The sequence below is a fragment of the Staurois parvus genome, unplaced genomic scaffold, assembly GCF_062004578.1.
Source record: "Staurois parvus isolate SC_StPar_1 unplaced genomic scaffold, SC_StPar_1.0 ptg000138l, whole genome shotgun sequence".
Classification (NCBI taxonomy): Eukaryota; Metazoa; Chordata; class Amphibia; order Anura; family Ranidae; genus Staurois; species Staurois parvus.
The window spans coordinates 3418220-3490308 of record NW_028317934.1 but is presented as its reverse complement, the minus strand read 5'-3'; positions in this window follow the sequence as shown (position 1 = coordinate 3490308).

The following is a 72089-nucleotide window of genomic DNA, read 5'->3' as shown; positions in this document are numbered from 1 at the left end:
AATGGTGCACTTTTTCTGGAGCTAGTCTGTAAGCCCCCATGTACACGGCACACTTCTGAATGATGGAAACTGACTGCTGGAAAATCTAGGTTAAATAAAGTCTGTTTAGCCGTGTTTGCATAACACGTTTATGTGTGTTTGCGTTTAGAAGCGTTTTTTAAAGATAAGCACAGGAGAACCTCCCAAAATGTACTGAAAAGTGGTAAATTATTAACTATTTCAGACAGTTTCAGAGAAATACAGAGAGTAGAAGCAGAGACAGCAGTATGTGTTGAGATTAGCTTAGGTGTGAGTTGCTCATTAATATTTCTTTTGTTTCCAAGGGTGGGAAAAGTGTCTGGTGGGGTGAGTCATTAAGGCCACCTGACAGGGGGTCTTCATGAGGAATTTGAGGTGTGAGTGGTCATTAACATATCTTTTGTTTCCAAGGGTGGGAGAGGTCTGAGGTGTGAATTGGTCATTACAATGTGTGACAAGCTTGGTTGGAACATCCTGTGTTCAGTGTTTTGTCCATCTGAGTACCTTGAAAACATTTTGCATGCATTGCATGATGAAAAAAAGGCTCTGGACAACATTGGGAACTGGAAGAGTTAAAAAAGAATTCAAACGCAAATGCTTATAAATGCGATTTGCCACATTTAGCCGCACTTACACGCATTTCCAAGTGTTTTGCGTTTGAAACACTGATAAAATCGGCTGCTGAATGCAAGTTTCAAAAAAAGACTGTAAATGCAAATGCCTGTAAACGACTGTAAACGAAGATGTGTACATCAGCACAAAGGAAAACATTAGGGTGAGTTCAGGGGCTGCTGAAAAAAATTGCTGAACAGTTCCTAAACGTGAGTTTATCAGCTGCAGTGTACATAAGCCCTTAGATCTTGGAGGACTTCCATTAACCACTTATGCTCCAGAAGATTTTACATCATTCATGACCAGGCCATTTTTTGTTATTGATCACTGTGCTATTTTAACTGGCAAGTGCGTGGTCATGCAATGCTGTACCAAAATTAAATTTATATCATTTTCTCACACAGATAGAGATTACTTATGGTGGTATTTGATCACCACTTGGTTTTTTATTTTTTATTACATAAATGAAAAAAGATCAAAAATGTTGAAAAAAAACCCACCATATTTCCTATTCTTTGTTATATAACCTATCCAATAAAAAAATAAATAAAAAAATCTAATTTCTTTATAAATTTAGGCCAAAATGTATTTGGCTACATATCTTTAGTTAAAAAAAAGCCCCAATAAGTGTATATTAATTGGTTTGTGTAAAAGTTATAGCATCTACAAACTATGCTATATATATATTTAAAATTTGATCAATCCTGACGTACTGACAGCCCATCTCATTGCTTGAGGCCCTTAAAATGCCAGGACAGTACACATACCCTTCAAATGACCCCTTTTTGGAAAGCAGACAGTATGGGGTATTTAGTAAGAGGTATGATGAGTTTTTCTAATTTTTTTAGTCACAATTTTTTTTTCAAAATCAAGGGAGCAGTGAGCTTTTGTCGTGGTCTGTTCAGAGTTTTACAGACTGGGAGTTTGATTGCTACCCCCTACCTTTGGAATAAACTTCCAGAACATAGGGGGGAAGGTGCAAATAACCAGCCTGAATATTTATCTTGCTCCAGCCAATCCCTGGAGAGAATTGTCCAGAGGGGGGCAGGAAAGGTGATAAATAGTCTGAAGCACTGAAGAGCTGGCTTCTCTCTCCCCAGGAGGGTTCCACATCCTGAGGGCTACTGCCCTCAAGCAGCCCATGCACCGTGTAGCTGTTCTAGAGGCCTCAGTGGTGTTAGGGTGGGAGGCCTGGAAGGATCTGCTTAGACGCTGGTTGCAGGACCTCACCACAAGGTATCTGGTCTGGAGAAGGGCTTTCTCACTCAATGGGCCAGGTCTGGAGGAAGGTGGCATCTGAACTGGGGACTTGTGAATACAGACCCTAAATCAATCTCTATGTCTGTGCAGTGTTCTGAAAATTGCATTAGCTACCAGACGTTGGGCATAGGTGCAAGGTAATCAGATACCAAAGAAATTTGCATCATGGTCTTCAGCTGTGAGGCCTTAGACTGTTCAGAAACTTGCCTCATGGTCCTTAGCTGTGAGGTCTTAGCCTATTTAGAAAGTTAGTGCATGGTCCTCTACTATGGGGGTATTTAGACTATCTTTGATGTCTACTTAAGGAGAAGATTGTCCTCTAATTGCTATGTGCTAATCATTTTGGAGTATTCCATGCCCTAATCCCTCTCCTATTAAAGTTTCTTCTAGCAATACATTTTAAAAAGACATCTGCTAGACCATGGTACTGGAGCCGCTGTCAATGTACTGGTGCTTGCAGCAGTGAACAGCCTCTGTACTATTAGGGAAGAACCAGCTAGTGCAAGCGGCCTCTACGGGGGTAGTGCTACACAGGGGACCCATTTGTCATTGTTATCACCAGCCTTGGAACCAATCCAACCAAGTCTACATGACAGCCTCTCATCTGTGTAGAATAGGTAAATTACAACCAGATCCAGTCAGGAGAAGCAAAGCATTAAATGGATGAAAGGGGAAGAGCTGGACAAATGGTTCTCAATTCAAAAATTGCTTTATTTGATTTGTTGTAATCTCAGCCAATGCACCTCCATCAGGGCTCTAAATATATAGAATAAAAAACACTACTTAATAGCCTTGATAAAGGAGAGCTATAGGAGCAGGGCACTTACTTTGGTTTAACTTTATTTTTGGTGTAATAGGGGTGACTTACTAAATGAAAATAGTCTGTTCACTTTGCAAGGGAACTTTCCCTTAGCTTAGTAATTGCGGTGAAAATTCACTTTTGATGTCAACAGAGTTTCACCTCATTCATTACACTAAGATAGATTTCCCATACCATTCTTTGGTATTCATTGGTATCCACCCTCTGAAGAAGTGCGTGCGCACGAAACGCGTTAGGAGGAGCCAAAGACGCCGTGGCGCCACGTGGAGGCCTGGCAGCCATCTTTATACCTGGATGGTTAGTCCATTACTGATCAGATGTCACTGTCCTTTACCTTGTAGATTTTACTTTGTGCATTCTATCCGAATTTGCAAATTCCTTTTTTACTTCAATAAACATCATTATCATTGATCATACTACACTATGGGCATTCTTTATGGCTTCCGATTTGGAGCCATTTGTTTTTAGAGCCCACCTTGATCCAGCCTCCACCAGTATCCAGAGAGGGAGTTTCTAAGCTGACATCAACACCCGTCCATCCCTTCAAGGGATCTCTGGGCAGCTGGATCGACTACTCCTGTTCATTCCACCATACCTAGAGGGAGGACCATTCCCAGAGGGGGACCGTTTCCAGTACCATAAGGGGACCTCTACATATATATATATATAATGCGTATTTACGTTATGCATCTGGTGAGTGCGTAATTCAGCTATTTCTTTGGAGCACCATCAGTTGGATCGTATCAGTCACCTACATTTTGTTCTTTGCTTACAGGCACTTTTTATATATATATGGACATTTTATAGTGAATTGGTAATTTTAGCGCTGCACCTTTTCTCGGGGGGGGGGGGGGGGCACAAGTATCTGGTCTTGCCAAGGGTGCAAAATAGTCTAGCACCGGCCCTGCCCACATCTCAACACCTCCCACACCTTAATACCTCAACACCTTCTACACCTCAACACCTCCCACACCTTAATACCTCAAGACCTTCCACACCTCAACACCTCCCATGCCTTAATACCTTAACACTTTCCACAGTTCAACACCTCCCACACCCCAACACCTCAACACCTTCCACACCCCAGTGCCTCCCAACACCTCCCACACCTTAAACCTCCTACACCTCAACACCTTTCACACCCCAACACCTCCCACACCTCAATATCTCAACATCTCCCACACCCTAACACCTCCCACACATAAACACCTCCCATACCTTCCACACTCCAGCACCTCCCACACCTCAATACCTCCAGACCTTCCACATCCCAACCCCTCCCACACACCAACCCCTCAACACCTTCCACACCTCAACACCTCCCATGCCTTAATACCTCAACACCTCCCACACCCCAACATCTCAACACCTTCCACACCCCAGTGCCTCCCAACACCTCCCACACCTTAATACCTCAAAAATTCCACACCCCAAAACCTCCTACACCTCAACACCTTTCACACCTCAATATCTCAACATCTCCCACACCCTAACACCTCCCACACATAAACACCTCCCATGCCTTCCACACCACAGCACCTCCCACACCTCAATACCTCCAGACCTTCCACATCCCAACCCCTCCCACACCCCAACCCCTCAACACCTTCCGCACCCCAACACCTCCCACATGTCAACACTTCCCACACCTCCCACACCTTAATACCTCAACACCTTCCATATGCCAACACCTTCCATATGCCAACATTTCCCATACCCCAACACCCCAGTATACACTAGATACTGCTGATTTGCTTTTGCCGTCTATATTCACTTTAGTGTAAAAGCTCTTCCCATGGCACCTCTTTTTAAGTTAATTAGTAGATCATTTTACGGTTCACATTTCTCCTGCAGAGTATTTGTAGCTATACAATGCAATTAGCTTTTACTAAGGCTTTAGCAGTAATGGTACATTTTCCACTGTGGTGTAATATGTCCTGCGTAAGAGCAGCTCACACATTTACAGTAATGTAAGAACCTCACCGTGTATAAACACTGGTCAGTTATTAAGTCTGTATTTCAATTGATTTAAAGGACGAAGATAACAAAAGATGACAATTACATCCCACCAGGGACATATAAACCTCTCCCATCCAGTCATTAGGTCCCTGGATCGATAGAACTCGTGTGCATTCACTTGACCAGTATTTTCTTTGCTGGATTGGATTGTACATAAATTACCAAGTAATATGTATTGAATTCACATTTACAAAAGAACATGTAGTTAATGTACGTTAAATACTGTAAATACAAAATAAACTGTAGGCCATAAATTACAAACGCAATAATAATAATGTTAAAGGAGGAGTATTCTGCTACCGAGGCAGTACTTTTTATATACCCCACCCCTGTGATAAGCCCATTGGCGTATTTAGGTTTCATGCTGCCCTAAGCAACACAAAAATCGCCCCACCCCCACGGTGAGACCCCGACACTGACCAACACCCCCCTCCCCCATGAAGAGAGCCTGATATTGACCATCAACACCCCAGACCACCCCCCCCCCCTTACTTGAGAGAGCCTTCCACTACCACCGCATAGCTGTACACTGGGAACCCACCACCACCCTGGCGAGAGAGACGATATTCACCTTCACAGCTCCGGACATCCCCGGGCACAAGAGTCAGGCACTGCATACACCATCAAGCAGCCCACAGTCTCTCTCAGATACCACCTGCTCTCCATGCTGCGTGTGTCCCTTCTTTTAGGGTGGTGATGCCCCCATGAAAAATGCCGCCCTAGGCAAATGCCTTGTTTGCCTTGTGATAAATGTGCCCCTGGATAAGCCCCACCTCCTCCCTACTGAAGCACATTCGAAAAAGCAATAAATGGTCACTTGTGTTCCACATTTTCTACAGGCAGAGCTTCTCATAGCCGTACCAATTTTGAAATGTGACAGCAGCTGCAGAGGAGAAGAACCCCTGGGGAGGGGTGGGGAGGGGGGTTGGAGCTGGAACATGTTACACCCTAAGGGCCAGTTCACACCAGATGCAGTCCAGTGCATTTTTTTGGCATCAAAAACACATGGACAGGAGGTTATATGTGTTCCAATGGCTTAGATCACACCAGTTCGGTCAATTCCAGTGCGTTGCAGTGCAGACTAAATGTAAAATGTAAAAGTGCTGAATTTTTTTCTGCACTGAACTGTCCTGGAGCACAAGGTAAAACGCATCAGAACTGCACTGGAATGCATCTAAATGTGCCAAAAACACACCAGAATGCACATGTCCTTATTTAAGATGAAGAAAAAGTAGGGGGACAAAATGCATCAAAAACATGCATGTAGAAATGCATGCGGAACAAATCCAGACTGACTTTCTATGGTGTGAACTGGCCCTAAATATGGGTGTAATGTGTAACATGTTCCAAAAGGTAAACTTACCCTGTAAATGCAATCAGTGTAAGTACCGGAATATAAATTGTAACTAGCCTTTTGCGGTCTCTGTATAGCAGGGCTGGAATGTGAGAGGAAGAAGCAGCACAAAGGGCCAATCCATTCATGTGCTGTCAAGGAGCATGCTAATAGATGGAGAGAGCTGAGAGATGTAGAAATGAGCTCATCCCTGTGCTGCTTCTCCATTCACTGTCCAGTCACAGACTGATGTGTCACTAGGGTGACCTGGGCTCAGAGGAAATGGGTTGAGTGATGCTGGCCAGCAGACTGTGGACATTTAGCTGCACAAAAAAGTACTGTGGGGGAAATCTCTGGATTGAAGCTGAATATTGCAGTGAAAGGTGGTCTTGTTATTTTTTCTTTTAATTATTAAATTCATTGTTAGTTTTACCGCTTCCCATACCGCCCTATAGCAGAAATACTGCTACAGAGCAGCACAGGTTCGCAAAATCACATATATATATATATATACATGATTTCACATTTCTGGGTAGGGGGCATGCACACACACTACTCGCGCCGTCATTCCCAGCCGGTTCTCCTCCCTGTCAACTCGTGCACAGTGAAGCACACGGACACAGCACATAGTAAAACAGCACACAGTTAACCCTTTGATTGCCCAACATTAGTGAAGTGTCACTGCTTTTTTTTTTTTTTGCACTGATCGCTGTATTGGTATTACTGGGGATGTCAGTGACACCAAGTCTGTTCCCCCCAATGTCAGAATGCCCGCCCCAGTCCCGCAGTCCCGCTATAAATCGCTGATCGCCGCCATTACTAGTAAAAAAATTTAACAAATTCCAGTATATATACCGCCATTTGTAAACGCTATAACTTTCACGTAAACCAATTCATTTACACGTATTGGGATTTTTTTTAGCAAATACATGCAGCAGAATACAAATTTATGACAAAATTTGATTTTCTAATTTTTGTACCGAACGTGTTTAATAGCAAAAGGTCAAAAATATTGAAATATTGTTTTTTTTCTCAAAATTGTCGGTCTTCTTTTTTATATAACGCATAAAATAAAAAACCACACAGACTATCAAATACCACTGAAAGAAAGCTCAATTCATGGAAAAAAAGGACGTAAGGGTGCAGAGTTGCATGACTGCACAATTGTCAGTTAAAGTAATGCAGCGCCGTAATGCAAAAAATGGCCAGGTCAGGAAGGGGGGAGGGGAATACTCAGGAGGGCAAGTGGAAACCACAATAGACATAAAAACATTGTTTGCAAACAACTTCATTTTTCTTTGTAACTTGTGTTTGGTTCCATCATGGTGCCACCCCCAATATGGTTGGCTCATAGAGCATGATGGGGCCCTACCAAATAACCTTCAGCTTGCTTATAAGATCAAGGGCATTGGTCACACTATCCTCCATATACAGCCCAGCATTGCACTAGACGAGTTTCTGGGATTGCAAGGCACTCATTTTTAAATGGCAGTCCACAGTCCTGATCCTGCATCTGCCTTTCACCAAATATACAAACTAATAACCACTTCAGCTCCGGGAGGCTTTACCCCCTTCATGACCAGGCCAGTACTCTGCTCCTTTAAACGGTGGGCAGCACAGTTGCTAAATGGTTAGCACTTCTGCCTGGCAATACTAAGGTCATTGTTGGTTCAAATCCCAACCATGGCACCACCTGCCTGGAGTTTGCATGTTCTCCCTGTGCCTGCGTGGGCTTCTTCCAGGTACTCTAGTTTCCTCCCACAATCCAAAGACATGCTGGTAGGTTAATTGGATCCTGTCTAACATGGCCCTAGTATGTGTATGAATGTAAGTTAGGGACTTTAGATTGTACATTGCTTGAGGGTTAGGGACTGATGTGAATGTACAATATATATGTAAAGTGCTGCGTAAATTGACAGAGCTATATAAGTACCTGTAATAAATAATAATTGTGCAGTCTAGCAATGCTGTATATAATTTGTTTTCACACAAATAGAACTTTCTTTTGGTGGTATTTGATCACCGCTGGTTTTTTTTTATTATTTAAACAATAAAAGACTGAAATGGTGGGAAAAAAACACCATTTTCTATTATAAAACATCTCTGATAAAAAATCAAATTTCTTTATAAATTTATCCCAAAATGTTTTCTGCTACATGTGTTTGTTAATCAAACGTCAGATGTTACCAAGCCCAGCAAAAGTGCCGCAGTGGCCATCTTACGTCAGGTTTATAGGCTTTTTTACCAAATATGTCAGCACAATGGAATATGAGTAAATGTATATTTTAGTGAGGAACTACTGCACTATGGCTCTGGTTTGATGTTTTCCATAGGGATTCCTGCCTGAGGAATGGATGAGCTTAAGTGGATCTTTTAATGTGAAGAGATTTAATGAGAAGCACTTACAGTCATATGTTTTGAGCATTTTGTGCATATACATACATTGGAAATGAAAAGGAAATTAAAGTTGAGAGGAATCATTGAATGCAGTCATGTGATTGGAGGATTTGGTAAGGTGCATGCAGTGCTTGGACTTAATACACGTCACGTAGAAGAATGATATGAGGGTCTTAAAGAGACAGGCATGTTGAAAGCTCACTTGATGTAAGTAGTAGAAGGTTTTATGGTGTGGTGGCTGCATTCGTTTTCTTTTTAAGGCTTCCTTTTTTTATTTTCACCTGGTGATCTGGCCAGTAAGTCTGTTGTTTTTCAAAAGAACAAGCTGTCCTACAGTAGTTACAAGGGTAATAGAAACCATTTACCACTGACAAGGGTGTTAACAATGATCACTGAAATGATGCATGAAACACAGGGGCTCCATAGTGTAAAATCATTAAAAAATGCTGTTTATTATATGCAGTATAAGAAAGGTATTCATATATTGCAAAAAAAGAGAAGCCTGGAAATAAAAACTTTGCTCAGCTGAGCGGGCAAGATGACATCAGCACTATCCTGCGCCCAATGCAATTCATCAAAGAAGTGCTTGTCTTTTATGCCTTGTACGGTGTGAATGCCATGATTGAACACCGGAAAAGTCTGCACTTTCATGGTCACAATATCATGATAGACCATGATATGATTTTTATTCACATTTATTCAAAACAATTTGCATGGATTGGATTATACTGTATAAAGGAACAGTGCAACATACCTGGGTGTTCATATTGTATGTATTTATTCTAATACAGGAGGTCATGATGACGTCACCACTAGGCTCCACCCGATGCATTTCATCATACAACTGTTTGTCTTTTATGCCTTGTATGGTGTAAATGCCTTCAGTGAAGCCATTGTGCAGGGGTGACCTCTGTGGACCATCCTAAAGTTCCTCTGGCTACCTTTAAAGCACAATTAGACCTCTTATATTGTGGTGTCTATCCTTCTGGTAAGCAGATGACATGTTATTTGTGGTGGAGAAGCAAAAAAGTGATTGAACACAGGAAAAGTCTGCACTTTCACAGTCACAATATCATGATAGATCATGATATGACTTATTATTCACATTAATTCATAAAAATGTGCATGGATTGGAATATACTGTATAAAGACATGTGGTGTAAATGCCTTCAATGAAGCCATTGTGCAGGAGTGACCTCTGTGGACCATCCTAAAATTCCTCTGGATACCTTTAAACCACAATTAGACCTCTTATATTGTGGGGTCTATTTATCTGGTAAGCATTTAGCATGTTATTTGTGGTGGAGGATCACAGAAGTGAATGAGCACTGGAAAAGTTTCCACTTTCATGGTCACCATATCATGATAAATCATTAAATGTTTTATTATTCAAATGTATTCATTACAATTTGCATAGATTGGAATATACTGTATAAAGGCACAGTGTAACACACCCGGGTGTTCCTATTGTATGTATTTATTCTAATACAGGAGGTGTGTTACTGACCAGATTACTAGGTGAAAACAATCCCAACCATGTCACCACCTGCCTGGAGTTTGCATGTTCTCCCTGTGCCTGTGTGGATTTCCTTGGGCAGCACAGTGGCTAAATGGTTAGCACTTCCGCCTGGCAGTACTAGGGTCATTGGTTCAAATCCCAGCCACATCAGCTCCTGCCTGGAGTTTGCATGTTCTCCCTGTGCCTGTGTGGGGTTACTCTGGTTTCCTCCCACACTCTAAAGACATGCTGGTAGGTGAATTGGATCCTGTCTAAATTGTCCCTAGTATATGAATGTAAGCTAGGGACCTTAGATTGTACACCCCTTGAGGGTTAGGAACTGATGTGAATGTATATTATGTATGTAAAGCGCTGTGTAAATTGATGGTGCAATATAAGTACCTGAAATAAATAAATGTAAGTTAGGAACCTTAGACTGTACACCCCTTGAGGGTCAGGGACTGATGTAAATGTACAATATATATGTAAAGTGCTGCGTAAATTGACGGCGCTATATAAGTACCTGAAATAGATAAATAAGGGGTGGAGAGTCTTAAAGAGACTAGTGATGTAATGGAGCCACCACATCTAAGCTGCAATATATTACATTTTTGGTTTTGGGTTTACTACCTCTTTAAACACCCTCTGTTCAGTTCATTCGGCATCCAGTCCCAGCCGTCCTCTTTGAATTTTTTTTTAACTATCTCAGACAAGTGTCTGACTTCGCCAAGCTCTCAAAAACTAGCACTGAAGCCACGGAACTACTAAACATGCCAGAGCAACCTCTGTAAGCTGATCTGTGCAATTACAGAGTGGAACTTAGAAGAAAAAGGCCATTGAAGTGTGATTTGCACAAGCCTGGGGTTGAATAATGCTGCTCATCAGTTATATTTGGAGCTGTCACTTCTTAGAGCACTGTCATCCTACATTAATTTTACTGAAGTTGTTTTGCCTCCCATGTGCCCCCGGGCGCTGATGTTGTAATGTTAATGGAAAGCAAGAAATAAAAGAAATGGCTAATTATATCATATAAATATTGAAAATGCTGTAATGGCTCAATGGGGATATCACACTAATAAATCCTCATAAGTTGTTTAAAGCTGTGACATTGATTGCAATCAAGACAGTGCATGGTACAGTACATTACAGTATGCACAAGGGTCTTCCGGTGCCACTATATCACACATCACTTAGATTCCACCATTGTAGAGTCATACGAGACATGCATGAATTATTTTTACATGAGTTGTTTTTTGAAAGCATAACGCCAGCCCAAACTAACATGATAATGATGGATAGTCCATTAACAACAAAATAGCAAAACCAACTTATGGTGCAGTATTCACCATCAGTCCCACGATTTCCCCCGCAGTGCTTTTTTCTGAGGCTAGATGTCCTCAGTCTGATGGCCTGTGGATTGTGGCGTCTCTTTAATTTTTTTTAAAGGATCAGTGCATCCTAACAATACATTTCTCTTACTTGGTACCTTTTAGTCTGTTAAAGCAGAACTATGGTCAGCTAATAAAAGATAAAATAAAAAAGCCAGATTTTGCTGCAATATTCTACTTCAATCCAGAAATTTACCCCAAATGGATGGCATTATTTAACCCACTTCCTTTGAGCCCAGATCATCCTGGACCTGCCCCATCCTGTGACTGGACATGTGAAAGGAGAAGCAGCACAGTAATTAATTAATCTGTCTGTCACTTTGCTTTGTTCTTTGTGCTTCTTGTCAGCACATGAAATGTTTGGCACCTTGTGCGGCTTCTTTCTTTCCCAGTATGAACTTTTCTGTTTAGGGACTGTAAGTGGCTAACAACTGGTCAAATTCACTTATACCACTTGAGCTTAACCACTTCTTGTCCGGCCCATGTACATAAACGGTGGACGGGAGCAGTGCCCAAGGGGGTCACCGTTTATAAACGGCCTCCGCACTCCCTGCCTCTGCATGCTCCCTGGGAGCACACAACAGAACACCAATCGCTGGGCGGGACCTCTGTGTGAGGTCCCGATCATATGATCACTGATTGGCCAATCAGTGATCACATGAATAGTAGTAAACAAGATGTCACTTCCTGACATCATTGCTTACTACTTGTGAAATCTGTGAATGATCACAGAGGTCACATGGTACAAGTTCACAACAGCCTTGTACCATGTGACAAGCTGTGACCAATCACAGCTGCAACAGTATTTCTCAATGGCTGCAGGAATGCATCCAGAGAGAAGGAGAAATGATTGCTTTTACAGCCTTTATAGGTGTAAAAGCAATCAGTGTACAAAAAAGAAAAAAAAATCTTCATCAACCCCTACAAGTAGTACAGTGTCACTATGGTGACACTGTACTGCTAGGGTGACAGTATGTTAAAACAAATAGAAATAAATAAATAATTAAAAATGTAAACAAAATTTAGAAAAATTATAATTTTTGGTTATAAACTAATTTGGATTTTTTTTTTTTTTTTACTAAAAAGATAGATGAATACATTTTGGCCAAGATTTATGAAGAAATATTATTTATTAGCAAAATTGTATAAGTAAAAAAACTGGACAAGAAGGGGGTGAAAGTGTCCAGACTTGAAGTGGTTAAGATAGATGTATTCATGAATTAATGAACACAAAGTTGTAATCATTTATATTTTTAAATTCTGCCTTGAGTTCAGCTTTAACCACTTTGATTGCACACTATAGTCAAATGGCGGCTACAACATGATTGTCTAGTTCTGGGAGGGCATCCATAGATGTCCTCACAGAACCCCACTCCCTGCACGCCCCCCAGAGCGCGCATCGGGCGCACTCTGTGACCACTGTGCCTTTTGGACACTGCTGATTACAGATCGGGCAAAGGGCCACTCACAGTGGCTCGTTACCATGTGATCAACTGTGTCCAATCACAGCTGATCACATGTAAACAGACTGGTCAGTTATCGGCAGACCTTTCTTCATACACTGCATCTGTGTGAGGAAAGGAGAGCCGATGGGTTACATGGTTTAAACTGATAATCAGTGCAGCCCCATCAGTGCCAATCAGTGTCCATCAGTGCAGCCTATCAGTGCCCATCAGTTCAGTCTCATCAGTGATCATCAATGAATATCAGTGCAACCTCATCAGCACACATCAGTGAAGAAAAAAAATTGCTTATTTGCAAAATTTTATAACACAAACTAAGAAAAATTTGTTTTTTTTTTCCAAAATGTTTAGTCTTTTTTTGTCTGTTTAGCAGTGGTGATTAAATACCACCAAAAGAAAGCTCTATCTGTCTGAAAAAAAATGATTAAAATTTAATTTGGGTACAGTGTTGCATGAATGAGTAATTGGCACTCAAAATAAGACAGCACTGAAAATTGGCCTGAACAGGAGGGGGTGAAAGTCGCCAGTATTGAAGTCGTTAAAGGAGACCCCCAGCAAGAAAGCCAGAATAGCCAGAAATCTTTTATTTTGTGTTTTGTACGCTTGGTTTTCTTTTTTATGTCATGAGGAAGTACAAATATGCAAGGTTAAAGTGACCCTGTCAATAAATCTAAAAAGTTCAAGCAGTCATAAGGAGCTTTTAAAAGAAGACTGAATACTTACTTTTCCCACAGGCCACACTACCAGAGTGCCACTCCATTTTCATGTAAATTTTGCAGGGAAGCCGACATTTTGGGAGTGTCGATCCCCATGTTCCCCACAGCTCTCACTGGCTCCTCCTCACTACTGTGTCCTGCAATGAATGGAGGTTAACAGTGAAAGCTGCAGTGAATTCAGGAGATCAATACCCCAGGAAGTGTCAGTTTCCTTGCAGACTTCACATGAAGATTTCTCATGAACAGGGTGTTGTTCTGGCAAGATAAGTACAGGAGTTGGACAACAATATGGGAACACTACATGGTTTGCAGGTGTGAAAGTAATGACATGTTTCGCGTTGAAAGCAGAAGTCAGGTAACATTTTTATGCCTCCGCTGTGTGATGGGACACCTAGCTAACAGGTGGGAAGAGGGCAAATTCTTGGTGCCCGCTTAGCTGGTGCTTCTGTGACTGAAGTTGTAAATTTATTTGCCGTGTCACGAGGTACAGTATTAAAGATTACGACGGCATATACAGTTTCTGCGAATATGTCATCTGATAATCGCAGTCGACATGGTCAACTGACCAAAAGAAACAAAAGGACATTGTGCAGGATTGTGACCCGGAATAAGAAAACAACTGCTGAAAAAGTGACTGCAGAGCTCAATCTCAGTCTTCCAAAGTGGGAACTCCATAAGCAAAACATATTCAGGCAAACTGCAATTGCCAAACCACTAGTGACTGATATTAATGCTCAGAAGAGGAGAGAATGGTGCAACACCCATAAATCATGTACTATCGATCAATGGAAAACTAATATGGTCCAATGAATCCAGCTTCACACTGTTCCCAACCACCAGACGTGTTTACGTGTGCTGAACACAGTCCCAAAGTTACGACCAGAACTGCCTTGTGCCAACAGTAAAGCGTGATGGTGCAACCATAGTTTGGGCAGCTATATCTTGGTATTCTGCAGGCCCCATCATCACCTTGAAAGGTAGCCAGCGACTATGTACATATTTTGCCCGACCATGTGCACCCCATGACAATGCCATTTACCAAGACAGTAATGTTCTGATTCACACATCTGGTGTTGTCAAATTGTGGTTTGGCGAGCATGCAGACAAAGTATTGCACCTTCTCTGGGTGCCACATTTGTTGTACCACAGTATCATAGACAGGGGCAGACTGACAACTCATGGGGCCCCCGGGCAATAGGGGATCATGGGGCCCCTGTGTCCTTGCCCAAACTCAAAAAAAAATATGAAAAAGGTACCAGGGGCATATCATGGGGCCCCCTACTGACCCCAGGCCCTCGGGCAGTTTCCAAATGGTCAGTCCGCCCCTGATCATAGAGCAACTGTAATCAATTTTGAAGAACAAGGTTCGGGTTTAAATCTCTGCAAGAACTGGAACAATTTTTGCATGAAGAGTGGTATCAGATTCCATTATCCACCATCCAAGAATTATATATGTCAATTCCCAGGAAAATCCACGCCATCTTGGATGCCAAAAGTGGTCCAGCACCCTATTAGGTAACAATTTAATTCTTTTACCTGTTTTTTTAATAATTTTGTCTAACCCCTGTATTTACAGCCTTCTTTTCTAGGTGTTGTTGTTTGGACTTTTTTTATTTAACCACTTGTCGTCTGGCCACAGTACATTTACATGTACGTCATCCAGCCTCTTCGGGGTTATGAGCATTCAGTGTGTCGCTCCCACAACTGCTGTGTTCACCGGACACATCGAATTGCGGCTCCCGATACCTGTTTTGTTCATTTGTATCGTAAAAAATAAAAACCCAACAGTGACCAAATATCGTCAAAATAAACCTCTATTTATGTGAAAAAAATTATATAAATCTCATTTGCACGCAGTATTGCCTGACCGCGCAATTGTCAGTTAAGGTAACACAGTGCCGAATAGCAAAAGAATGCGCTGGTCATGAAGGGGGTAAACTTTTTGGAGGTCAAGTGGTTAATGACAGGGTCACTTTACAGTTAACCAATAGGGCATTTGCAGCACATTTACTTTTGACTTATAATTTCAATAGTTACCTGAAAGTAATGTTTAATGTCACATTCTGGCCTGCTTGCTGTTATGGATTTTACTTTTTGTATTTATTACAGATTTGTTAATACTCCTTATATTCCTGGTGTACAACCTACGGCCTAGGGGGCCGCATGCGGCCCTTTGGTATATTATGTGCGCCCCTTGGACCTTGGCAATTTGTAGTAGGAATATTGATTCGGGGATTAGCATTGATCCATGCTAGCCCCATGTAACATGTTCCCAGTTTCATATCTTCTGCAGCATATCCCCAGCCAAAAATGTATCATGTCTATACCCTCCTTTCCTTTATTAGGTCTGCAGCTTCTGACAGTCTTCTCATAGTTACATTTATTGAACAGAATGTGTGGCCCTTTGGTGATGCTAGGGGCCGCATTTGAGACTCTCTTTAGCTAATAAGTTGGCAACCACTGTCCTATAGGGTTCACAACAGAGAATTCTACAAACGTTTTTGCATTCTGAAGAAACAGATGTTTGTCTTAGTATGTCTTATCGCAAATCACTGGGAAAGTTAGAGGGTCTTTCTTGATCATTTTATTGATCAGTTGAACAACTGTGGTTGAGCTGTATAGAAATGCTTTGATTTGCTTAAGATTGATTTTGAGAAAGTCTGATCGATCTAATCATAACTAAGCCAACTGAACACAGCTGAATATTTTACTATTTGTATCTCCTATATGGATCATGTAACAATGCAGCATACATTTGTGCTCAAACGTTTACATACCCTGGCAGAAATCGTGAAATGTTGGCCTTGATATTGAAAATATGACTGATCATGCCAAAAAATGGCATCTTAGTTAAGGATAGTGATCATATGTAGCCATTTATTATCACATAGTTGTTTAGATCCTTTTTAAATCATAATGATAACAGAAATCATCCAAATGCCCCTGATCAAAAGATTACATACCCTGGAATGTTTGGCCTTGGTACAGACAGACAAGATGACACACACATGCTATTAAAATGGCAATTAAAGGTTAATTTCCCACATCTGTGGTTCTTTAAATTGCCATCAGTGTCTGTTTCTGTTTCAGTGTCTGCTCTTATGTGGATGAATTGAGCAGGCTAGGTACTGAGCAATGGGGAGCAGAAAAGAACTGTCAAAAGACCTGCATAACATGGTAATAGAACTTTATAAAGATGGAAAAGGATATAAAAAGATATCCAAAGACTTGAATATGCCAGTTAGTACTGTTCAATCATTTATTAAGAAGTGGAAAATTCGGGGATCTCTTGATACCAAGCCAAGGTCAGGTAGAGCAAGAAAGATTGCAGCCACTACTGCCAGAAGAATTGTTCTGGATACAAAGAAAAACCCACAGGTAACCTCAGGAGAAATACACGCTTCTCTGGAAAAAGACAATGTATTTGTTTCAAGGAGCACAATACGAAGATAATTGAACAAAAATTAGCTGCATGGTCGAGTTGCCAGAAAGAAGCCTTTACTGCACCAACATCACAAAAAAAGCCTGGTTACAATATGCCCGACAACACCTTGACATGCCTCACCAGGCTTTTTTGTGGCATTGGCGCAGTAAAGGCTTCTTTCTGGCAACACATGCTGCTGATCTGCATGGGTCAATATTGAAATTATAAGTCAAAAGTAAATGTGCTGCAAATGCCCTATTGGTTAACTGTAAAGTGACCCTGTCATTAACCACTTGACCTCCAAAAAGTTTACCCCCTTCATGACCAGCGCATTCTTTTGCTATTCGGCACTGTGTTACCTTAACTGACAATTGCGCGGTCAGGCAATACTGCGTGCAAATGAGATTTATATAATTTTTTTCACATAAATAGAGGTTTATTTTGACGATATTTGGTCACTGTTGGGTTTTTCTTTTTTATGATACAAATGAACAAAACAGGTATCGGGAGCCGCAATTCGATGTGTCCGGTGAACACAGCAGTTGTGGGAGTGACACACTGAATGCTCATAACCCCGAAGAGGCTGGATGACGTACATGTAAATGTACTGTGGCCAGACGACAAGTGGTTAAATATAAAAAGGCCAAACAGCAACACCTAGAAAAGAAGGCTGTAAATACAGGGGTTAGACAAAATTATTAAAAAAACAGGTAAAATAATTAAATTGTTACCTAATAGGGTGCTGCACCACCTTTGGCATCCAAGATGGCCTGGATTTTCCTGGGAATTGACATATATAATTCTTGGATGGTGGATAATGGAATCTGATACCACTCTTCATGCAAAAATTGTTCCAGTTCTTGCAGAGATTTAAGCCCGAACCTTGTTTTCCAAAATTGATTACAGTTGCTCTATGATCAGGGGCGAACTGACCATTTGGAAACTGCCTGAGGGCCTGGGGTCAGTAGGGGGCCCCATGATATGCCCCTGGTACCTTTATCATAGGCTTTTTTGAGTTTGGGCAAGGACACAGTGGCCCTATGATCCCCTATTGCCCGGGGGCCCCATGAGTTGTCAATCCGCCCCTGTACTCATCCATAACAAAGAAGGAAAGCTGCTCACCATGGTAAAAGCCAGGAAGTAAGTCTATTGAATAATCCAAACCATTATTTCACCACCATGCAGCTTTAAAGTCCTTATACGTCTTGGCTCCCACATGGAGCTTATGAATAAGGTCCACGTGGGAGCAAAACACGCTAGGCTTTGAAGCCATATGAAGTTGTAATCATGCTTTGGATTATTCAATAAACTTACGTCCCAGCTTTTACCATGGTGAGCAGCTCTCCTGCTTTGTTATGAACAAGTATGTGAAGCATATTACTTTTGGTTCTGACTCAGATTCCACTTCCTCTATTCTGCTGGCCTATTGTCTTTAAAAATTACAAAGAGAATTTTGGAATTTTTGATGGGAAGAATAAAACCCTTCCTGCTGAACCAGTAATAGAAAAATGCATACCTGGGCAAAACACCCATTCTTCTGGAGTACATGCATTTATTTTGTGCGTATGGCCATCAGCCATCACTCTTCTTATTATGATAAAAAAAATATTTAGCGAATATTGTGTCATATATGATTGAGATTCTTTTGGTGATAGCTCCAGAAAATCTTTCCAAAGAATTTATTTACAAGAGATCCTCGAACCTCTTAGCTGAGATCCACTTCATCTATTGCCGTGCATCTATTTCCCCATCCCTTCAGTCTCTGCTATAATATATTCAGTGCTGCTGGTGAAACCATCCGAGAATTGATTATCTTCCATAGAACACCGCAATCTATAACAATAACCGCAGTTAAACTGTAATACTATTTGCAAGGCTAATCACATCATTTCTCATACGACAACATACATCGTAGAGAGCAGTTAATGCTCGTGTTTACATTCCGTTGCTTTATAATATTTGAAGTGAGTTATAATCTAGCATATTGCCGCCATTTAGGGTCTGAAAGAACAGCGGTAATTGCCCTGTGCGAATTGGTGTGGATTTATTCTTGTATAAATATATACATATCTATATATTCTCTACAGCAGGTTCCAACACCAGGGTCCGAATGCTGGTTCAATGCAAAGGGACTGATCTTTGGCACAGAGGATCCTGGCACAGGATAGGTAAGTATACTAAAATGGATTAAGTTCTGGAACAGATTTAGAGGGTGGGTTAGTGTTAGGGTTACAGGGAGGGATGGTGTTAGACTTACAGGCTTTTAAGGTAAGCTAGTGTTAGGGTTACTGAGAGGGTTGGCATTAGAGTTACAGGTCTATAGGGTGGGTAGGTGTGAGGGTCACAGGTCAGGTAGGGTAGGCGATAGATTTACAGGGAGCGTTAAAGTGATTGTAAAGGCACATACTATATATATATATATATATATATATATATATATATATATACCAACTGTCTGCAGAGTCAATAGCTAAAGACTTCAAAACTTTGTGTGGCCTTTAGATTAGCACCACAGCAGTTCATAGAGAGCTTCATGGAAGGGGTTTTCATGGCTGGGCTTCTGCATCCAAGCCTTACATCAAGTGCACTGAAAAGTGTTGAATGCAGTGGTGTAAAACACTGGACTCTACAGCAGTGGAAACGCGTTCTCTGGATTGACGAATCACACTTCTCTGTCTGGCAATCCGATGGACATGTCTGGGTTTGACAATTGCCAGGAGAACGGTACTTGCCTGACTGCATTGTGCCAAGTATAAAGTTTGGTGGAGGGGGGATAATGATGTGGGGTTGTTTTTCAGGGGTTGGGCTTGGCCCCTTAGTTCCAGTGAAGGGAACTTTTAAGGCGCCAGCATACCAAGACATTTTGGACAATTTCATGCTCTCAACTTTGTGGGAACAGTTTGGGGATGGCCCCTTCCTGTTCCAACATGACTGAGTTTGGGGTGGAGGAACTTGACTGTCCTGCACAGAGTCCTGACCTCAACCTGACAGAACACCTTTGGGATGAATTAGAGCGGAGACTGCGAGCCAGGCCTTCTCATCCGTCATCAGTGCCTGACCTCACAAATGTGCTTCTGGAAGAATGGTCAAACATTCCCATAGACACCCTCCTAAACCTTGTGGACGGCCTTCCCAGAAGAGTTGAAACTGTTATAGCTGCAAAGGGTGGGCCAACTCAATATTGAACCCTGCGGACTAAGACTGGGATTGCCATTAAAGTTCATGTGTGTGTAAACGCAGGCCGACCAATACTTTTGGCAATATAGTGTGTATATATATTGTGTATATATATATATATATACAATTTTTAATAACAAGCATGTTATACTTACCAATAGTATTGCACAGAGCATCCGCAAATCTTCTTTTCTGGGGTCCCCTGCTGGCGCTCTCAGCTCCTCCTCTGGGGGTGCATCTGCTTGCTCCCAAGCCATGCAGTGTACTTCTATTGACATACACAGGGTGGCTCAGTCCCGCCCCCCACTCCCTCCTCACAGCATTTGATTTGTAGCAGAAGCCAATGGCTCTCACTGCTATCTTAACCTGTGAGAGGACAGAGAGAGAATTAGAGCTTCTGCAGACAGACAAGGCGCTGGATCGATCTCTGGCTCATTAAGATATTTAGGTGGGGCTGGGGGAAAGCAACTAGTGGCAAGTTTTTTGTACATTAATGCAGGTAATGCATTAAGGTAAAAAAAAATGAAACCTTCCAGCTTTAGAACCACTTTAATGTTAGGGTTATATATACTGTATACAGTATATATATATTTATATATTTTATTTCTTTTTTTTATTCTCTTTTTTCTTTGCTCCCAGAGTAGCTTATTATTAAAATGACCATGCTATAGTCACCAATGCACACGCATCACAGAGGGACCCATAGTAACATGGCTGGGCAGGGATAGTGGCAGGGGTGGACTGACCACTCATGGGGCCCCTGGGCAATAGGGGATCATGGGGCCCCTGTTTCCTTGCCCGAACTCAAAAAAGCCTATGAAAAAGGTACCAGGGGCATCTCATGGGGCCCCCTACTGACCCCGGGCCCTTGGGCAGTGCCCGAGTTTCCAAATGGTCAGTCTGCCCCTGGATGGTGGTGATATAGGCTTCAATCTTAAAGTGGTATTAAACCCAAAACCAAAAATGTATTATATTGAATCTTACCAGTCATTAGATGTGGTGGCTGCAACAGTTTTTTCAGGCTTTTTTTCTTCTGTTTTTACCTGGTGGTCTGGCCAGTAACATACCTCCAGCATTAGTGAGACACCACTCTGGAGTAATGAGCGCAGCACACAGCAGATGGCAGCATTGTCACTCTGGGGTTGGGAGTGTTAAATGTATTAGCAGATTTGGAAACAATAACAAATTGAAGACAAACTCCATCTCACACTTTATAATCAGGAACAGTAAACAGTTTTCTTCTCCTTTTCACACCTTTGTAGGTGTGCGGTCCGCGTTTGTGCAGACACAGCAGCCTATTCATTGGTCTGCTGTGTATACGTTTCCCACAGAAAAAAGGTGCATGCGCAGGGAAATCACATGATGCTTTTGAGCAAAGCTGCGGGTTGAGATGCATAGGGGTGCCATTAAGAATTAATCTCTTAAGAGCAGTATGATTTGACAGCAGGGAGTCGCGGATACAGAAGTAGGTGAAATCCCTGCACCCGCAACCACCCACAATAGTGTGAACAAAGCCTTACACAAATAAATAAAAGCTACTTTTAATCACCCCTGCCAGTGTCAAATGGATTCACTCATCCATGTAAACTGATAGGTTGTGCTGGAGACCTTGAACTTCTGAAAAACAGCAGATTTGTTGGCTGAATGAAAGATGAAAAATAGAAGAAAGCCTAAATAAAAAAATAACTAATACAGCCATCACATCTAAGAAATGGTAAGCTGTGATATAATAAATCTTTGCTTTTGGGTTTATAACCACTTTGACTTCTACTAAGTTGCCTAACCGACCATTCAAACGAAGCATCATTGTTTGTGTGAGTTAGAATCTCACATTCTGCTCATTTTTTCTCTCCATTTAGTAAACAACACCTAAATATTAGCATTTTCTGGGCACTTCCTAGCATTTTTCTGCTTTTCTAACATTTACGTTTAGAAATCCGAACATTTGACAGCCGATGAAAACCAACAGGCTGAGCTGCTTTCCCTATTAACCTTTCTGTCTCAGGGCATCGTGTTATTCCTGGTTCACAAGCCATTCTCAGGACAGCGCTGACTTTCTCCCAGGCACTTTTTCCCCAGTGTGAGTCTTTATCTGCATTGCCGAACGCTTTTTCCAAGTAGTTCAGAAAGCTTGGCGTTTCTGCATGTTCCGGCTCACAGCTTCATGAAAAAAAATCCAATCATATTGTACTAAGCTGTATTTCCAGTGAAACGTGTAGCCTCTCTGTGTTCCATGTCATTTATATTATTCATGTGACAGTATTAGAAGGTTTTCCTTGGAGAGAGAGAAGGAAAGGATGGACATGTCTTCTTGATCGCCACAATTACAGAAGGATGAGATTCCCATCGTTCATCACTCTGAACTAATTTCAGCACTGGGTCCAAAGATGTATTGTAGTGAATAAATCTCCATATAGGTGATGATGATGATGGATGATTTTATTTAACCACTTAACTACCAGCCTGTATTACCCCTACCAATTTTCAGTATTATTATTATTATTATACATTATTTTGCTCGGCGCTGTACATTATAGTGGTTGACAGTACCGCTTCATGCTCATTGCTGCAGCTGCAAATCATTGAGTTCGGGTGTTTCCAGTTAAGGGTACAAAGCATACAATACAATATTTTATTTATTTATTTCATTACACCTGTTTATTAATACACCACTTTGCCTTACATTATTTGTGAATATGGCACTCAGCCGGGTGTTTATTATTATTATTTACTCATTTTTTGTGATTGTTATTTTATGCAGGTTATCTACAAGGCCCATTTTATACTGCTTTAGGTGATCAGTTGGGAGTTTTTAGTTTACCCATTTTTTCCTTACTCAGTTGGGTGTTTATTGTATTTTATACTGTTTATTTTAAGGGAGTAGCGCAGTATCCATTTCTATTTCAGATATGACTCGAATGCCCAGCTCCGTCTCCCGGCATTTAGAAGTTCTTAAGGAGCCGGTGAGCCTGGCGGGAAGGGGTTAAACAAATGTGTGCTTCATACCTTGTAGCAATAGTTCAGAAAAGGCCCTTTTCTAATCCAGAATGAGCGTGTCCCAGTGTACAAAGCCAGCTTCATATATACATAGCAGAATGAGTTTGGTGTGGAGAATGGCCTGCACAAAGCCTTGAACTCAACCCTTCTGAAAAGTGTTGGGATAAATTGGGATGGAGATTGTGAGCCAGGTTTTCTCATCCAACACCACAAATGGTCTTATGGTTGAATGGACTCAAATTTCCCCAGAAACACTCCAAAGTCTTGTGGAAGTCCTTCTCAGAAGAGTGGAGGTTGTTATAGCTGCAAAGAGGCACCACCTCCATGTTAATGGCCATGGTTTGGAATGAGATATCAAACAAGTTCGTCTAGGTGTGACAGTCAGGTGTGTACAAATATCAATAAATACCAGCGCAAACCCACATAATAAATTGCATCACCCAACCTATTAGACAAACTAAAAAAAGTGACCACTTATATGCTAATGAAATACTAAAATATATATATATAAATAAATACATAAATAAATAAGTAAATAATTATTGAATTAATAAGTCCAGTGACAAAAAAATCCCAAGATAACAGTTCCGTGACAAAAATTGTAATTATACTGTAATTTTCATTGGATTCTTCCGTGCTTTTGATCCCTTCACCATCCACCAGTGCAAAAACCAACATTAACCGCACTCACCAGATTTTAGTGAGTCACACGCCTTTCAGGAATATTAAGGGCTCCTGGACCCCCTTTACTTTATATAGGACCTCCAAATAATACCTCCTTTCAGATCTGGGTACCTCTTCTGGTTACTCCTCTCACCGAATCCCCCAAGGAAAATCAGGAAGAAGAAAAAACCATAGCGTAATACCGTAGTGATTTCTCATCAAAAAAATCTCTCCAGACCACTCACATTTTAGCAGGATATAACCCACATTTTATTTGAAACAACAACGATCTTTCTTTAAAAACGATCCTCTTTCCATGTACAGCGACTCTTGCATAAAAGACCCCACAGCCTAGTATACAGCAGGATGGCAGACCTCAGATGCAGACTCATTCACTATTCAAAAATGGCCCCTTGGAACACACCGATCGGCGTGCGTTCCACTCACCGGAAATGACGTCAGACGCCGGAACAGGCAACCGGAAGTGCGTCAACGCGTTTCGCCCCACCCACAGGACGTTATCAAGACCAAGATCTGAAAGGAGGTATTATTTGGAGGTCCTATATAAAGTAAAGGGGGTCCAGGAGCCCTTAATATTCCTGAAAGGCGTGTGACTCACTAATATCTGGTGAGTGCGGTTAATGTTGGTTTTTGCACTGGTGGATGGTGAAGGGATCAAAAGCACGGAAGAATCCAATGAAAATTACAGTATAATTACAATTTTTGTCACGGGACTGTTATCTTGGGATTTTTTTGTCACTGGACTTAAATAAATAAGTAAATAATTATTGAATTATTATTTATGTATTTATTTATATATATATTTTTTATTATTTCATTAGCATATAAGTGGTCACGTTTTTTTAGTTTGTCTAATAGGTTGGGTGATGCAATTTATTATGTGGGTTTGCGCTGGTATTTATTGATATAAGTTTTTTTGGTTTTTGCACCTGTGTACAGCAGCATCTCACGGGGAATTGTGTGTCTAATAAGAGAATCCTGGGCGCTGAGGTTTTTTCTTTTTGTCTACAGGTGTGTACAAATGATTCTAGGATGTTTCACATACAAAATAGTTGAAACATCAAGCAGGGACACCAAAACCTCTTTGTAACAGCTGCAAGACATAGGAGCTTGTAGAGGTCTTTCCTTGCCCTGAATAATAAAGAACATAGTTCTGAATGCCTGAATGTTAGTGGCGGACAGAGTCACCTAGGGGCCCCAGTAACTGAACAATGTGTGTGGTCGCCATTCCACTCATGACAGAGGTGTAACTAAAATCTTCAGGGCTTTGGTACAAGAAACTATGAATGGCCCCCTGTTCCCCAGCTCAGGGCCCTTCTGTCCGAGCCCAGGGTCCTTCCCTCTGAGTCCGGAGGCAGAACAGTCACAGGTGTAATCTTTGTAACCCTGGTAGTTCTGCTACAGGTGTCATTTTTTTTCTTTTTTCTTTTATTTTCGTATAATTTTTTACCAAATGTATTGTATTTTATTACTGTTTTTTTAAGAGCCCCACTGGGGGACTTTGGTGAAATATTGGGGGTCTAAACAGACCTCTGATGTTTCACTTTTGAGAGAGAGATGGAGATTAAGGACACAGCTCTCAATCTCCATCTCTGCAGCCTCAGCTGTATAGAATGAATGGAAAGGAATAGCTCTGTTCATTCATAAACTGAATCATGGTAAACACAGTTTACTATGCTTCAGTCATGAATGGACAGAGTCAGTGATCAGTACCGATGACTGACTGTCCATTTAGAAAAGTAAGGGGCTATCCACCCTGGCACATCCCCTGGCGGAGGGGGTAGCAGTGATGTGGGGGAATGGGGGGGCAAGATAGCACATAGGGGGCAGCAGCACCTGGATAGGAGGGGCCACAAGGACTGCATGTAGAGAAACTGATCCCTTCCATTTTCCTCCTGCAGCCGCTCAATGCATATGGTAGGGAGAGAGGGAGTTGAAGACTTTCACAGAGTGCAGGGAGAAAATGAAGGGGATTGGTTTTGCTATATGCTGCCCCACCATCCTTCCTATCCAGGTGTACAGGGGGGGGGCACACAGGCCCCCTGGAGCATGGGGTTGAGTCACAATTGTGACCCCTGTAATTAAGCCCCTGACTGCTGGATAAGTAGAAGCAACAATTCACTTTTTATTGACAGCTAGAGAGAAGTGGGTCATATCCACATCCCAGCACCCATCTGAGCTATATGTACTATAAATGGGCCATGACATTCCAGAGGGCCCTTGTACAGCTGCACAATCTGCATAAATGATATGTCTGCCCCTGCTGAATGTTTCAAAAACTGTTTCAGCCCTGGGTAGACCGACCCTTTATTTCATCGTTCTGTAATCAGACTGAAATTTCATATATTATTATAGGGTGCATTCCATTGTGTATGACTATAGATCTTCGCATTGTCATACTAAATGTGCTCAATGAGTTTTCCAAATAAAAGATAGACATTCAATTGTGACTATTGTACCTTTTTTGTATCTGTGACAGATGTACACTTTCTATTCTGCTAGTCCATCATTTAGAATTTGTTTTGCAGAAAAATATCAAGAGCAGAATGGAACATGTACAAAATCTGTTTCTCCAGAACTACAAAAATACAAAAAGTTTTTGCAAAACAAGATGACATGTACTCTGCTCCCTTTCATGCCATAGCTGTTAACTGTTACATCTTTGTACATTTTGGAAGCAGACTGTTATTTTATCCTGTCTTGGCCTTGCATTGCTTGATAGGAGAAAAGGCTTCCGCAGCACAAACTAACACGCTGTAAGGTCTTCAAAGAGATGGTTCCACTGCTAAGCTGCATACCTGTTTTAAAATACTTCCCCACATATCCTGGATGTTAGCTATGAAAAAAATGTATCATGTCACAATATTCTAATAACCAACTTTTGCTTTTTTGTTTTATACTTTTTATGCTAGCAAATATTGTCAAAATTTTGATGATGTAGAAAAAGTCCTTAAAGTGAATGTCCAAGCATTGCTAAAATTTAGTCCTAACCTCCCTCTTACCTGTAGAGCTTTTTTTTCTTTTACCTTGCTTCAGTACCTAAAAGCAGCTTTTATAAGGGTTCATGTACACTGCAGCTGATAAACTGACGTATAGGAGCTGTTCGTCGTTTTTTTCAGCAACCCCTGAACTCTCCCTAATGTTTTCCTATGTGTCCATGTACACATCGTCGTTTACAGTCGTTTGCAGGCAGTTGAGTTTACAATGCAATTGTCAGTTAAAGTATCACAAAAATAGCCAGGTCAGGGATGAGCATAAATCCTCTGAAGGGCAAATGGTTACTACAGGATTTTCTCTATACAGTATTTAATGTAAAGTTTTAATTTCCTTGAGTTGATGCATTTTTTCTATCTTTTGAAAACAATTTTACACTTTATTGTATTTTTCTTTCAAGATCAAATCAATATTATTTTGATCTGTTGTCACAGGGCCCTTAAATATCGTGGGGCCTATAGACTGGTGCCTATTCTGCCTAAATGGTAATCTGGCACTGGATGGAGGAAAAGCAGAGCTCTGTTAGGCAGGGCTTACAACTGTCAAGCAGGGATCACAACCCTGTTTGGAATTCCAGTTTAGCCCATATAGGAATTTAGGAGCGAACTACGAACTAGGTTTCTTGAACATCAATATGTATTTTTTTTATTCCGGCATTTTAAACTTGGGGAAATACACATGTATTAGAGATATGCACTAAAGTGTGGGTTTTTTTGTTTGTGTTTTTTTTTCCCCAGGAGCCCTTTCTCAATCAGGGTTCTGTGGAACCCTAAGGTTCCTCCAGAGGTTGTTAGGGGTTAGGAAGTAACCAGTTAGAATAATGGTGTTTTTAGCTATTCTCCCCAGTGACCCCAAATGCAAGGTACATTTGAAAATCATACTAGTATACAGTTGAAAGGAATTGGCTCCTCTCGTTCCTTCCTGTAGCTACCGACTCCCGTCAGTCCCCTGGCCCTGATCAATGTCTGTCTACAGGCCTGGAGTCCCCTTTGAGATACAGGAAATTGCACACAGACACAAGGTGGTATCTCAGAAGGAACTGAATTTATTCTTCCGTGTTCAAACTTATATATGAAACTTAAAACAATACATGGAAATATAAGAACCAATCAATTGACAGGTATGCATTGACCAATCAGAATATTATATACGTCAGTAATGCCCAATCATTTAGCATTTATGTTAATTATTATTATATGCGTCAAACATTAATATAGAAAGTAGACAACTTCCCTTTTAGCGCTGGCTATAGTTTATTAATACTCTTGCAACAGGAAAAAGCCCACCGCAGACTTTCAGTCTTGTGCTCGGTAGAGGAAAAAAGGAAGTTACATCTGAAGGGAAAAGAGGAACCTCAGACTCTTATCGAAAGTAAGAAACAGTCTTAAAACACAAATTCATCTTTAAGTACTGACATAAATCTCAAAATGGATTCTTATCTTAAAATGGCAGATCTCAGGTCAAGAGACAATATGGCGGTATGGTAATGCTGAAAGGCTAATTCCTTCAAACCCCCTCTTAGGTCACGCACGTGACCTTACACCTTTTTTACAGGTTGGTACCTGGGGCCCTTAGTAGGTCCTTTATCAAGACACTGATTCCACATGGTTCTAGTAATGGTGGCGTCAATAAGTTTCTGCATTAAACCTCGGATGCAGGGGATACAACAGCAACCACACAGAGTTAATACTGCAGCAGCCATTACTATAGAAATCAGCATAGTTTTCATCAGAGTTCCCCATCTACCAAACCAATTTTCAAAAAAACCAGCTAGTGGATTTTCTACTCCTGAGTTTTCAGCCAATTCTTCAGACAACATTTGGAGGCCTTGAAGGGCTCTAGTAATGCTTCCATCAGGAGCGGTGTTATTGGGGATAAAAGTACAGCAGTAGGAACCAAACATTTTACATACTCCTCCTTTCTCAGCTAATAACATATCAAGAGCAATGCGGTTTTGCCAAGCAGTAAGGGATGTTGCATCAAGTTGGGCAGAGACCCCCTTTAGAGCATCTCTAGTATAGTTAACAAACCTTTGTTGATTATAATAAATGTAATTAATCCAATCCACATTTTTGTTAGGCTGTACCCATATAGCAATAGAGGCAAACCCTGCAGCAATCTGGTCCTGAGCTTTAAATTCATCAGGGACTCCTCTTGGTACACCTCTAGCATCTATGTAAACTCTATTATCAAAGGAACCACGGGGTGCATTTCTTTTATACCTTCTAGATCTGGATTTTTCCAAGATGGGCAAGCTTCTTATCCCATCTTCTACTTTGATCATAAAGAAAGGCATGAGAAGATGGGTCAGAGCGCAGCTTCCCTTCCATCTGCTGGGGAGTCTGGCTCTGAGTCTCATATCTCCACACAGCCACCACACATCTGACAGTTGCTGCCGGTGGTCCTGAAACCATTCCTTCCGGTAGCCTTCTGCGGAGGTGCGGATGGTCTTAACACAGTAATTAGGTGGGAATGTACCTAAATCTTTACCCTTAGCATCATCATGTTCAAAGCAGGTAAAATTTCCTGGTACCGGTTTAGAGGCCAAAGGTAAATTTCGTAATCCGGTAACAGGGAACTTCTTAACAAAATCAGAACATTCCTTCTCAGTGATGTTATCTTTATACATTCTAATTAGGCAGGACATATTAGTTTCTTCTTCTAACAAAGGAACTGTGGCAAGTAGGGGGCGGGGATTGGCACATGAAACACAGTCTCCCTGTCCCTTACTTTTAGTGGTCCATCTCACCCATTCAATCCATTCATTTTTGTCAGAGTAACCAGTTTCAATGCTTAATCTGTCTTCTGATTGCATCACTACTCCTGTCACCTCATTATCCAGTCGATTCCTAACTTTGGGGAATGAATTGTCTATGGTATTGACATGGACTCTTGGGGAGGGTTTTACCTGTAATATGAGGTTGGCCCAGGGGTCTGTTCCTGACACAGTTATTCCCAACCTATATTCCCCACTATCTCTGACCTGTGGGTTCCTTATTGTGAAAATGATATTCCCTTGGCCTTTTGCTATAGAGATTCTTTGATAGGTGCCTATGTCCTCTAGGGGAATTCTAGCTGATTGGGTCTCCCATTTATGAGGGTCTGTTGTCCACCATATATTCTCCCAGTAACCACAGGGCTTATTCCTCCCACACATGTACACATTATAAGGTCCAATATCATAAGTAACTTTAGTCGGGTCAAACACCTGGTTTTTAGTCAGAGTAAACACTATGGTCTGATTTACATCCTCAGTAGTCAAGACTGGTGTTTCCTGTAACCCCCATCCCTTATCTTGTACAAAGGACATTCTTCTCATCCTTCTCTTAGTGCGGGTTAGACTTCGTTTCTTTCTGACACTAGAATGTTGTGTACTATGGTTTTGTGTGTGCACTGGTTCTGCATTATCTGGGTCACTAGCTTGTATGGAGGTATTACATATACTCTTAATCACTCCATAATCATCTGGGTGATAAATACAGTTAGTTATTGTCCATACTGGGAGGAACACAGTCAGGGCTGCTAGTATGAGGAAGCAAAATGTCTGCCCAGAGTTCTGTGAGAGCATCAGAAAGGTCATCTTCTTCAAAGACTTTTACACCGGCTTCACTTCCTTTTTCTTCTTCTGTATCTGTGTCTTTGCCTTTGTCTTGCTTCTTAGGGGCTTGGTTCACCCTTTTTACACGGCTGGCATGGATCCAGGCCTTGGAATCCTCAGTCAGGACAGCGGTCCTGGTGACAGCGATCACAGAAGTGGGGGGCCCAAAGGGATACTCTTGCTTCCGATTCCTATGGAGGGCTTGTATCACCACACGGTCCCCGACTTGGAAAGAGTGAGTTGGTTCCTGTGAAGAAAGAGGAAAGGTGCGAGCAACATTTCTTTCAACCTTGTCCAAAGTTTCAATAAGTTTTCTCACATATTCCTCCTGAATCAATTCCAAATCCCCTCTTTCTACCATGAGTGGCTGTCTAGCCCAGGGAGTGGGAAAGGGCCTACCCATTAGAACCTCAAAGGGGGAGTAACCTGTCTTTTTAGAAGGAGTCATCCTTACCTCTGCCAAGACTGCAGGCAGTATTTTCTTCCAGTTTGCAAAGGTACCTCCAGTAGCCTTCCTAATTTTATCCTTGAGGGTCCTATTCATCCTTTCCACTATACCTGAGCTCTGAGGGTGGTAAGGAATGTGAAACTTCCACTCAATTTTGAGTGTTTTCACCAAATCCTGACATACCTTGGCCACAAATGCTGGACCGTTGTCAGAATTAATCTGGAGTGGACATCCCCACCTGGGAATAATTTCCCGTGTAAGGATCCTCACTACAGTTTGGGCATCTTCTTTTGTGGTTACAAAGCTTTCTACCCAGCGGCTAAACATGTCCACAATTACCAAAAGATATTCTTGTCTTTTTCCTTCCTTTGGCATGTGTGTAAAGTCTACCTGTAGGTGAGTAAAAGGTGTTGATGGGTATGTCAGGTGTTCATGTCTTGCCTTGTGAGGATTGTTTGGGTTATTCCTTATGCATGTAATGCATCTAGACACATATGATTTTACCAAAGAGGGAAGGCCAGGAATGAAAAAATCATTATCCAGCAGTTCACATGTAACCTGCCATCCCCTGTGACCTACTCCATGATACTGTGAGATGAACAGAGGTGCACTGGCCTTTGGAATGCATGGTCTCCCCTCTGTGACACAAAGTCCAGTTTGTGGACTCTTTGTCACACCAGCTGCATTCCACTGCTTAATATCTTCTGAGGTAGCATATGTCTGTAAATCCTGCAATGTTTGATCCAACAGTGGCATTTCAGGGGTGAGCATTGGCATTTGGATCATGGCAGGCTGGGTAAGGGCCGCCTCTTTTGCTACTTTGTCAGCTAAAGCATTTCCCTTTGCAATATCAGTTTGTTCATTTGTGTGTGCCCTACAGTGTAGGATAGCAAGGGATCTTGGCAGTTGTATGGCTTTGAGTAAAGCCTTCACCAGAGATGAATGTGAGATGGATTTTCCATCTGCTGCAATAAATCCTCTCTTTTCCCAAATTATTCCAAAATCGTGGCACACGCCAAACGCATATCTGGAATCTGTGTAAATATTTACATCCTGACCCTCAAAAAGCTGACATGCTCTTGTAAGGGCTATCAGTTCAGCGGCCTGAGCTGACTGGTATGGGATGGGTTTTGCTTCAAGTACTTTATCTGGCAACTGCACCACCGCATATCCTGCATGGTAAACAGTGTCAGTGGGTCTCGAGCAAGAGCCATCTACAAAAACATTCTGTGCCTCTGGAAGAGCCACAGAAGACATATCCTGTCTTGGGGAGGTGTCCTGATGAATCAATTCCAGGCAATCATGCTGTGGAACAACTTCATCCTGCTCTCCCTTTAAGCCTAATAAGGCATTTAAAATTGGAGCTGGACCTGAAGTGGGAGAGGTATATTTTATTCTCAACTTAGGGTTTGACAACAGTATAACCTCATATCCACTAAGTCTCTGGGCTGACATGTGTTGGGTATGTATATTCTTGAGTAGAATAGACACATTGTGGGTGGTATGTAAGGTGGTCTCATGTCCCAGAGTGAGTGACGTAGCCATTTGGACCACCATAGCGCTTGATGCTAGTGCTCTGAGACACGCAGGCATGCCTTGGACCTGTACTGGAACCATTTTTGAGAAAAAAGCAACAGGGCGGAGTTTTCCTCCATGCTCCTGGGCCAGGACCCCTGCCATAGTTTTACAATTTTCCCTAGCATACAGATGAAACATTTGATTATATGCGGGCAGACCAAGACCAGGGGCTATTACCATAGCATTTTTCAGATACACAAAAGCATTGCACATATTATCTGACCATTTCACAAGATCTGACATTTCTGAACCTGTGGCTTGTCTCAAAATGTTGTCATAGTAGGAACAGTCAGGTATCCATTGGCGGCAGTAACCAATCATACCAAGAAAGGTGAGCATGTCTTTCTTGGTCAATGGGCGGGGCAGACCCATAAGAGCCGCAGCTCTTTTGTGGCTGACTTTCCTTTCACCTTTTGTGAGAACAAAACCAAGGTATTCAACAGTTTTCTGACACCATTGTAGCTTTTTCTTAGACACTTTATGACCACATTCACATAACCAGTTCATGAGATCTACACTATCCCCTTGGCTGGCTGCCCGATTAACACTACAGAGAAGCAAATCATCTGCGTATTGAACCAATACTGAACCATGGCAAGGAGTCCATGGCTTTAAGGTAGCCTGGAGGACAACAGAGTAGACCACAGGCGAATCTACATACCCTTGCGGTAATTTACACCAAGTAAGGGTCTTTCTCCTGTAATGAAACGCAAAAATTGGGCGTGTCTCCTTGGCAACAGGGATTGAAAAAAATGCATTTGTCAGATCAATCACTGTGAAAAACTCAGCATCAGCTGGGATGGAGGAAATGAGTGTTGGTACATCAGGCACTATTGGGGCAATGGGAATCACAAGATCATTAATGGCCCTCAGGTCCTGCACAAATCTGTAAGAGCCGTCCGGCTTCTTAACTGGATTTATTGGGCTGTTGTATGGTGAAATCACCTCTTCAAGGACTCCTTCCTTGAGAAAGTGTTCCACCATGGGCGCTATTCCTTCCTCCTTTTCTTTTGACAAAGGGTATTGTTTGTGAAACACAGGTTGAGCCCATGGTTTCAGTGTGGCCTTATATGGAGTGCAGGAAATGAATCCCACATCCAAGGCACTTTTTGCCCAAACTTTGTCATTAATTGTTCCAGCAGGAAATGAGGGGTCTTCTTTAGTAATCATTGTCATGGCAGGGATGATTGGCATTTTGGCAGAATGAGCCACTATACCACCTCTCCTTGTGGATTTCAAGTTGATGTTCAACTCTCCCATGAGGTCTCTCCCTAACAAATTAACTGGACAATTGGGTATTATTCTAAATGAGTGATCTAGCAGAGTGATTCCCTGTATGGGGTCAAAAATTGGAAGAGGCGGTGTTTTATAAGTCTTGGTCAGTATCCCATTTATTCCCATGGAAGGTTCAGCATTCATTACCTCTCCCTTATAATAATCCTCACTCAGACTCGAACGAGTCGCGCCTGAGTCCAACAAGAATGGGGTTAATTTGCCCTGTATATGCAAGGATACAAGGGGTTGTTCCTTATAAGAGTGAGAGACAAGCGGGAATGCTGGGATACCACCTTCTGGGCACCTTCATTTATTTTGTGATTGTGTCTGCCAAGAGATAGGAAACCTCACATTCTGCTGTGGGAGGTCCCTTTGTGGTTGGCCTGGGGAGGGGCTATGCTGGGCGTGGTCCTGAGTTTCATATGGACATTGATTTCTCCAATGATCCTCAGCCCCACAGTTAAAACAACCCGTGTCCCGTCCCCTATTATTCCTCCCTCTTCCCCTAAACCGGCCTCTGCCTCGGTTATTGAAACCCCCCCTTCTCTTGTACGGTGGGTTTGTGTGGGGAAAGGGATCTTCCTGAAAATGAGTGGCCACCGCCTTGGGTATCTCTAGACATCCGGCAGCATCTTTCTCAGTCAATTTCAATTGAAATTGTTCTCTGGTACAAGTGGGCCATTCAGAAATCATCTGTTTTACAGTTAACATGACACTGGGTTTTAGATTGGACAGGAAAGTCTGAATCAGTAGACTATGCATGGTGTCTTGCAATGTCAGTCCTGCCTCTTGTGTCCATGTCTCATTAAATCTTTTCCAAAAATCTAACACAGTTTCTCCTGACTTTTGCTTGCAGGCTACTGCGGTAGGAAGGGAGGATCTAGATTGGAAAGCTCGTTCCATTTCTTCTGAGACCTCTCTCCACATATTGTCCCTACCATCTTCTGTGTTTAATTTATAATTTGTGGCAGTAATGTTGCCTGCCTCTAGGATGGATATGGTCCCAACATTACCCCAATTCCAGGGGGAAGTTTGTCCCAATATTCCATCGAGGATAAGGCGCATATCCTCTTGTGTGTAATTTCTACCTTTACATGCTTTCTTCAAATAGCTCACAGTAGCCGTTGAAGAAACAGTGGGTCTTGGACAATGTTTGACAATCCTATTTATGTCTTCTATCTCAATGGGTTTCTTTAATAGATTGTCTCCTATTGTCATGAAGGGCATCTGTTGTGTATTGGAATCAATACCATATTGGGTATTATGGCGTGTGTGTGATGGACTTAGCATGTCCACTATACCTAGACTATTAGCTGCTCTGAACAGCAGAGAGCCTGAACTAGCGGATTCATCAACAAGTGAGTCATCTGCTTCAGTAGTTGAAGAAACAGCTATTCCCCCTGTCGCTCCCTGTGTGGTAGGACTTTGAACCACACCCTGGGAGGGCGCGGGTGTTTGAACTGTACTAGGCTGTGTGGTAGAAATGTGAACAGCACTAGGTATTTGAGGGGTCTGTGGAAGTGTTGGTGCTGGAGGTGCAGTGGGGTGTTGGACTGCATAATGTCCGGCTAAAAAATCAATATCTTCTTCAGTAAGAGATGGATAAAGTTTTGTGGGCTGTGGGACAGATGGGACATATGGGGGAGGGAATGGCATGAGAGGGTGTGTGGGTCTGTCTATTTCTGACTCTAATGCATGTATTTTAGTGGCATCTACATTTCTAGCTTTGGCTTTATTTTGTTTCCCAGTTTGTCTATGAAACCAGAGAGGGGCAAATTCTAACCAATTTTGTCCACCTTTGGTCATGTATTTCTGATCCCACACAGGATCTCCCTTATACCATGGGAAAGCCTGTTTATCCCCCAGACAGAGACCCCTAATCATATCCATATGAAAAATATCATTGCTCCCATCACGGGGGAACGGGTCAACACTTCCCATGAATTCACTCCAGTCTGCTAATTTATCCACCCAGGGGTTAACTAGATAGTAATCTGTCCCACAGATACGGGCTACATAATCTTTACATGTCTCACCAACATTTGGGGGAGGGAGTTTATCCTTACTTTGACCACTTCCCATTTTTACACTTACAAAGGTCTGTGTTACAAATCTGTCCTATAGGCTGTCCCAAAAAACAGGGGTCAACTTCCAAATGACAATTTACTTTATAAAAATGTCTGGACTTAAGATATTTATTGGGTCTTTCTCTAGTGGTTGACCAAAAGTGGAGATTATAACCTGGATATACAATACTTCTAATAATATCCTGACTCTGACTAACTCCCACTTTTCTAACAATAAGCCTACAACACAATTTGAACAAGACATTTACATAGGCACCCAACTCCGTGTCACCATGCTATCACCTTCTCTAGGTCATCAGCCAATAAGGCCTAGCTAAAGGGGTGGTGCGTCTTACAACGGAAGTTGACAATACCTTCAGTGACCTCTGGCCCATACACTTACCAACTGGGCACTTGTGTCACACAAACAAATTATCTTATACTTCTATGCGATAGGAAGAAAAGCAAAGAGTTGCAGGACAGAATTGATCAGCCCCGGACTTTTCCTGGTTTCTTCTCAGAGAAACTCTTTTCAGCCCCTTCTCATAAGAGACTGTGCAGTTCCCAAAACTGCTCCTGGTCTTTTCCAAAAGACCTTGTGCTTCCCACAGCACTTTGCGCCTGGCCACTAGCGTCTTTAGACGCGAAGCCCGGTGCTACCTAAGGGCATGAGATTTTAATCAGAGCCCTTCCGGCAAGACAGACTAATTGACAGAATGAGAAAAAATCTTACCTACCGAAAAGGATGATTATCTCATCCCGGACACGAGCCCCCAATTGAAAGGAATTGGCTCCTCTCGTTCCTTCCTGTAGCTACCGACTCCCGTCAGTCCCCTGGCCCTGATCAATGTCTGTCTACAGGCCTGGAGTCCCCTTTGAGATACAGGAAATTGCACACAGACACAAGGTGGTATCTCAGAAGGAACTGAATTTATTCTTCCGTGTTCAAACTTATATATGAAACTTAAAACAATACATGGAAATATAAGAACCAATCAATTGACAGGTATGCATTGACCAATCAGAATATTATATACGTCAGTAATGCCCAATCATTTAGCATTTATGTTAATTATTATTATATGCGTCAAACATTAATATAGAAAGTAGACAACTTCCCTTTTAGCGCTGGCTATAGTTTATTAATACTCTTGCAACAGGAAAAAGCCCACCGCAGACTTTCAGTCTTGTGCTCGGTAGAGGAAAAAAGGAAGTTACATCTGAAGGGAAAAGAGGAACCTCAGACTCTTATCGAAAGTAAGAAACAGTCTTAAAACACAAATTCATCTTTAAGTACTGACATAAATCTCAAAATGGATTCTTATCTTAAAATGGCAGATCTCAGGTCAAGAGACAATATGGCGGTATGGTAATGCTGAAAGGCTAATTCCTTCAACAGTGAGCTGTAGATTTAGAATTTACAGTATTTGGTCCTGATGAGTTCAACCTCTATTAGTATATTTTACCAATATTTAATTACTATGGTTTACTTTAAACTGTCTTTATGTAGGGAAGCCAAATGTTTAGATTTGCTACCAGTGAACATGAGGGGGTTAAGTTTGCCTTGTGTAAATTGTTTTGTTACGTTAAACTCCTCCGGCTGTAGACATTCCTTTGCATCTGGGGAGTCAAGTGCTTTTTTGCTAAAGGGGTTTTTAGTAAACCGGCTGTGTGGGAAAATGTGAATTTTTTTTTATTTATGGTGTTCAAAGTAAAGTTATTACTATATATTTGTCAGTCATAATTTCTCTTGAATCTTGCAGATTTTACTTCCATCTAGAAGTCTTATTTTGTGCTTGACCTTTGGGAAAATAGGGTAGAGTATAGTTAGCTACTAGTCCAAATTATTTAAAGAGGAACTAAACTCTCTCAATCAGCAACCATTTTTAATCTTTATACTGCTAGCATTGTAAATATATAGGACGGTACATAATTACTTGTTTTACCATTTTTTTAAAATATTTCTTCAATTGTTTCCTAGTTTCTGGCTTAGGCCACAATGATGTAATGTATTCCTGGAGTCTTCTTTTTTTTTTCTTTCCCCTGGAGGAAGTGAGGAGAGGTTTTCTCAGTTAAACACGCTCCCTTGCCTTCATGCCTAAGATAAGGGCAAATTTATTCCAGGAAGTAAATGCTAAATGAATCATCTGCCCTTACTCAAGATGGCCACAGCTAGAAATGCTAGGGGTTTCATTCTCAACAAAATAACGCATAGAGACACAGATGGATGGGCGAATTTGATTTGAATATTAAAATGATTTAATGGATAAGTTCACCTTTCATAACATGTTACATGTTACACCCATATTCAGGGTGTAACATGTAACATGTTCCTGTAGGACTAGCCTCAGCACCCTCCATGATCCCCCAACCATTTCATTCATTCATAGATTACACTGATAGTCTGCAGGAGACCTGCATGGCACTAGCAATCTGCTGATCGCTGGTGCAATGCTTTCCAGGTGCCTAAAACAAAAAATAGTGAATGCACATCTGCAAAAAAAATGTGCATTTATAATTTTTTGTTAAAAGGTGAACCTATCCTTTAAATAGAGTTTCCAGTTTGTGGTGCTCAGATGCAGTTCAGTTCCTCTTTATCCTACCTATTTACTCCTGCGCTACTAAATTAAGTTTTGTTACACTTTAGCGGTTGTATTTTCACCCAAGAGTGAGTGATTTGTACAAATATATTTACAATATACAGCAATCCTTTTAAACAAACAGTGATGAGACCATCAGGATGTGTCTACTTACGCTATTGTTTCTTTTCTACTGTGTAAATACATATTTTTTAACAATACAGTGCAAAAAATACCGGTACAAACATACTTTAGAGTACCATAAAGTAGGAGCACTGTATAATAGAAGCGATGTATATTGTGAATAGAATTAGTTCCACTTTAATAGAAAAGGTTTGCAGATTTCTTCATGAACACTTTCAGACTTGATAGGCATAGAGGTACTGTATATGCAATAGACAAAACTCATATAAACCAAACAAAATTGATCTTTTTTTTCAATAAACATAAGTTACTGCATTGTTGTGAGTTAAAGTGACCCCCTCCAAATGGTGTTTTTTTTTTCCCGTCGGTTCATATGCCACTACAGGATGTGCATGCCACGGGGGGAAAGGTACTGGACCTCTTCTCTATTTATGATGGTTGAATACCTGCAGCAGTCAGGAAGAATTTACTTTAATCAACTTAAAACCCAACTCCAATCTCCCCAGTTGCCCCCTTCCACAAATGGATGCTCCCAGTGTTCTCGTATGATATGCTTTATGTTTTAACACAACCTCTAGATGTCTTTAGGCTGGTTAAATGATGTGCAGGATCTTCTTCCTCTTCAAATTTTATCTTGGCAGTGGGTGTTGCTCAATGACAGACAGACAGTGGTGATAACGTGATGACATCAGCACCAATCTCAGCATAATTTTACTGGGAGTGCAGGTGCCCTGGTGACAACCCTTTGGGAGGGAACCCATGACTCTCTCTACTCATAGTATGTCCAGATTTTCCTTACTTCCTGAGTGGCCAGTAAGACAGGAAATGAAAATAAATCTTTTCAGTGGGAACGTAGAGATATATAACAACCTGAAAAAAGTTCCACCTTTAATTATTAAAACATTATGTAAGTTTATAGCAGAACTCTAGGAAAAAACTTCTTTACACATCCTTGTTGCTGATTTCCTACCTTCAGTGAATAGGTCATCCATCTTCTGGTTCACTCAGTAGTTACTCTGAAATAGCCTATTCATTTTCAAACCACACCGTTAATTCTCTTTGGTTTCCTGTTTGTAAGACCAGTGGCTGCTATGCCTTCTATTCCCCCAGCCACTGGTCTTGGTACTTCTGTAGTTTTTTTTTCCAGGAAGCAATTCAGTCCCGCTTGCAGTGGTGGGCGTACTAAGACTATCAGACACATTCAACATGTACAGGCCTAGTGTACTCACCCACATTCACTACATTTCCCTGTGGTTGATGGGAACAGTAGTTTCCTTTTACCGCAGAGAAAAAGAGGATAAGATATGATGTCATCGCTGCTGTTACACCTTGCTATTATCTTTTGAATTACAGAGATGAGGTCATGACAATTCAAGACTTTTCTCCTAAATGGTAAGGGTTTTCAAAATGTTATTAACTGTTTACTGTTTTGTGTAGGGAGTGTACTAATGGGTGAGTTTTTTGCCTACCCAGAGTTCTTCTTTAAGATTTAAAATGAAATTTAAAAAGTAGTAGTTAATCTAGGTAAATTTGCAGCTTTCATTAATATGCCTGGTGATCTGCTATGAAGGCCCTTCTTCAGGCTCGTACTAATATAGAGTTGACAAGGTTCTGTCACTATCTCCCAATTGCCCCCTGGGGGAGATTTAACTGTGCTAACACACATTAACCACTTCCTGACTGTTCTATAGCAAAAGTACTATAGCAATATATGTTGTTTTGTATTTCTAGGTAGGGGGCACTCACAATTCTTGCCTCGTGACTTGGTGAAATACAAATTTCTCCCCTGTCAGAATGAGCAGACTGCTTTGTATTGCTCTGCACAGCAGAGCAATACAAAGCAGCTTGTCTACACAGTAAAACACACACAGCACACTATGTAAAACACACACGGCGCACTATGTAAAACACACACAGCACACAGTTTACCCTTTGATTGCCCCAGATGTTAACCCCTTCCTGCCCAGTATCATTAGTACAGTGTCAGCGCTTTTTATTAGTACTGATCACTGTATTAGTGTCACTGGGGACATCAGTGGAAGTTAGTCAGTTCCCACCCACTGTCAGATTGTTCGCCGTAGTCCTGCAGTAAGTCGCTGATCACCGCCATTACTAGTGAAAAAAAAAAATTCCAGTTTATACACTGCCATTTGTAGACGCTATAAATTTCACGTAAACCAATTAATTTACACATATTAGGATTTTATATATTTTACATCTACTGTACATTAACCTCTTTTTTGTATATTCACCTCTCCTGCACTGCTGAACAACTCTTCCTTCGTCAAAAGACACCAGTGATGATGTCCCGGCACAATTATATGCTGAGTTATGTGATAAAAGATGTAGTAATACAAAAACCATATCTGTGATCCTCTGGTTTCTATTTTTCCCTGCACAGTATGGCATTCTGCACCTTCAACAAATACCTAGCATCACCACAGACAGCCAGATCTACTGTGTAGCCACCAGGATGGAAAAGCTTTGGGTAGATCTATCTGTAGAGCTGGAGTGACTATAATCTATTTAGATATTATTTTCAAGTAGTATATTTCCCTTACACTAAATTATCCTTTCAATACAAATTCCCATTTGCATTCCAGTACACGGTAATATAATGCCACTCATTCTGATGGAAAGCACAATATATTTGACAGCACAGGCGACATTTGTGGGCTTGAGATAAAGACAGTCAAAATTCCACGTTCCTGCTGAAATCTTGAATGGAGCAGAACACCATCAAATATCTTCATAAAATGTAACCGAACCTGTCAAAGATAATAAAGCTGAAACTTTCTGCAGGTTTTTACAGCCAGATCATTGGAGCTAAAGTCTTAGCTTAGCCTTACATTCACATTAGATGTTAACGAATCTGAAAAGCCATTACTCTGCTATAAATTAGCAGGGTTGGGTGGCCAAGGTGAAATAGGAGCAGTTGTCGCCTTGGGCTGATGCGATTTTAATAAATTAGGCTGCCTTGGGAAGGACCTTTATCCCTTGCCCACCACTGAGACTACAGACATAAAATAGGCAGCTGCCGCTGAGACTCTTGGGGTGAAGGACTGTCACTCATCACTGTGAGAGGTCAGTAAGGACAAGTGGCTTCTCAGCACAAAAAAAGTTGCCAAAGGTGATTTTGTATTTGTTTATTGATACATACTGCATATGATGGAATGAAAAGGGAAATTTTACATTTAACTTTTTCGCCATAAACACTCACCTCCACTTTAAAGCTTAAGTTTATTTATGTATTTATTTATTTTTAATCAACACAAGGGACAGTACTTAGAGTGAATGATAAGTGCCCCTTGTACTGGTGGCTGTTCCATTCATAAAAACTGTACCATAGCATTTTGCAATGAACAGAGCAGCCACCAGCACTAAGGACTTGTCTCATTCAATAAACGTAATGTCCCTTGTGTTGATTTAAAAAAAAAACATTTACTGGACTTAAGCTTTAGGGTTACAAGCAAGGATCCATCATTTATTTCTGGCTCACAGCCTATGCTGTCTTGGCCTGATGGAAATCTTTGAGGCACTTTGTGAAGCATGCCAAAATATTTTTTTATCCTGCTGCCAGTTGCCTGTTTCACTGTTAAATTTCACCTTTTTTCCGGGTTATAAAAGCTTCATAAAAGAAGTTGCAATGTTGACGTATATTGTTAAAAATAGAAAACTGAAATGCATCAAAAACTATTTAAAAAGTATCTCACCCGTTCTCGGACCCCTGCTCTTGGTTTTGTTATCTTTTTCCTTTTGTACTCCTCCTTCCTTTTCTTTTTTTGTTTGCTTTTGGTGTGGCAGTAGATAGCTGCCTTTGGTTTGAGTTACTGTCGGTGTTATACTAATGTTTTTGTAATTTATGTGTCATTGATAGCCCCTGCGTGGGTGCACCTTTTGCTCTGTTGGTATTAGAGCACTTTTTTTATTTTTTTTATATGCAATTGATAGCCCCTGCATGGGCGTGTTTTGTTGCTCCTGTCTTAAACTGTTTAAAAATTTATAAAAACATTGAAATACAAAAAGTATCTCACCTTACAGCAAACTCATCAGCAACAGGTGTGCTTTACAGAGACCTTGTCACCACCACATGCTTTCTTCCTGACGATGCTCTGCACTGGACGAAACGCGTTAAGGCAGTGTTTCGGATGTCTGGCTCCAGATGCAAAACAGTGGTGGCTTTCAGATTCACACATTCTCATAAAAATTGTTGGATATACTGAGTGCTGGTCTGGACACTTTTATACTGTCATAGCCAAAAATATTTGCCCTCTGCATTTTTGGCAGATAATGCACCACTTTGCCCAGAAAATTGGTGCAATTACAATCGCTTAGGCATTCTCATGTTTTTTTCTTTTGTTTGTATTTGTATGATTCAAAAAAAGTGGAGAAACAAAACGCCAAATCTGACACATTCCACGCAAAATCCCAAAAATGGACTGGAGAAATTATTGGCACCTTTTCAAAATTGTAAGAAATAACTGCATTCCAACTTTGTGATACTCTTGTAATTAAACTTACCTGTATCAGTTAACAGATCTTAATGATCCTGTGTCCACTGTGGACAACATGGTCAAGAAGTTTACAGCCCGCGGCACTGTAGATAATCTCCCTGGACGTGGACAAAACAGAAAAACTTGATCAAAGATTGCAACAAATAATTGTTCGAATGGTAGATAAAGAACCTCGATCAACGTCCAGACAAATTAAAGCTAATGATCAGGGATTATTTTTTTTAACACTTTGCTGTTACAGTGACGTTCATGTAATGTTTTGAACTGTCATGAATGGGTTACATTCATAACAGCTGTGATTTTACTATTGTGATCTGTGATTGGCCACCAGCTATCGCATGGTTCAGGGTGCTTTGACTGGCCAATGTACCATGTGATAGCTGTAAACCAATCATAGCTCACTATAGGAAACACAGCTGTTATGAATGAAATGTATTCATAGCAGCTTTGACGTTGCGATCATGTGATCACATAGCGATCACATAATCCCCAGGCTGATTAAAGCGGCTGGGTACTGGCAACCACTGTGTCCTGCGTGCATGTGCTTAGCAACATATGGGTATGTCACTTAGCCTGTAGCTGCCCGTCCTGTACTGCAGACAGTCGGAAACTGGTTGATCAGTTTGGTCTGGCACTCTTTATGCGTTTTATTCTTTCTGAGTTTTCAGTTTGAGTACCCCACTTAGAGGCACCCCGTTTAACAAAGTAGCCTCACAAGGGCCATTGAGTCTTACAAATTGATTTTATCATATGCAGTATTGACTCACTGACTACCAATGTTGCGAGGGCCTCTTTGCTATTTCTTTGGACTTCATGCAATCTACAAACACTGTTAATGGTGATCCTCCTTGGCCTCTGCCAGGACCTTGGCTGCAGCAGGGCTAGAGAACTGCTGTTTTGTGTGTCCTGAAGTTATTGGTCAGGTTAGAGGTGTTTAGATTTTCAGCACAGCAATGGCAAAGAATTTTGAAATGAAAAACAGCCTAACATATTCTTATGTGAGTAATTTAATTAGAAAGGTTTATCTTAAAAGGCATGGGTTACAGAGAGGGGCTCATTAGATCCATTCAGCTGCCAGGCTTGAAGAAAATAGCAGGGATTTCTGGGTAGGCAGGTACATGGGATTCACTCACCATAATTTAATGTGATGGTGCTAGTTGCTAGTAATTGGCTTAGTGCAATCAATAAGTCAGGGAGACAGTACTCAGCCCTAAGTAAGCTCCAACTACTCTAGATCAACTTGGAGCTTACACAGGGCTTCCTTGTCTTTCTCCCAGTGGCTAATTAGAGGGGAAAGTGAAAGTTTGTCTTTATAGGTCACTGTCCACCTACTGATACTTACCTTCCGAACCATTCCTGCCAACACTTCACCAGTCTGAGACTTTCCACAGAATTAAGACTAGAGGTTAAGAAGTGTGGTGTCAAGAAATGAATACAGTACTGCCAACATCCCAATACAACAGTTAAACATAGGAAGAAATAATCCCACAGGACTTTTTCTGCACTATCAAATATAGAACAGTATAAAAGACATATAAATCTTTATTTCAAAAGGCAATAAAACCCAACTTGGTCAACAAAATCATGCTACAATAGAGCAGCCCATAGCAAAACTTACAACATTATAAAATGTTTCAATATTGATAACCTGACATTCTGCAGTACATGAAGAAAGCAAAACTGGCAGCACATTCAAACTTGGTCAATGTCAGTAATCAGCTGATGAATCCCAACACGTTTTGGAACCCATATTTCCTTCTTCAGGGGTTAATAGAAATGAGTCAGGTCTAACATACGATTAAAACAGTATATCAAACACATTATGCATACCATATACAAAGATACATCACAAAGTAGCAAACCTAGGAACAAGGCTGATACCCAATGGTACTTACATTCTATGGTGCAAAATAATTTAGACTCTGAAAATTATCACTCAGGGCTGTATAGGATGCCCAGGTGTCGCATGTATGGAGATATGCCTCAGTATACCGCGGCATCCACAAGGACTGCACAAGAATGACCAAATGGGGATATAGTAGGAAGTGTCTAAAATAATAATATATTGGATATAGTAAATTTGTGAAAGAAATCCACAACACAATGGACATGTATGGATTCAGCTTAACCGTTTAAACTTCCTAATTATATCACATCCTCCCATTAAGAAAGGAATAACATGTATTAAGCATAAAATCAATAATGAAGGTTGAAAAAAGAATACTAAATTTGCCAAAGTAGGGGATCATCACAAATAAAGTCCAATAAAACAAAAATATAGCCAAGCTGCTCTGGAGGAGACATAGAAAGCAGATGACAATGCTTACCAATAGATGTAGTACTGAGTCACAGCATTCCAGAGTGTGCTCATCCATAAAGAGGCCAACTAATGTCCCATTGCCTTAAAATTGTGGACAAGCAATGCCTCAGCTACCAATCAGAGCTCCTTCAATGCAGCTGTCATGGCGCCAAAAAAGAACGTCTCCACAAGAAGCTCTCCATGGCAAGTAGTTAAGAGCAGGAAATAAAAAAGTACACTTCCATAGTGAAGTATATAAAAAAAGGTTTCTCGCCATTTATTAAGGCTTCATATAATCTCCTTCCAGCATACAGGCCTCACAACATGCAAGATATACAAGTAAGGTTCAGCCTGTCCCCCGAAGACTTCATTCTGATGAAACGTGTCAGGTGTGGTCTGTACTTGATGTTCTAGCGCCACGAGCTATCAGCCTGCTTTATAGTTTTAATTTTTATCTTTCATTACTTGTCAGCAGAATATTTTTTTCCTTACCTGTATATCTCGCATGTTGTGAGACCTGTATGCTGCAAGGAGATTGTATGAAGCATTAATAAATGGTGTGAAACCTTTTTTATTTATATTTAATTATGGAAGTGTACTTTTTTATTCCTGCTGTATCCCTGTGGATGGAAGTGTACTTTTTTATTTCTCATTGTTAACTACTTGCTGTGGGGAGCTTCTTGTGGAGCCGGTGCAATCCATGGATGGGATTTTATTAAGTGCACTTGACCATTTATTCTTCAATGGTCCATCCTATCTGGTAGGAGGCCTCTATTAGCGGTGTGCACTTGGTGACGGACCTTGATTGCTTCGGAGTCATAGTTTTGGGTTATGGAGCAATCCTCTATACCTCTATATACACTAAGACGATGACAGTGTTTTTTGAAGCACTTTCACTCATGGACGGATTGTCACACTCATATTGATTATGTTGTGTATTCTCTTCGATACTTTTGGTCTTTTTGGATATAAGGACTTTTAGGATATACAATTTATCACAGTTGCACTTTATTATCTTTCTCAGAATGTATATGATTTATTTTAGTGCTGTTTTTTGTTATATTTGTAGATTTCATGGGTATCACAGTTGCAAAGGTGGCTGCTTGATAATTGTTGGTCATTTTTTGTGACTTAGCATGGATTAATTTTTATATTTATATATCTGTCAGAACAGCCCAAGATTTGACCAAAACAGAAAGGCCTTCAGATGCCTGCACCACATCCCTGATGCAGGTTTTTAGTTTTGTCTCCCTGACAGTGTCTTTTTAAAGTCGAGAACCACTTTAAAGATTTTCTAGAGAACAAAAAAAAATCTTTTCATCTATGATAATTACAGCACAAGAGTATCAAAACAAGACATAAAAAATTGCAATTTCAAGCAAATGTATACCTATAATTATGTCAAAGCTTGCAGAAAGCACTATCCTATTTTACTTTCTAAGTGAGCACAGAAATGTGTTTATTGTACAGTAATGTTTTAATGGCAAATGTAATTTTTCATTATTTCTAATGGAATGTGCAATTTTAAGGAAGGAAAAAAATAGCTTGAGATCTTGAAATGAACAATTCGTAAACAAGTGCATCTATAAAATGCTGTGGGGATGACGCAGGACTTTTCACACAAAGAGAAGGTGCACCGAACGGGGATATAATTAAGAAGCACTGTAATAAGCCAAGTCTCAGAAAAGGTTGTTTATTTTAGGACTGCATCTTTAATTATAACCCAGTGATCTGGATATCTGTGCTTGATTTCCCGCAATTAGATCTGGCTTTTTGGTCATGTTCATTTTTAAAAGAAAGAGTTTTCAGTTGAAGATAACTGGGAGATGTGATGTCTGTAACTGGGGTCATTTAAAGCATATCTTTAGGGACCATTCATACTTCTCTGTTCCTATGCATTGCATTATGGCCTCCTTCACATAGATGGACAGGAGTGGTAAAAACAGGTGGTTTTTACCACCCCCTAACTGCCCCCTTACAAGCGGGCAGTGAGTACACATAGCCAAACACAGGGCTTGCAGTTGTGGGGAGGTACTAAAATGCTAAATTGTTGTACAGCAGTAAAAAAAAAAACAGGCAGCAGGAGACAGCAGTATCTCCTCCTGAATGCCTGCAAACCTCTTATCACCATCTTCTGAAGAGTCATCCAGCATGGATTGCTTTCAGAGGATGGTAAAGACTGCTGCATATGTTGTGTTACACGTCTACATGCATAACACAACTCACAAGAACTTAAAAAAAAAAACAGACATGCAGCATTTTTCTGATATACAGTTGTGTCCAAAATTATTCAACCCCCACTGAAATTGAGTGTTTTGGCCAGTTTGACATTGCTTTTGATCATTCAGTCATCTTGCTTACATTTACATTAAAGAGGCACTTGTAGGTCAGACAAATATAACATAACAGTTATAATGAAATAACCACAAATGTCTTTTCTGTGCTCACAGCATTATCAGTTTTATTCAACCCCCAAGTGACATTCAATCTTAGTACTTAGTACAGCATCCTTTTACAGTTATAACAGCTTTTAAACGTGAAGCATAGCTTGACACAAGTGTCTTGCAGCGATCTACGGGTATCTTCGCCCATTCTTCATGGGCAAAGGCCTCCAGTTCAGTCACATTCTTAGGCTTGCGCACTGCAACTGCTTTCTTTAAGTCCCACCAGAGGTTCTCAATCGGATTTAAGTCTGGTGACTGCGATGGCCACTCCAAAATGTTCCAGCCTTTCCTCTGCAACCATGCTCTAGTGGACTTGGAGGTATGCTTGGGATCATTGTCCTGTTGAAAGGTCCAACGTCTCCCAAGCCTCAGGTGTGTGACGGACTGCATCACGTTTCCATCCAATATCTCCTGGTACTGAAGAGAATTCATGGTACCTTGCACACGCTGAAGCTTCCCTGTACCTGCAGAAGCAAAACAGCCCCAAAGCATGATTGACCCTCCACCATGCTTCACAGTAGGCAAGGTGTTCTTTTCATCATAGGCCTTGTTCTTCCTCCTCCAAACATAGCGTTGATCCATGGGCCCAAACAGTTCTAATTTTGTTTCATCAGTCCACAGAACACTATCCCACAACTTTTGTGGTTTGTCCACATGGCTTTTGGCATACTGCAGTCGACTCTTCTTATTCTTTGGAGACAGCAAGGGGGTACGCCTGGGAGTTCTGGCACGGAGGCCTTCATTACGCAGTGTGCGTCTTATTGTCTGGGCTGAAACTTCTGTACCCACATCTGACAAATCTTTTCTCAGTTCCTCAGCAGTCACACGGGGACTTCTCTCCACTCTACGCTTCAGGTAGCGCACAGCAGTCGAAGTCAGCATCTTCTTTCTGCCACGACCAGGTAGCGTTTCAACAGTGCCCTTTGCCTTGAATTTGCGAATGATGCTTCCTAAGGTGTCTCTTGGTATGTTTAACATCTTTGCAATCTTCTTATAGCCATTGCCCTTCCTGTGAAGAGAAATCACCTCTTCTCTTGTCTTCCTGGACCATTCTCTTGCCTTCACCATGTTTGTAACCACACCAGTAAATGTCTAGAAGGAGCTGAGTATCACAGTCATTTTAAAGCTGCCTAATTGGTGCTTATTATGCTTGATTGCTGCTCGGTGACATCCACAGGTGTTTTCAATACCTGATGGAAAGCACCTGTATGAACCTCTGTTCTTCAGAGTGGTAGTCTTTAAGGGGTTGAATAATTGTGGCAATGAAGAAACCACATAAGAACCATTTACTACTGTATTACATAAACAATTGATGTCATTTTAGTTGCATTTGGGTAGTTACAACGTCCTTGTAGGATTTGATTCTGAATACAATTCCAAATGTACACTATAGTCCCTAAACCCCTTTACAGCATTGGGGGTTGAATAATTTTGGACACAACTGTAGCACACTATGATGTATGGTTATGCATTGGTGAAGGACCTGTTGATCTATTGTAAATCTAGTGTACTAAATTCAAAAATAAGCTGACAACACAGTGACTTTGCATCCTATTTCTGTCTCACTACAGTACATATGCTTACATTGATTTCTTTCCCAGCAAGACAAAGCTTCTGACTTGACTCCCAAGAAGAAAAAAAATTTTGGGAGATGTAGTTCTGGGGCCCTTTCAATGTCAATAGGAACTTAACTCCTACCAGCCATTGCTGCAAGAATTTTACAAGCCTGGTGATGTTGTCACATGGAGTAATACAATCTGCAGGAACAAGGTTAAAAAAAAATGTTGTAATGGCAACTTTTGGAATTCCAGGAAAACTCCGGACACAAACTTGAGAAAAACAAGCTTTTTATTTACCAGCTGGTCGACCTAGCCAGACTCGTGTCTGCAAGCTAAGTGCCTTGAAAAGCATCTTACATGGTGTATATATCAACAATCACTTCACAATGCATATATTTCCTCTTTACTTTTTGTACCTTTAAAATACATTCTGAGCAGTTCAGGATATAGCCTTTGCGGTTTCACATTTAGATAAAATATCACCAACTGAAAGTTAGGGTGTCAGCTGCTAGACTGGAACACATTGCTACACAGGAAATGAGGGGGAGGAAGTGAACTGATGACCTGGTTCTGCAAATAGATGCTTTTAGAAATGTTAAAGCTTAAAGGGGAACTCTGCAATATTTGGGTGCTGCCACAATGTTGGGACAAAATTTCAATTGGCTGTTAGGCTGTCTATCTGATAAATGTGATTGGTGGTCCAACAGACAAGCTATGACACCAGTCATTTCAAGGCTTAAAAAGTTAAGAGCTGACATAAGCATATGGGCAACTGTGACATTTATCAACAGATGCTTGCCTTGAAATTAGCCAATGAGGAGGGAGAGACCTGGGAGAGCCAATGCTCTAGTGCACATCACTGGATCAAGATCTGGCTCAGTTAAGTATTAGGGGAGCTGCAAACTGAAGATATTTTACCTTCATGCATAGAATGAAGCCTTCAGCCTTTAGAACCCTGTAACTATGGAGGTCCTTCTATTTCATTCTCATGCGTACGTCTCATCCATCCATAAACAGAGATCTAGGTTTCTGTATGTTGTCTTGGTCTATTCTTCTTCTATCTCCTGTTTAACCATCTAAAAAAATGACAGCAAAAGAAAAGGAGAAGACCGCAACTACACATAAAATCTGATGTTAAACCGCTTCTCTAGATTCCTGCCATTCATTTTCAGCCAACAAGCATGGCACACATGTTATTTCTTCTACTACTTCATAAAGACTGAGCCAGCTGGTCTGTGACCCAGACGAGTGCAGGTTAGAACGTGTCAGAATGCTCAAGTGCGAATGGCTGTGTGAGTCACCACCATAATGCTCTGCCACGGGCATTCCAGGAATTAAATTGTCACCCCTAGTACACTAGGCACCACTAGGCAATAAAGTGGTTTATTGCATGTTATTTTCTGTATACCAGCACAGGGCATACAAAATGAAATAAGTCTTTCGATTTTCATGATTCTTACAGTTGCTTTATTGGATACTTGTTGCATGAAAGGACAGGTTTATTTTGACAAATAATAGACATGACAACTCAATTTCTGATGTTGGTTTCCATAGAAATCTATTGGAGTCCTTTATTAGAATTTTACATAACAACTTAGAAATAAGTATTTTTCTTGGACAGGATTTAAGAAAGAGAAAATCTGTTGTCAACACTGGGATTTAATCCAGGGCTATATTCCATTTACAATTTAGATAACAGCCAAAGCAGATGACATTTAGTATTTTCCATTAAGACTTAAAGGGTATGTAAACCCTAAGGCCCCTTTCACACTGATGCGCTTTTACTGCACTTTTCCAGGGCAACAAAAGTGCATGAAATCTATTCCCCTTTAAATCCTATGTAATTGTTCACATCATTGCACTCTTGGCCTTTCAGTAGGACTTAACAGCGACGTATCAGGTATAAATTTCAGAGGCTTGGCAACAAGTCAACACTACCCCCGGCTTCCAGGCAAGGGAGACTTGTAGAAAAAGGAACAGACGACCATACTACGATTAGCAATAAGATAGGGGCAATCCATTTGTGGTTTGTGTGGATATCCAGCTACTCCAAACCTCTTTTTTTCACGCAATCTCTACTCAAATATGTGGCTTTATAAAATGGTAGCGCCACGTCAGCTGCAAGTGTTTTTTTGAGGATGTCTCTACCAGCTTTGTACATCTAGAGAGTGAAATTTTTGCCCATTCTTCTTTGCAAAATATCTCAAGGTCTGTCAGATTGGATGGAGAGCTTCTGTGAACAGCAATTTTCAAGTCTTGCCACAGATTCTCAATTGGATTTAGGCCATTCTAACACATAAATATGCTTTGACCTAAACCATTCCATTGTAGCTCTGACTGTATGTTTAGGGTTGTTGACCTGCTGGAAGGTGAACCTCTGCCCCAGTCTCAAGTCTTTTGCATGTTTTCTTCTAAGATTGCCCTGTATTTGGCTCCATCCCTCTTCCCATCAACTCTGACCAGCTTCCCTGTCCCTGCTGAAGAAAAGCATCCTCACAATATGATGCTGTGTCCCCCACATGGCTCCTCGCAAACTGCAAACAGGATTTCTTATGGCTTTCTTTCAACAATGGCTTTCTTCTTGCCACTCTTCCATAAAGGCCAGATTTGTGGAGTGCATGACTAATAGTTGTCCTGTGGACGGATTCTCCCATCTGAGCTCTGGATTTGTGCAGCTCCTCTAGAGTTACCATGGGTCTCTTGGCTGCTTCTCTGATTAATGCTCTCCTTGCCCGGCCTGTCAGTTTAGGTGAACGGCCATGTCTTGGTAGGTTTGCAGTTGTGCCATTCTCTTTTCATTTCTCAGATGATGAATTGAACAGTGCTCCGTGAGATGTTCAAAGCTTGGAATATTGTTTTAGCTGTATATATACTGTATATTGAGATTAAATTACACACAGGAGGACTATTTACTAATTAGGTGACTTCAGAAGGCAATTGGTTCCCCTAGATTTTAGTCAGGGGTATCAGAGTAAAGGGAGCTGAATACAAATGCATGCCACACTTTTCAGATATTTATTTTTAAAACATTTTGAAAACCATTTATCATTTTCATTCCACTTCACAATTATGTGCCACTTTGTGTTGGTCTACCACATAAAATCCCAATAAAATACATTTACGTTTTTGGTTGTAACATGACAAAATGTGGAAAATTTCAAGGGGTATGTATACTTTTTCAAGGCACTGTAAATAAGATTGAATACCGAAATGTCAATACCTTTATTCATAATTCATTAGAAAGCAATTTTGAACAAAAAGCCACATAATCAATACCAATACCATTGTATTCCATCACACTACAGCTATACTAAAATAAACATTTTTACTTGGTTTACCTGAATCTGATTTCTCTGTATTCTACTGAATTCACAGCATGCATACACCACCTCACATGTCAGTAGAAGGGCAGTAGGAGGCTACTTTCTAGAGTTGTTTTATGTAACATCCTCTATCACTTCATTTTCCACATCACCGAACACATTCATAAATGGGTTTGAATCTGATTGGTAGCTGAATGAAACATGTTAGTACTGGTATTATTTTATATTAGGCTTTCTGTATATAAGAGGTAGCAAGGGTGGTATTTCAGCAGCACTTGTGTTCGAGGATCATCAGATTACAGTACAGATACGGGGGAGTGGGCATTGACTAGTGCACTACAGCAATATTCAGTGAATAACTTTTTTTATTACTTTTTTTTACTAGGCACATAGACTAGGCTCCATGCATGCATCTCAACACTCCATTTTAAATTTTGGCTGGAGTGTACTTTTAGGAAAACACATTAATTAATATTCCAGAAGAAAATGGATCAGTGGTCCACATTTAGCTATACTAGTGGAGCTAATAATTATTTTAAGTTATTTCCCTATGTAGCGCTTACTCCCATAGGAAATTTACCCAGGTTCTTCCCCAGTGGATTGCCCCGCAGCCAGGCACATGAACACAGTCACGTTTTTCCTCAATAACCAGTCTAGGGGTGCTGTTTTTGTTGATTTCAATTTTGGAGAACTTGGATAGGGTTGAGGAAATTGAGTGGGATGCTCAAAAAAAAAAACAGAAAATATGTACAAATTAAGGACAGTGAACTCCTTTCTGTAAGGCTGAAGCAGCAGTCCTTGCATATAGCAAACAGTGGACTTGGCTTATAGTAGAAACCGTTAAAAGCACACAGAGAAACAAGAGCAGAGTCCTTTCACAGTGAACTAAATAAACTAAGCTCTTTAGGACACCAGTCACTGTCCCCTTTAAGAAACACACAGCTGACTCTCTAGCACAAGAGGGGTGGGGTGGCAGCAGCCTAAAAGTCTCTAACCTCTCTCAGCAGTCTGTACTCACAAAATGTCCAGGGACATCTAGTTATCTCCTTCCAATTTCCAAGTGACACTTTCCTCCAGTGATACCAAACTAGATCTTCAGCAGCCTCTCAGTCAACTCTCCCACCTGAGGCCTCTCGAACAGCAAGCACATGGCAGTGTTGCCTTGGAGGGCAACAACCCTCCAGGCTGGACTGATCCTCAGCAAGAAAAGACCCAGAACTCGGTGTGCTCAGATAACATATACAGTCTCCCAGCAGCCTTCAGGGACCTGTTCTCTGGGACTGGCCAGGGCTGTATAAATATTCATGCTGCCATCTGCAGAACTCCACACCTATAATCCAGAAAGTTCTACTGATTTCTGGAAAGCAGAAGGAGATATCAGACTGGAAGCAGCTGAGAACACTGAACAGACCTAACTACTCAATTGCAGCAACACTGAATACAGTAAAGCAAGCTATATTTACCTGACAAAGGTACTTACAGTACCCCTGAACACAGCGAGCCAGCACAAAATCTAACCAAAGCTAGCATCTATCTAGGAGGGTGCTACACCTATATATACCATATTATCCAGTTTCAGTGCATCCCAACCAGTTCATCATCAAGAGGAGCTTGAGACAAATATCTGTGTGTTGCTACTGTGTTTCACCACTCTGAGGAAGGCCTACCCTCTAAGAAGTTATTTACTGAGAGTCAGCAATTGTTCATGAAACAAACAATAGAGATAGTTAAAATTAACTTGAATTAAATGTAAACACTAACAATGGACTTTTCCTATTTACTTCTTTTTGATCCATTAAATATATTTTATTCGATTCATTTTTTTGTAATTCTTTTTCTTTTTTTCTCTTAACTTTATTGCTATCACAAGGGGTGAGCAAGCCCCCTTATGAAAGCTTTGGTCTGTGATATGTACTCTTTATGGAGAGATCAGAGGTCTTTTAGACACCTGATCCCTCTTCTGCCCTCCAAGGCAGCTGAACAAATGCAGATCTGTTTGACTAACTGCTTCCCTGGCTGTAACTGCCAGGAAAAGTCAGCTCTGAAACCGGAAGTGATTAAATTCTTGTCGCTTCTGGCTTCATTTAACACATATTTTCCTCCATTTCCTCTGTGGGCAGCTGACCAGACTGCTTACAGCAGTTCCAAACTACCTGATGGAATGGGAGAGCTCGGGAACATCGCGGATGACAGGAGGGGCGCAGGGCTCTGCAGAACTCCAAAAGTAATTGAGCGGCTGTACAGCCACCCAGATCACTTTTGCATGAAAGCCAATCACTGGCTGTAAAAAAAAATATTTGGTAGAAACACTTGCCATCCAGGATGTATATATAAAGTACATATGCTGGACATATTGAGAAATGATGCTTTAATTCCCTACTGTAAATTAGATCAGCAAATGACACATTTCTGGTGAAATTAAAAATATATATTATACACATTTTTTTTAAAGGTCTCTGAGATAGGGTCATGCTGTGGAGTATGCCTTGTGTAGTCAAGAGTTGCACTGCTGAGAAGACCCAGCTACAGTACTAGTTCTGACTGTAGTTAAATTGCTTTATATTTTTATCATTTTTTTATGTACTTGGTCTTACTAAAACTAGGAGCAGTCCCTCTTTTTTTTCTTCTCTTATTCACAGGGGGTCAAGTAATAATCTTGCTGCTAAGCCCCATCGTTTATAGCGTGTTGGACAACTTTCTTGATATAGGGGGGCCTTAGAGTATCTCTATTGCCACAATGGTTTTTTCCATTTTGGAGTGGTTGAGGGTAAAAACTACTGCTTACTTGTTCTTTTTGCCATCTGCATCTCAATAGGTAGTTTTCCCTTCATGTCCTGTCCTATAGACTCAACAGGAACTGAGAAGATATTGTTCCAATGAGAGGGCAATCCCCACAATTGTAAAGGAAGATTTCCAATCTATTCATGTTCTGGTGGTGTGACAATTTTGGAACTACTCTCACTTTCATTACCTTTGACACTGGTGATCAGGACAATTAGAGGGTGAATTTCCCTGGCGGGTATAGAGACATTAACAGAAACCTAACAGTGATCCTAACCATCCACCACTCTATCCAATCCAGATCCAATAAAGAAAGGTTTGGCCTTTAGTTATAATTTAAGAATGGCCTCTAACATCACGAAAGTGAATTCAGTGAATGCAAAGCTACTGAAAGTTGTCAAAGACTGAAGACATTCTACAAGAGAAGGCCAAATGATTTAAGGGCATGCTACAAGAGATGGCAAGGACTGCAGACATGCAACAGGAAAAGAGGAATTGGCCAGATACCTTAAACACGTGGGAGACTAAGGACAAGACTAAGAGATAGCAGTGTTCGCAGGGTGCTCTGCATAGGTATGACTTCCAGGAGAAAAGTATCTTGGGCATCAAGTGAAGGGAAGGAAGACCAGATGACATGGGAGCACAGAAAGCACTGGAGCAGCTCTTCAAGAGTGGAAGCAGACTCTAGGAACAGTAAACAGCAAGTAAGGCGCCTCTAAGTGCAGTATGCAGCAGTTTATTGGATTATAAAAGGTTAAAAGCACTTACAAGATAGCAGTCAGATATAGCAGTCTGATAAAAGTTCATCAGGTATAATGCCAAGGAAGCATACTGAGCTGACTAGTGGTAGTAAGTGTGGTGGAACGCACGGTCAAGATGGCCACCATACTTCCTGGAAAAGTGTGGAACACACACACAGAACGTGACGTCAAAGGGGCGGTAACGCGTTTTGGAGCATGTGCAGACACTCCTTCTTCAGACCATAAACCCCCATAATAGGAGCCACTACTTATAGTTCCAACAGGAATATGAATGAGTGAGAAAGCAACCAATCAGAATGGATATATTAAAATGAATGGGGCTCAAATGAGTTATCACAGTGACACCTAGGGGATAGTTTTGGCATTACAGGTAAAGAGCAAAAAAAAAAATATATAAACATTAAATAAATACATATGAACATACATACAGTAGTTGTGCATGATACATACAGTATGAACACATATGTAATAATAGTGATATTCTAAATAAGACAATATTTTAGCTGACAATAGAAATTAAGATAAAAATCATTTTATAAAAAATTATAAATGGAAATTAAAAATTGAAAAACAATTGGAAATACAGAAATTTAGAAAGAAAACTGACCTCATTTTATATACATCCACTTACTATTGTTGTATATGTGTGCATTCCATGCCTCTTTCGGAAGTACGGCGGCCATCTTGCCTGTACCTTCCACCACACTTACTACTGCTGATCGGCTTAGTGTGCTTCCTTGGCATTATACCTGATGAGCGTTTACCTGACTGCTATCTCGTAAATGCTTTTAATCTTTTATAATCCAGCATACTGCACTTAGAGGAGCCTTCCTTGCTGGTTAAGAACAAGATTTAGCTGCCCATGATTAAGCTCTGAGGGGCGAAGCAAAACGCGTTGGAAGCATGACCTTGTCAGAGCCGAGGCTGAGGCTGCCATTCACTTCCTCACACGGGTTTGCTTTTTTAAGTGCGGCTGACGGATCTTCTTCCCGACATTGCTGCAGCTTGGAGCCTGGATGAGCTCCCTTTCTAGCCAGCATTAACAGCAGTGCAGCCTAGGATCTTACCTCCTACCTGAGCAGCACCTATATTTTGATTCTGGGTCACAGACTAAGGATATGTTTTAGAAGACAATCATAGACTGGTGACGCTACATAAGACTTCTAGATAATATGGCTATTACAGCCCCTTTCAAATCAATTCTTCCCTTAAAAATGAAGCCGACCATACATTGGTAGAAATTCATTCAAAGGTTCATAGTGAAATTCTGCAAAAATAGCTCATCAGAGCATTTGCTTTTGCCATCAATGAGTCAAATAATTTCATTCAAAAGCTCTTAAAATTTCATACAAAAATCTATACATTTACATATACACTAGGCCCTCTGTGTGGAAAGAATTAGAATAATGACCAAAATAAATTGTTTGTGCCTCATTCACAAAATATCACACACGATATGAAATAAATGCAACGAATGGGTCTCATGAATAAAGTTGCCTGTAAGCAAAGTTTGCAGATCCTTTGTGAAGGAGAAATAATGTAGCCAATTATAATATATAAGAAATTTAAAGCAGTTAGCTACGATATCCAAATATCTGCTTTGAAATGTGCATAAATATGTTAAAATAAATATTCAAAAGTCTAGCACAACCTCTTAGATACAGATTCCACTGAACTGTAAGTATAAGTCTTGACAGAAAAGTCTGCTCTGTTTCTACAAATTGAAATGGATTGTTTGGGTGTGAGTGGATTAAATTGTATCTAAATTGTAATAAATGATAAAATAAAATTGCAGCTTATCATATTGGTGGCTGTATTAATTTTCTTTCTTCAGGCTTTTTTTCTCTTTTTTTCTTCTGGTGATCATGCTAGTGACATATTGCCTGTCCTAGAGAGGCAATGCTCATTTACTGCACTGTATTAGACCTGTGCATGCCGAAAAGTTTCATTTAGTTTTGGATGCATTCGTTCATTGAAGAATTTTGTTTTGTCAAATTCGTTATGTTGAATTGATTTGTTTTTTTTAATTCCTTTTACTAAATTTGGCATTTGCTTCATATAATCGTTGGTGCGGGTATATTTGAAAAAAATGTGCTTTTTTTTGGGGGGGGGGGAGATTGCTACATATTTCGGGTGAATTCAATATTGATATAACAAAACTATTCAGGATTAGATATTTTTGGACGCAACGGTATAAATAATGCAAAATTTGGCTGCCCAGAATTTTTCAAACTTAAGATTTGCATTAGACTGTGGAACCGAACAGATTGACTGTGAAAATTACAAATTCAATTTAAATCACACATTTACTCGAATCTGAATTATCGAACAAATCTAAAAATGTTATTAATTTCCTCATGGGCCTGAATTATCGAATCACGTAACATCATCCAAATTAAACTAATGCCTTCATTAATTTCATTATAAATTTTTCCAGATTCCTTTACATTTGTTACTATGTTCATTCAGAGATTTGTATACATCAGAATTAGAGATGAGCGAAGTATTCAAAAATTCGATTCGACTGATTCGGCGAATTCGTAGAAAAATTTCGATTCGAGTCGAATATATTCGCTGTGAATTTAACTTAAAAAAGGGTGTTTCTAGGCTTCAGAGAGACTTAATATTAGTGCTGAACACTGTACCTTTAATTTAAATGCCCTTGGAGTCTGCTGGGGAAGAGAAATAATACTGTCAGGCAGTATGACATGCAGATGAGTGCCGTCGATCTTAGAATCACCGCACACTTCACTCATTTGGCCAGTCACGGGGCCAAAACCAGAGTGTGGAGCCACAGTGTGGCGGTGGAGGCAGCAGCAATGGGAGGCCATACAGCACCCTATGACAAAAATGGAAACCACCAGCAGTGTGAGGAGACCTGAAAGTGGCACATGGCAGAGTGTGGCGATAGAGACAGCAGCAATGGGAGGCCGTACAGGGACCCATGACACACTCTGGACCTGGCAGCAGCATGAGGAGGCGGTACAGGGGCCCATGGCGGATTACGGGCCTGGCAGCAGCATGAGGAGTCGGTACGGGGGCCCATGGCAGATTACAGGCCTGGCAGCAGCAATGGGAGGCCGTACAGGGACCCATGACACAATCTGGACGTGGCAGCAGCATGGGGAGGCGGTACAGGGGCCCATGACAGATTACGGGCCTGGCAGCAGCATTTGGAGTCGGTACGGGGGCCCATGACACACTCTGGACCTGGCAGCAGCATGAGGAGGCGGTACAGGGGCGCATGACAGATTACGAGCCTGGCAGCAGCAACTTGGACAGGAGGACGTTCAGTTTCTGCACCGTCTGGTGCGTGCTCGCAAACTGTTGTCTCTTGGAAACGGATTCCAAGAAAGACTGCTGACGGAATCCGTGAAGAGGAGTAGCAGGAGAAGGAGCATCTGAACGAGCGGAATATGCCAACAAGCGACAACAGGGGCCCATGGCAGATTAGGGGCCTGGCAGCAGCTATGGGAGGCCCGTAATCTGCCAGCACCCTATGACAAAAAATGGAACCCACCAGCAGTGTGAGGAGACCTGAAAGTGGCACATGGCAGAGTGTGGCGATGGAGACAGCAGCAATGGGAGGCCGTACAGGGACCCATGACACACTCTGGACCTGGCAGCAGCATGAGGAGGCGGTATATAGGGGCCTATGGCAGATTAGGGGCCTGGCAGCAGCTATGGGAGGCCCGTAATCTGCCAGCACCCTATGTCAAAAAATTCTACACACCAGCAGTGTGTGAGACCTGAAAGTGGCACATGGCAGAGTGTGGCGATGGAGACAGCAGCAATGGGAGGCCGTACAGGGACCCATGAGAGACTCTGGACTTGGCAGCAGCATGAGGAGGCGGTATAGGGGCCCATGGCAGATTAGGGGCCTGGCAGCAGCTATGGGAGGCCCGTAATCTGCCAGCACCCTATGACAAAAAATGGAACACACCAGCAGTGTGAGGAGACCTGAAAGTGGCACATGTTTGGGGCATGATTCATGGCGGATTTAGTCAGTTGTGTCAGGAACTGGTGGTTTGAAATCCAGACTAATCCACGCCTGATTCATTTTCACAAACGTCAGTCTCTCCACACTTTGGGTGGACAGTCGTGTCCTCCGCGGAGTTGCAATACCTCCTGCCGCACTAAACACGCGCTCCGATGCCACGCTACTGGCCGGGCATGACAGCCTTTCAAGGGCAAATTCAGCTAGTTGGGGCCAAAGGTCAAGTTTCGTTGCCCAGTAGTCAAGGGGATTGTCTACCTCGGTTGGCAGGGTGCTGTCCAAGTAGGCCTAAGCCTGTTGTTTGAGGTCCTGCTCCAGGTCCACCTGATGCTGCTGCTGCTGCTGCTGCTGTGGCTGGTTAGTAGTTTCCTCACTGCGCTGGTGAAGAAAGCTACTCATCATCGACTGCAGACTGAGGCAGCCGCTGCTGGTGGAGCTGCCACTGCTCCTACCACCCCACCCCTCCCCTGCTGCCATGGCAGCGGAACGCGAGCGCACAGGGCCCACAGTGTCTGAGGATGGACGTTGGCGCAGACAGGCAGAGACCAGCTGACTACATAGGTGGTTTTTATAGTACGTTATTTTGGCCTCCCTCTCAGCAGGTGTGAAAAAGGCCACCATTTTTGAACGGTAGCGAGGGTCCAACAAGGTGGACAGCCAAAAGTCATCCCTCTGTCTGATGGTTATTATTCGGCTGTCGCTACGCAAGCAAGCGAGCATGCTATGGGCCATTTGTGCCAAGGAATGCGAGGGACTCCCTGCCTCCATCTCCAGAGCATACTGCCACGGTGCGTCTGGGTCCTCTGTCTCCTCCTCCTCCTCCTCCTCCTCTACCAGATGCTCCTGCTCCTCCACTCCTGTCCGCTGAGTGGAAAAACCACCCATTTCACTCAATAATTCCTGAGCACCAATGTCCTCCTCTACCTCCTCCTCTTCTTCCTGTCCTGCCCCCACAGGGGTCATGTGGCGTTGAGATCTGTGCGCCACGTCTACCGCACCCTGACCAGCCATTGTTAACAGCATTTGTTCCAGGACGTGCAACAGAGGAATGACGTCGTTCATCCCATAGTCCTGCCGACTCACGAATAGCGTGGCCTCCTCAAAGGGCCTGAGCAAGCGCAGGTGTCACGCATGAGCTGCCAATGGCTGACATCTAAGTTACACAGGGAATACCTTTATCCGCTTTTAACATCAGGAAATCTGTGATGGCCTTTTGCTGTTCGTAAAGGCGGTCTAACATATGTAGGGTTGAATTCCACCTTGTTGCAACGTCACAGCATGAGGAGTCGGTATAGGGGCCCATGGCAGATTAGGGGCCTGGCAGCAGCTATGGGAGGCCCGTAATCTGCCAGCACCCTATGTCAAAAAATTCTACACACCAGCAGTGTGTGAGGAGACCTGAAAGTGGCACATGGCAGAGTGTGGCGATGGAGACAGCAGCAATGGGAGGCCGTACAGGGACCCATGACAGACTCTGGACCTGGCAGCAGCATGAGGAGGCGGTATATAGGGGCCTATGGCAGATTAGGGGCCTGGCAGCAGCTATGGGAGGCCCTTAATCTGCCAGCACCCTATGTCAAAAAATTCTACACACCAGCAGTGTGAGGAGACCTGAAAGTGGCACATGGCAGAGTGTGGCGATGGAGACAGCAGCAATGGGAGGCCGTACAGGGACCCATGACAGACTCTGGACCTGGCAGCAGCATGAGGAGGCGGTATATAGGGGCCTATGGCAGATTAGGGGCCTGGCAGCAGCTATGGGAGGCCCGTAATCTGCCAGCACCCTATGTCAAAAAATTCTACACACCAGCAGTGTGTGAGGAGACCTGAAATTGGCACATGGCAGAGTGTGGCGATGGAGACAGCAGCAATGGGAGGCCGTACAGGGACCCATGACAGACTCTGGACCTGGCAGCAGCATGAGGAGGCGGTATATAGGGGCCTATGGCAGATTAGGGGCCTGGCAGCAGCTATGGGAGGCCCTTAATCTGCCAGCACCCTATGTCAAAAAATTCTACACACCAGCAGTGTGTGAGGAGACCTGAAAGTGGCACATGGCAGAGTGTGGCGATGGAGACAGCAGCAATGGGAGGCCGTACAGGGACCCATGACAGACTCTGGACCTGGCAGCAGCATGAGGAGGCGGTATATAGGGGCCTATGGCAGATTAAGGGCCTGGCAGCAGCTATGGGAGGCCCGTAATCTGCCAGCACCCTATGTCAAAAAATTCTACACACCAGCAGTGTGTGAGGAGACCTGAAAGTGGCACATGGCAGAGTGTGGCGATGGAGACAGCAGCAATGGGAGGCCGTACAGGGACCCATGACAGACTCTGGACCTGGCAGCAGCATGAGGAGGCGGTATATAGGGGCCTATGGCAGATTAGGGGCCTGGCAGCAGCTATGGGAGGCCCGTAATCTGCCAGCACCCTATGTCAAAAAACTGAACACACCAGCAGTGTGTGAGGAGACCTGAAAGTGGCACATGGCAGAGTGTGGTGATGGAGACAGCAGCAATGGGAGGCCGTACAGGGACCCATGACAGACTCTGGACCTGGCAGCAGCATGAGGAGGTGGTATATAGGGGCCTATGGCAGATTAGGGGCCTGGCAGCAGCTATGGGAGGCCCTTAATCTGCCAGCACCCTATGTCAAAAAATTCTACACACCAGCAGTGTGTGAGGAGACCTGAAAGTGGCACATGGCAGAGTGTGGCGATGGAGACAGCAGCAATGGGAGGCCGTACAGGGACCCATGACAGACTCTGGACCTGGCAGCAGCATGAGGAGGCGGTATATAGGGGCCTATGGCAGATTAGGGGCCTGGCAGCAGCTATGGGAGGCCCGTAATCTGCCAGCACCCTATGTCAAAAAATTCTACACACCAGCAGTGTGTGAGGAGACCTGAAAGTGGCACATGGCAGAGTGTGGCGATGGAGACAGCAGCAATGGGAGGCCGTACAGGGACCCATGACAGACTCTGGACCTGGCAGCAGCATGAGGAGGCGGTATATAGGGGCCCATGGCAGATTAGGGGCCTGGCAGCAGCAATGGGAGGCCCGTAATCTGCCAGCACCCTATGTCAAAAAATTCTACACACCAGCAGTGTGAGGAGACCTGAAAGTGGCACATGGCAGAGTGTGGCGATGGAGACAGCAGCAATGGGAGGCCGTACAGGGACCCATGACAGACTCTGGACCTGGCAGCAGCATGAGGAGGCGGTATATAGGGGCCCATGGCAGATTAGGGGCCTGGCAGCAGCAATGGGAGGCCCGTAATCTGCCAGCACCCTATGTCAAAAAATTCTACACACCAGCAGTGTGAGGAGACCTGAAAGTGGCACATGGCATGAGAGACTCTGGACCTGGCAGCAGCATGAGGAAGCGGTATATAGGGGCCTATGGCAGATTAGGGGCCTGGCAGCAGCTATAGGAGGCCCATAATCTGCCAGCACCCTATGTCAAAAAATTCAACACACCAGCAGTGTGAGGAGACCTGAAAGTGGCACATGGCAGAGTGTGGCGATGGAGACAGCAGCAATGGGAGGCCATACAGGGACCCATGACAGACTCTGGACCTGGCAGCAGCATGAGGAGGCGGTATATAGGGGCCTATGGCAGATTAGGGGCCTGGCAGCAGCTATGGGAGGCCCATAATCTGCCAGCACCCTATGTCAAAAAATTCAACACACCAGCAGTGTGAGGAGACCTGAAAGTGGCACATGGCATGAGAGACTCTGGACCTGGCAGCAGCATGAGGAAGCGGTATATAGGGGCCTATGGCAGATTAGGGGCCTGGCAGCAGCTATAGGAGGCCCATAATCTGCCAGCACCCTATGTCAAAAAATTCAACACACCAGCAGTGTGAGGAGACCTGAAAGTGGCACATGGCAGAGTGTGGCGATGGAGACAGCAGCAATGGGAGGCCGTACAGGGACCCATGACAGACTCTGGACCTGGCAGCAGCATGAGGAGGCGGTATATAGGGGCCCATGGCAGATTAGGGGCCTGGCAGCAGCAATGGGAGGCCCGTAATCTGCCAGCACCCTATGTCAAAAAATTCTACACACCAGCAGTGTGAGGAGACCTGAAAGTGGCACATGGCAGAGTGTGGCGATGGAGACAGCAGCAATGGGAGGCCGTACAGGGACCCATGACAGACTCTGGACCTGGCAGCAGCATGAGGAGGCGGTATATAGGGGCCCATGGCAGATTAGGGGCCTGGCAGCAGCAATGGGAGGCCCGTAATCTGCCAGCACCCTATGTCAAAAAATTCTACACACCAGCAGTGTGAGGAGACCTGAAAGTGGCACATGGCAGAGTGTGGCGATGGAGACAGCAGCAATGGGAGGCCATACAGGGACCCATGACAGACTCTGGACCTGGCAGCAGCATGAGGAGGCGGTATATAGGGGCCTATGGCAGATTAGGGGCCTGGCAGCAGCTATGGGAGGCCCATAATCTGCCAGCACCCTATGTCAAAAAATTCAACACACCAGCAGTGTGAGGAGACCTGAAAGTGGCACATGGCATGAGAGACTCTGGACCTGGCAGCAGCATGAGGAAGCGGTATATAGGGGCCTATGGCAGATTAGGGGCCTGGCAGCAGCTATAGGAGGCCCATAATCTGCCAGCACCCTATGTCAAAAAATTCAACACACCAGCAGTGTGAGGAGACCTGAAAGTGGCACATGGCAGAGTGTGGCGATGGAGACAGCAGCAATGGGAGGCCATACAGGGACCCATGACAGACTCTGGACCTGGCAGCAGCATGAGGAGGCGGTATATAGGGGCCTATGGCAGATTAGGGGCCTGGCCGCAGCTATGGGAGGCCCATAATCTGCCAGCACCCTATGTCAAAAAATTCAACACACCAGCAGTGTGAGGAGACCTGAAAGTGGCACATGGCATGAGAGACTCTGGACCTGGCAGCAGCATGAGGAAGCGGTATATAGGGGCCTATGGCAGATTAGGGGCCTGGCAGCAGCTATAGGAGGCCCATAATCTGCCAGCACCCTATGTCAAAAAATTCAACACACCAGCAGTGTGAGGAGACCTGAAAGTGGCACATGGCAGAGTGTGGCGATGGAGACAGCAGCAATGGGAGGCCGTACAGGGACCCATGACAGACTCTGGACCTGGCAGCAGCATGAGGAGGCGGTATATAGGGGCCCATGGCAGATTAGGGGCCTGGCAGCAGCAATGGGAGGCCCGTAATCTGCCAGCACCCTATGTCAAAAAATTCTACACACCAGCAGTGTGAGGAGACCTGAAAGTGGCACATGGCAGAGTGTGGCGATGGAGACAGCAGCAATGGGAGGCCGTACAGGGACCCATGACAGACTCTGGACCTGGCAGCAGCATGAGGAGGCGGTATATAGGGGCCCATGGCAGATTAGGGGCCTGGCAGCAGCAATGGGAGGCCCGTAATCTGCCAGCACCCTATGTCAAAAAATTCTACACACCAGCAGTGTGAGGAGACCTGAAAGTGGCACATGGCAGAGTGTGGCGATGGAGACAGCAGCAATGGGAGGCCATACAGGGACCCATGACAGACTCTGGACCTGGCAGCAGCATGAGGAGGCGGTATATAGGGGCCTATGGCAGATTAGGGGCCTGGCAGCAGCTATGGGAGGCCCATAATCTGCCAGCACCCTATGTCAAAAAATTCAACACACCAGCAGTGTGAGGAGACCTGAAAGTGGCACATGGCATGAGAGACTCTGGACCTGGCAGCAGCATGAGGAAGCGGTATATAGGGGCCTATGGCAGATTAGGGGCCTGGCAGCAGCTATAGGAGGCCCATAATCTGCCAGCACCCTATGTCAAAAAATTCAACACACCAGCAGTGTGAGGAGACCTGAAAGTGGCACATGGCAGAGTGTGGCGATGGAGACAGCAGCAATGGGAGGCCATACAGGGACCCATGACAGACTCTGGACCTGGCAGCAGCATGAGGAGGCGGTATATAGGGGCCTATGGCAGATTAGGGGCCTGGCAGCAGCTATGGGAGGCCCATAATCTGCCAGCACCCTATGTCAAAAAATTCAACACACCAGCAGTGTGAGGAGACCTGAAAGTGGCACATGGCATGAGAGACTCTGGACCTGGCAGCAGCATGAGGAAGCGGTATATAGGGGCCTATGGCAGATTAGGGGCCTGGCAGCAGCTATAGGAGGCCCATAATCTGCCAGCACCCTATGTCAAAAAATTCAACACACCAGCAGTGTGAGGAGACCTGAAAGTGGCACATGGCAGAGTGTGGCGATGGAGACAGCAGCAATGGGAGGCCGTACAGGGACCCATGACAGACTCTGGACCTGGCAGCAGCATGAGGAGGCGGTATATAGGGGCCCATGGCAGATTAGGGGCCTGGCAGCAGCAATGGGAGGCCCGTAATCTGCCAGCACCCTATGTCAAAAAATTCTACACACCAGCAGTGTGAGGAGACCTGAAAGTGGCACATGGCAGAGTGTGGCGATGGAGACAGCAGCAATGGGAGGCCGTACAGGGACCCATGACAGACTCTGGACCTGGCAGCAGCATGAGGAGGCGGTATATAGGGGCCCATGGCAGATTAGGGGCCTGGCAGCAGCAATGGGAGGCCCGTAATCTGCCAGCACCCTATGTCAAAAAATTCAACACACCAGCAGTGTGAGGAGACCTGAAAGTGGCACATGGCATGAGAGACTCTGGACCTGGCAGCAGCATGAGGAAGCGGTATATAGGGGCCTATGGCAGATTAGGGGCCTGGCAGCAGCTATAGGAGGCCCATAATCTGCCAGCACCCTATGTCAAAAAATTCAACACACCAGCAGTGTGAGGAGACCTGAAAGTGGCACATGGCAGAGTGTGGCGATGGAGACAGCAGCAATGGGAGGCCATACAGGGACCCATGACAGACTCTGGACCTGGCAGCAGCATGAGGAGGCGGTATATAGGGGCCTATGGCAGATTAGGGGCCTGGCAGCAGCTATGGGAGGCCCATAATCTGCCAGCACCCTATGTCAAAAAATTCAACACACCAGCAGTGTGAGGAGACCTGAAAGTGGCACATGGCATGAGAGACTCTGGACCTGGCAGCAGCATGAGGAAGCGGTATATAGGGGCCTATGGCAGATTAGGGGCCTGGCAGCAGCTATAGGAGGCCCATAATCTGCCAGCACCCTATGTCAAAAAATTCAACACACCAGCAGTGTGAGGAGACCTGAAAGTGGCACATGGCAGAGTGTGGCGATGGAGACAGCAGCAATGGGAGGCCGTACAGGGACCCATGACAGACTCTGGACCTGGCAGCAGCATGAGGAGGCGGTATATAGGGGCCTATGGCAGATTAGGGGCCTGGCAGCAGCTATGGGAGGCCCGTAATCTGCCAGCACCCTATGTCAAAAAACTGAACACACCAGCAGTGTGTGAGGAGACCTGAAAGTGGCACATGGCAGAGTGTGGTGATGGAGACAGCAGCAATGGGAGGCCGTACAGGGACCCATGACAGACTCTGGACCTGGCAGCAGCATGAGGAGGCGGTATATAGGGGCCTATGGCAGATTAGGGGCCTGGCAGCAGCTATGGGAGGCCCTTAATCTGCCAGCACCCTATGTCAAAAAATTCTACACACCAGCAGTGTGTGAGGAGACCTGAAAGTGGCACATGGCAGAGTGTGGCGATGGAGACAGCAGCAATGGGAGGCCGTACAGGGACCCATGACAGACTCTGGACCTGGCAGCAGCATGAGGAGGCGGTATATAGGGGCCTATGGCAGATTAGGGGCCTGGCAGCAGCTATGGGAGGCCCGTAATCTGCCAGCACCCTATGTCAAAAAATTCTACACACCAGCAGTGTGTGAGGAGACCTGAAAGTGGCACATGGCAGAGTGTGGCGATGGAGACAGCAGCAATGGGAGGTCTCCCATTGTCCCAACATGGCCCAAATAGTCCCAACATGGGCCCCCTGGCCACGCTTGACTTTCTGGCCACATAGTCGACATACGGCTACGTTTACTTCCTCGGGCGGCTTGACGAAAAATTGCCACACCGCCGAGTAGGAAACTTTGCCCCCGATACTCCTCACTGGCTGACTGCTGCTTCCTCCGTGCACACCGGCACCACTACTGGCCGTGGTGGTAGGCTGCAGTGGAGCTGGTGCTCTACTCCGTGGCCGTTTGGCTCCACTGACACTGCTTCCACTGACACTGCTGCGACCCTCCTGCTGTCTCCTGGGCAACCCACCGACTGTTTCGCTCACTGCCAAGCTGCCACCCTCTTCTCCTGATGATGCGGAAGAAATTGCCTGATGACGACGAGGCTGCCAAGTGCGATCAACCTCCTCATCATCAAGTAGGGTCTCCGCCTCACTACTAGCCCCCTCGGCTGCGTCTGGGTCAGGAGACAGACCTGTCTCTAGACCGGCTACCGGGCCACTCTCCTCGCCACTACTTCTTCGCCTAGCTGCTGAAAAGGCGGATGTCTCCCCCCGTTCCTGACCGCCCTCTGTTAGCTCTTCCTCACTGTACAGTGGGGCTGAGCCCACAGCATGCGATACTTCGCTTGGTGAGGGAACACCAAAGGACAGGGGCAGGTAGAGGACACGTGATTTCAGTGGGCTAGGTCCCGGGCCATGCCAACTAACGGTTGTGTCTGACGTACCCACCGACCGTTGGCTGTAGGTGTCAGAGGTGACCTGGGAAGAGGAAGACGACCGAGCCAACCAATCGACGACGGCAGGGTTGTCGGTGGAGACACGACCGCTGGATGACACCGGGAGCACTGGCCTCTGGCTGCGAATAGTGCTGCCTCGACCCCTTCCTCTGCTGCCACGTCTGCTCGCTCCTAAAACATTGCCTCCTCTGCCACTCCTCTGCATGTTGTCTGACATACTCTTTAATTAAACGATTATGTGTCCCTGAGTAACAATTCTGTGTCCCTGAGTAACAATTCTGTGTCTGTGCGAGTAACAATTCTGTGGCCCTAAGTAACAGTTCTGTGGCCCTCAGTAACAATTCTGTGTCCCTGATTAACGTTTCTGTGGCCCCAAGTAACAGTTCTGTGGCCCTCAGTAACAATTCTGTGTCTGTGCGAGTAACAATTCTGTGGCCCTAAGTAAAGTTTCTGTGGCCCTAAGTAACAATTCTCTGGCACTCAGTAACAATTCTGTCTGTCCCTGAGTAACAATTCTCTGGCACTCAGTAACAATTCTGTTTGTCCCTGAGTAAAAATTCTGTGGCCCTAAGTAAAGTTTCTGGGGCCCTGAGTAACAATTCTCTGGCACTCAGTAACAATTCTGTCTGTCCCTGAGTAACAATTCTCTGGCACTGAGTAACAATTCTGTCTGTCCCTGAGTAAAAATTCTGTGGCCCTAAGTAAAGTTTCTGTGGCCCTAAGTAACAATTCTCTGGCACTCAGTAACAATTCTGTCTGTCCCTGAGTAACAATTCTCTGGCACTCAGTAACAATTCTGTCTGTCCCTGAGTAAAAATTCTGTGGCCCTAATTAAAGTTTCTGTGGCCCTAAGTAACAATTCTCTGGCACTCAGTAACAATTCTGTCTGTCCCTGAGTAACAATTCTCTGACACTCCGTAACAATTCTGTCTGTCCCTGAGTAACAATTCTCTGGCACTCAGTAACAATTCTGTCTGTCCCTGAGTAAAAATTCGGTGGCCCTAAGTAAAGTTTCTGTGGCCCTGAGTAACAATTCTCTGGCACTCCGTAACAATTCTGTCTGTCCCTGAGTATGAATTCCGTGGCCCTAACTAGCGTTTCTTTGTCCCTAAGTAAAGTTTCTGTGGCCCTCAGTAACAGTTCTGTGTCTGTGCGAGTAACAATTCTGTGTCTGTGCGAGTAACAATTCTGTGGCCCTAAGTAAAGTTTCTGTGGCCCTAAGTAACAATTCTCTGGCACTCAGTAACAATTCTGTCTGTCCCTGAGTAACAATTCTCTGGCACTCAGTAACAATTCTGTCTGTCCCTGAGTAAAAATTCTGTGGCCCTAAGTAAAGTTTCTGTGGCCCTGAGTAACAATTCTCTGGCACTCCGTAACAATTCTGTCTGTCCCTGAGTAACAATTCTCTGGCACTCAGTAACAATTCTGTCTGTCCCTGAGTATGAATTCTCTGGCACTCGGTAACAATTCTGTCTGTCCCTGAGTAACAATTCTCTGGCACTCAGTAACAATTCTGTCTGTCCCTGAGTAACAATTCTCTGGCACTCAGTAACAATTCTGTCTGTCCCTGAGTAAAAATTCTGTGGCCCTAATTAAAGTTTCTGTGGCCCTAAGTAACAATTCTCTGGCACTCAGTAACAATTCTGTCTGTCCCTGAGTAACAATTCTCTGACACTCCGTAACAATTCTGTCTGTCCCTGAGTAACAATTCTCTGGCACTCAGTAACAATTCTATCTGTCCCTGAGTAAATATTCTGTGGCCCTAAGTAAAGTTTCTGTGGCCCTGAGTAACAATTCTCTGGCACTCCGTAACAATTCTGTCTGTCCCTGAGTATGAATTCCGTGGCCCTAACTAGCGTTTCTTTGTCCCTAAGTAAAGTTTCTGTGGCCCTCAGTAACAGTTCTGTGTCTGTGCGAGTAACAATTCTGTGTCTGTGCGAGTAACAATTCTGTGGCCCTAAGTAAAGTTTCTGTGGCCCTAAGTAACAATTCTCTGGCACTCAGTAACAATTCTGTCTGTCCCTGAGTAAAAATTCTGTGGCCCTAAGTAAAGTTTCTGTGGCCCTGAGTAACAATTCTCTGGCACTCCGTAACAATTCTGTCTGTCCCTGAGTAACAATTCTCTGGCACTCAGTAACAATTCTGTCTGTCCCTGAGTATGAATTCTCTGGCACTCGGTAACAATTCTGTCTGTCCCTGAGTAACAATTCTCTGGCACTCAGTAACAATTCTGTCTGTCCCTGAGTAAAAATTCTGTGGCCCTAATTAAAGTTTCTGTGGCCCTAAGTAACAATTCTCTGGCACTCAGTAACAATTCTGTCTGTCCCTGAGTAACAATTCTCTGGCACTCCGTAACAATTCTGTCTGTCCCTGAGTAAAAATTCTGTGGCCCTATGTAAAGTTTCTGTGGCCCTAAGTAACAATTCTCTGGCACTCAGTAACAATTCTGTCTGTCCCTGATTATGAATTCTGTGGCCCTAACTAGCGTTTCTTTGTCCCTAAATAACGATTCTGTGGCCCTCATTAACAAGTCTGTGTCCCTGAGTAATGGTTCTCTGTCCCTAAGTAACTTTTCTCTGTCCCCAATTATCGTTTCTGTGGCCCTAACTCTGTCCCTGTCCCTAGTACAGAGCGGTCTGCCTCTGTTCAATAACTGCAGGCAAATGAAGAATTCCAAAATGGCCGCTATTTATAGCTCGACCATTACACAGTGCTGGCTGGCTGGCTGCTGATAGGCTGATGCGATCACATGTAGTTGAGGAATGCATTATGGGTCAGCGCGCCTTGTCTGCGCGCCTTCCCAGACATCCCCGCTCCGTCGCCGCACATGTCAGCCGCCATTTTGTGAAAAATTTCGATTCGCGCGTCCGAATTAGGCTATTTTTCGGATTCGGCACGAATCGAAATTTTTCCGATATTCGACTCGAATTCCACTTCGGATACTTCGATTCGCTCATCTCTAATCAGAATCTCTGAAAATCTAATTTTTGAATGAAAATTAAATCATTACTAATTGTGCATGTCTACTCTTGTGTCTGTGAGGGAGCAACATTGTCATCCTATAACAAGAAGAGTATTAGGACTTTAGAACCGTGTTCTGCTCTTCTCCATAACATAGGTGAGAGGTGTGCTGTAGTCCTCCTAATACACTTCCTGATAATATCGTCTGAGATAACACAAGCGACAGGACAACACTGGATTTATGGTAGGACCAACAAGTACCACCTGTGTTCAGAACTTTGCATTTTACAGAAAATTACAACACTGCAG